General features: G+C 37.7%; 1 protein-coding gene across 1 annotated transcript; it reads right to left on the bottom strand.

Annotated features, from left to right (window-relative positions):
* Positions 1 to 36,756: 36,756 nt before the first annotated feature.
* Positions 36,757 to 67,935, bottom strand: LOC148203705 (uncharacterized). Its single transcript, XM_088107723.1, has 8 exons — positions 67,663 to 67,935; positions 63,440 to 63,524; positions 38,281 to 38,780; positions 37,932 to 38,184; positions 37,424 to 37,584; positions 37,292 to 37,342; positions 37,042 to 37,184; positions 36,757 to 36,964 (listed from the first exon to the last, which is right to left on the bottom strand). Exons 1-8 carry the CDS (start codon positions 67,933 to 67,935, stop codon positions 36,757 to 36,759), a joined length of 1,674 nt encoding a protein of 557 aa, XP_087963849.1.
* Positions 67,936 to 72,089: the final 4,154 nt, after the last annotated feature.

Genomic DNA, 72,089 nt, shown 5'->3' with positions numbered 1-72,089 from the left:
ATCACCACAAGGTTCTGTTCATAGCACAGAAAATATGGAGAACAATAATATCAGAAGAACTCTTGCTGACTACACCAATATAGCTGGACCTCAGCACTTTAACAGTATAGCTAGACCTAGAGTAAATGCAGCTAACATGGAGGTCAAACCAGCACTGATCCAACTGGTAAAAAGCAACCAATTCAATGGGTTATCTCATGAAAGCCATATGAGCACCTTACTACCTTCATTGAGATTTGCAACACAGTCAAAATTAATGGAGTGCCAGATGAAGCGATCAAACTTAGTTTGTTTCCTTTCTCATTGGGAGGCAATGCTAAACTTTGGTTAAATTCTTTCCCAGAAGGAAGTTTCACAGATTGGGAAGCAGTGGTAACAAAGTTTTTAAACAAGTACTTTCCACAATCAAAGGTGACAAAAGGCAAGCAAGAGATATCTTCATTTAAGCAGGGCATGGAAGAATCACTGGGGCATGCATGGGATAGATACAAAAGTCTGCTAAGAAAAACACCCACGCATGGCTTTGAAGAACAGGAAGTAGTCTTAACTTTCCTTTGAGGGCTTGGTTCACAAACCAAGATGATGCTGGACGCCTCAGCAGGAGGCAATATTAAATGGAAAACTCCAGAGGAAGCCACAGAAATTATAGAAAACATGGCTACTAGTGATAATGAGCTGCATAGTGAGAGAGGAGCTCCTATGCAACAAAAAGGGGTTCTCCAATTACAGACACATGATGCCTTGCTAGCTCAAAATAAAATTCTAACTCAACAGCTGGAAACTCTGACTAAAACTCTTGCACAATTACCCAAAGAGTTGAAAACTGCTGCACAGGTACAAACCCAGTTGTGCGAATTATGTGGAGGTGACCATATCAATGGTCAATGTGCCTTTCCAGTTGAAGCTGTAGAGGACGTTAATTTCATGGCCAATCAATTTCCATACCGTCAAGGGAATTACAATCAAGGGTGGAAACCACACCCAAGCATTGGTCAAGGACAAACTGGGCAAGCTAGTCAATATAATAAGCAGCAGCAGCAACCCACCTTTTGGCAACAGTTATCTATGCTTAATGAAAGATCAACAAGGTTGGAAGAAACTCTTCAGCAATTCATACAGAAAACTGAATCTTCTCAAAAGAGCACTGAAGCTGCTATAAAGAACTTGGAGATTCAAATGGGTCAGATTACCAAGCAATTGGAAGAAAGGCCAAACAGAAATTTTGGGGCTAATACTGAGGTTAACCCCAGAGAAGAGTGCAAGGTGGTAAAGAGTGTTGATGATGATAAAGTTGAGTTAGATACAGAAGAGAGAAGAGACTTAGAGAGCAAAAGTACTTTTCCTTTTCCAATCCATCAAGGGAAACAACTGGACTTTACAGAATTATTCAGAATGGTGGATAATGAAGCACCTTGGGAACAGATTCTACAGCAAATCGCAGTTTACACAAAATCTGATGAAGAAATCTCTACAAAGAAGAGACGTAGAGATGATGAGGCAAAAGAGTGTATAACTGTTAAAAAAGAGTCATTCCCTCCTAAAGCATCAGATCCAGGCAGTTTTTCTATACCTTGTACCATAGGGAAGAAAAAGGTAAAGAAAGCTCTCCTTGATTTAGGTTCAAGTGTTAACTTGATACCTTATTCTTTACTGGAGCAAATCGGTAATGTTAAAGTGAAACCTGCAAAGGTTAAAATAGTAATGGCCGATGGATCTTCAAAGGAGCCATGTGGGATTGTAGAGGACATTATAGTTTGTGTTGGCAAACTTCAGTTCTTGGCAGACTTTGTGGTGATGAAGATGGAGACAGAGAAGATACCTATCATACTTGGAAGACCGTTTATGAAAACGGCCAGAGCTATTATTGATGTAAATGAAGGTATAGTGGTGCTCCAGGACAGAGAGGAGAGAGTGATGGTAGACGTATTCAAAGATTAGACGCAAGCAAGGGAGGAAGAAGCTAGTTATAAAGCTGCATTTCAAGATGCACCCATGACTAGCCGTAAAGATGAAAATCTCAAGGTTTCAGGTAACCATTGTTTGTTGTTTCAGGTACCCAAGGAAGAAAATATTGGAAGAGGAGGAGAAATTCCTAGTGACTGGGAGAAAAGAAAACTCCAACTTGGCTCACCTGTAAGAATCAAGAACAAGTTGTGGGTTGTGAAGGGCTTTAAAGAGAAGGAGATGATAGAGATAGAGTCTCCATATTCTAGAAGGACCAAGACAGTTCAGAGGAAACAACTGAGGAGTTGGTGGAATGACAACATCAACTATAAAGAAGATGGAACTTGAACTTTATTGGGTCAAGCTAATGACGTTAAAAGAGCGCTTGCTGGGAGGCAACCCAGTGGATTTAAAGACTTTTGATTTGGTTTTGTAATTTTTAATTTGTGAACATTATTTTTGTAATTATTTTGTTGGTGATAGCATCTACTGAAGGATGCTAGGTGGTTAAGTATCTACTGAAGGATACTATGTTTGTAACACTTACTGATGGGTGTTGGTAAGAAAATTTTGCACCTACTGATGGGTGTTGGTGGATTTTGGGTCAGGCTCGTGACGTTAAACAAGCGCTACCTGGGAGGCAACCTAGTTGATTGAATATTTCTGTTTGTTTATTTTAGTTAGGGTTTGCATAAGCATTTTAAACATTGAATTGCAGGGAACTAGTGAGGGGCATGTATGGGAGGCACGTAGGTTAAGAAAAGAAGGAGAAGAGCACATCACGAAAGTGCCGCTGAGCGGTAATTTACCGCTGAGCGGTACTCTCGCAGAATGGGCTTTAGTTCCCCTTAGCGGGACCCGAGCCCATTAGGGTATTTTTAAACCCTAAGCTGCGCAAGTTCTCATACTTTCAGGCTTTTCTCTGCACAAACACTTCCATATACCTTCTCCAAGGTTTTCCACATCTTTTCACTCTTTCCTCTTAAGAAAATTTCTCTTCCACTCACTTTTTCACTAGTGTTCCATTCAAGTTTGGGGTTGGAAGAGAGTATCTTAGATTGTAAACATTCTCATTGCATCTAGTATCTCCACCTAAGTAAGTAAAATGCATTTTGTTCATTCTAGGGTTTTTTATTTTGAATGTGATTGTCAAAGCATGAATATTTAGGAGTTTTGATTTCTATGCATGATTTGATGATATATTTGATATTTGAACCAATTAAACTGCATGATTATGAACTGGAAAACTGAAAATTGCATTTGGGTGGAGTTAGGACAGCTTTAAAACAAGATTTTCAAAAATCTGCATAGTTACCGCTGAGGGGTAAACTGCCGCTGAGCGGCACTCTGCCAGATTTGGTTTTTCTGAATTTTTGCGTGTTGGAATGTGGCACTGGTGGCGCTGAGGGGAAATTCTGGCCCTCAGCGGTGGTTTAGCTTCGAAAGGAGTTGTGTTCTGTGTTTTACTAATGATTAACATCATGTTCTGTGGTTTTGTATTTGTGTTTGAATGTAGGAATGACATCCTCTTCAGGAAAAAGATTGAAAACCATGGCAACCAAGAGAAAGGAAAAGGAACCAGAGCAACCCCACTCTAGCAGGTTCCTCTCTAGAAAACATGAGAAGCACTTTAGGGTGGTTTAGGACAGGAGACTTCTGATGGAGAGAAAGGTTGGAATGATACCTTACTTTGCTCCTCAATTTGGAGAGCAAGTGTTAGGGAATGATTGGGGAAAGCTAGCCACTTATCCTGCACCTGCCAACATAGCTGTGGTAAAGGAATTTTACACCAATGCTAAGAAGATTGGTGATTATCCAGCTGAGAATTATTTGGGCTATGTGAGAGGCCATGCATCAGGTATGATCCTGATTCTATTAATAACTTCCTGGACACTGTATGGGCTGGTGAGCAGTGCCAGTTTGCTCTTTGCGTGGAGGAAGGTGCTGATTATGAGGATGTGGAGAGAGTACTGTGTATACCTGGAGGACACTTCCAAAGGAATCGATCTGGCTCAGTGGTTAACATTAGGAGGACGGATTTGACTCCTCTTGCAAAGTATTGGATGGCGTTTTCTCATGCCAACATTCAGCCATGTTCACATGTGTCAGATATTACTCTCAGCAGGGCACTATTCATTTACTGTGCTATCAGAAACTTGAATGTTAATATTGGGCAGGTGATAGCTGGGGTGGACACTTCTGCAAGATAGCTGGGGTGATCCCTCTTTGATCACGCACCTTTGCAAGATAGCTGGGGTGGACACTTCTGCTCCACCATTTGAGAGGCCAAGAAAAGCCATTGATGAGGCTTATTACAGGCAGTACTGTGGAGGTGAGGAAGCAGCTCAGCCAGTTCCACTACGCCGTGCTCGTAGAGAGAGAGGGCCAGCACAGAGCCAGACTGATGAGTCAATATTTTATTCACTTCACTTAGTTTATTGTACCGAATTTAATCGGGAAATTGTGCTTAATTGTCCGGTATTTTCCCGTTTTTGCTAATTGTGCTTAATTTGACCAAAAATTCTTATTTTAATTAATTTGAATTATTTGGACTAATTATTTGCATTATTAATTGTAGGGAAATTGTTGGATATTATTTGGGACATTTGGAGGTCAAAAGAAAATGCCACATCAATTTTATTTTAAACTAAAATGAGTGAGGAGGTGTGGATTTAAATTATGGGAGTGCACATGGAGATTGGCTTGATTGGAGAAGCTAGGAAGTGGTGCTGGAAGAAAAAGAGGCTCACGGCCTGCACCCAACAGAAGCAAGTCCAGCACCTTGATTCCAGCAGCTTCAGCACACAGGACGAGTGTCCGTACACATCCAGGACGAGCGTCCGCACACATCCAGAACGAGCGTCCTGATTTGGCTTCTCGCGGATAGCACGCACGTCCAACACGTCCGCACACTTCCAGAACGAGCGTCTAGCAGAGTGGAAGACAACGCACGTCCAGCACACTCCACACGCATCCAACAATGTAGGGGTGCACTGTCCAGTGAGGCCCACCACGGCCCAAGGCCTGGGAAGCAGTTTTGGGGGTGCATCCAGCACTGATCCAGAAACGTGAGCGTCCATGGCAGCTTTCTTAGGTGGTGCGTGAAGAAAGAAGAAGCACACAACAGCAGATGTTGCGTTGAAAAGAGGGAGGTGCACGAAGAAGCCAAATGAAAGTTGGTCCAGAGGAATGGGCGAGAAAAGGGCACAAGTCATCTTTCATTTTTGGGAAGTTAAGACCCAGCCGCCACCTTGGGGGGGGATCATCATCTTCACTGAGAAAAAAAAAAAGACACGGAGACATGAAGAGTGATGTAAGGTAGAGAAAGAAAAAGAGGAGACCTGGAGGTGGGTAGCCGCCAACCTTAGAGAGCAGATGCGGAGAATGGTCGAGGTGTGCCCCAGCCGCCATGGATATTGAGAGATGAGTGGTAGACACGGTGATGCTGCAGTAGTGTAGAAGACTTTATATTTCTTTCCTGTGTTGGAACCGAGAAGAATTTTAAAGAGCATGTGGTCTTGTTTTTATTTTCATGTTTGAACCAGATTTCTATTTTTAAATTCTATGAGATTACAGTGTTATTTGCTGTGAAGAAGTGTGCGTGCTGGCAGCCGTTATCACTTTCCTTTGATGATTTAATGCTTTGGAGATTTCTTTTCTTTGTGAAATGAAGAAGTAGATTAGGTGGGAGTAGGTAGTGAGAGTAAATTGATTTATTGGAAGCACACAAGGTTCCAGCGCCACCTTAGAGTAAATTTTGTTTCTTCTTGGATTTCGGCTTTGAACACTGTTTTCACGGGAACTTGAGCTTGGAAAAATGCATTTCATATTATGTATATTAATTTGCCGTCGGCATTGTTTTCTTTGCTTCAATCCCAACCGTACATTTCATTTTTTTTCGCAAATGTGGATGCTTTTAATTGAACTCCCGTGCATTTAAAATTTTATTCCCTCTGCTATGTGAAATGTATTGACGCTTTCCAACTTAGGTGCTTGCTCATTTTACTGCTGCATTATGTGCAATTGAGGTTCTAGTTTAAGTGTCGCGTTCGAATTGTGTTTAGATATTTATATGTTGCAGTGTTTAGTTGAATGTTTCATGTACTTTAATGCTTTCAATTCTGGTTACGGTTTTATTTAATTTCCAGTCATGTTTAATTTTATCCGCACAAAAACACCATTAAAACCCCCCACTACGTGTGTTGATCTGAGACTGAACCGCAATATTGGTCCTTGTGAGACGACCTAGGAGTCACTTCCTAGTCTATACTGCATTCTTTTATGCATAACTTTTGTTGGGAGGTGCGACCCTCTCATCAAAATGGCGCCGTTGCCGGGGACCAACGGTTCAGTCTTAGGTCTTTTTGTTGTGTTTGTGTGTGTTGTGTTTTGTCTTGTGTTGTGATGTGATCTGATGTTCTGTTTTGTGTGTGCGTGTTGCATGTATAAATGTGTTGTGAGTCATATTTGTTTCGTAATTTGTAGTATTTTTCTTTTTCCATGTCTACCTATTCTGATTTCGTGAATACTGCTTGTTTTGCTAGTGCCTCTGATTATGATTCTCCTTCTGCATGTTACTCTGATTGTAATTCATATTCTGCTGATTTATATGTTGAGAACAATATGACTCATCCTCTAATTTCTGAGAGTGCTCTTTGTGAGCCGGTTTCACTTAAGGAGGATGATCTTCATTGCGATCTCACCCTTGGACTGATACATTTGTTGCCTAAGTTTCATGGTTTTGCAGGAGAATGCCCACACAGACATTTGGAGGAGCTCCACATCATGTGCTCTTCAATGAAGCCTCCAGATGTCCCTCTTGATTACATTTTCTTGAGCGCATTTCCGCATTCATTACAAGGAGCAGCTAAGGATTGGAAAGACTCTCTTCCTCTCAGATCCGTTACCGATTGGGGATATCTTGAGCATCAGTTTCTGAGCAAATTTTCCCTTGTGCAATATGTTTACAGTAACGGTCTTGGATGGAATGACCCCACCTTGGAATGGTATAATGCTCCACAACATCATTATCAAGAACCACCATTCCAGAGTACTTGTATGCCTCCACCAGTCCAGCAATACCAAAGTCAGCAATATGATGCTCCTGCCCAAATAGCTCCTCAGCTTTCTACTTCTGAGCCTACATTGCAGGAGTTGTTGGAGCAGATGACCATGCAGAACCTTCAGTTTCAGCAAGAGAACATGCAGTTCCAGCAAGAAATAGGAGCTGCCATTCAGAGTATGACTGATCAGATAGGGCAGATAGCCACTCAACTCACTGAGGAACAGTCTCAAGATTCAGAGTTACCATTTCAGACTGTTCAGATTCCTGATGATGATAGTGGCATCAACATAGAAGATGGGGAGAAGAGTCATGAGCTTATTGTTGCGCCACCTACTTTCCCATCGCCCTATGGCCCCACTCTTGCACCTGAGGAGACTGCTGAAGATCTTGAGGACCAGGCAGGTATAAGCAGCAATTTTGAATCAGGTAGACAATTTTCATCTTCCACCACTTTTCCAATCTTTAGGGAAGTGGAGGAAAACATACCTAATTTTGACTATGCTGTCGATGATTATGCTGTTGATAGGTATGTTGGTGATTGTATTGTTGATCAGTCTGTTTTTAATTCTTCCTCTCTGCATGATGAGAATCGATTTTTGATATCAAATTCGTATGTTTATTCTCCATGCACTGAACATGAATCTGAATCTGTGGTTGATATTGTTTCTGAATTTGAAATTGATTCATGTTCTGAGAGTTTATCTGTTGTTCAGCCTGTTACACTAGGATTGGGTGTTATACCTCTGCATGTCATTTCTTTGGAGCCACATTGCACTAACCATGTTGCAGGAGGTACACATGAATTTGACCAACATGCACCCACAATGGAAGGAAAAGGTGCTTACATACACACTAGTTTCAACATCAATAGGCACCAGCTGAACCCGCTCATCAACAATCACTTCTTCTTAGATCCAGCTGTGGATGATATCTCCCTGCTAGATCAAATCTGGAGGATGAAGCAGTTCGTCCTCAAAACCTTCTTGCTGGATACTGTGGTGGAAGACATCTCCCTGAAAGTCCAAAATTGGCAACTGCCACCATGATCAGGGGAGTTTTCTTTCTCTTTTCTCCTCCTTTCCCTACTTTTATTGCACTTGTCCATGATCTGTTGACTGTTATGATTTCTGATCTTATGCTTATGACACATTGAGGACACTGTGTAGTTTAAGTGTGGTCTATTGGGGGAGATTCTGATTTTTCTGTTAGTTTTTGTTTTCTTGGTTAAATTTTTTCTTTTCTAGGTTATTTTTTTTCGTGTCTTGTATACAGTTTTGCATGATTCTCTTGATTTCTGGACTTTGATTAGGTTGTAGATGTGTCTTTCACTTCATTGATACTCTGATTTGTTTGAATTCCCTGCTTTTCTCCGCTTGGGAAGATGATTATGATGTTTGAGAGGTTGAATTGATTGTCACAGAATTACCCTGTGTGAGATTTGAGCCACTTTATGTTCTTTCTTGTGTGTGATATGTCTCTTGATTGCTTGCGCATATGCCTTGGCTTGACTCTTGTTGATAGTTCTTGATTGATATGCATGTTTGGAACTGATAAAGGCAGTTTTGTTCTTGAGCCTCTCTAGCCAAATAAGCTTACCTTGTTCTAATCCTTTGAAAACCCTTTTTGAGCCTATACTTTCCCTCATTTCTTTGTTTTGAATGCTCATACACTAGCCCTAAGAGAAAAACCATGATTACCTTAACCTTAGGGAATTTTGGAGCTTTAGAAGTGTTTTGGGAACAAGTGTGGTCTCTTGGGGGTTTCTGATGAGTTGGCTAGTTGGTTCCTCTTCTTGTTTTGTTTTGGTAAATATGTTGTGTATCTTGTCTCTTCCAGTTGTGTCCTAAAGAGTGAGAAAAGAAAAAAAAAGAGACAGGATGAAAAAAAAATGATGAGAAAAATGAAAAAAAAAAAAATTTTTGAATAATGGAGTCAAGAAGAGGATGGAATTAGAGGTTGTGGGTGTGTTTGATTGTGTTTACACTTGTTCTCCATTGCGCCTCTATTTCTTTTGGTTTGTAGCTTCTCATCCATATTTATCCTACCTTGTCCTTGGCCCCATTTCACCCATAAAAGACCTTTTGATTTGAACATGGATATGTTTTGAGTGTTGATATTAGAGGCTTGCCAAGTCTATTTGTGATTGCTTTCTTGAGTGCATTGAGTGACATTCTTTACCCTAGACACTTGAAAGAAACACTGTTAGTGCATCTGTGAGGTTTTGGTTACTTTTGATTCACCTCTTGAGCTGATTAATCATTTTGCCATGTCTTGAATTGCTTGGATGATTTCATGAGTATCTGCTTTCTCTGATTCATTATGTGTTGGAATTGTCTACTTCTTTTCTTTGTCCAGATTTCTTGAGGACTGTGTAAATTTTGTTTCTGTCCTTGTTAGTCTTTGTTTTCTGTATGCTGCGTCTGTGTCACCTTCCTAAAAGTCCTTTGAACTATTCCTTGATCTGCGTCTTGATTTTGCCCAGGAGTGCAAAAGACTAAGTGTGGTCTAATTTGATGAGTCAATATTTTATTCACTTCACTTAGTTTATTGTACCGAATTTAATCGGGGAATTGTGCTTAATTGTCCGGTATTTTCCCGTTTTTGCTAATTGTGCTTAATTTGACCAAAAATTCTTATTTTAATTAATTTGAATTATTTGGACTAATTATTTGCATTATTAATTGTAGGGAAATTGTTGGATATTATTTGGGACATTTGGAGGTCAAAAGAAAATGCCACATCAATTTTATTTTAAACTAAAATGAGTGAGGAGGTGTGGATTTAAATTATGGGAGTGCACATGGAGATTGGCTTGATTGGAGAAGCTAGGAAGTGGTGCTGGAAGAAAAAGAGGCTCACGGCCTGCACCCAACAGAAGCAAGTCCAGCACCTTGATTCCAGCAGCTTCAGCACACAGGACGAGCGTCCGCACACATCCAGGACGAGCGTCCGCACACATCCAGAACGAGCGTCCTGATTTGGCTTCTCGCGGATAGCACGCACGTCCAGCACGTCCGCACACTTCCAGAACGAGCGTCTAGCAGAGTGGAAGACAACGCACGTCCAGCACACTCCACACGCATCCAACAATGTAGGGGTGCACTGTCCAGTGAGGCCCACCACGGCCCAAGGCCTGGGAAGCAGTTTTGGGGGTGCATCCAGCACTGATCCAGAAACGTGAGCGTCCATGGCAGCTTTCTTAGGTGGTGCGTGAAGAAAGAAGAAGCACACAGCAGCAGATGTTGCGTTGAAAAGAGGGAGGTGCACGAAGAAGCCAAATGAAAGTTGGTCCAGAGGAATGGGCGAGAAAAGGGCACAAGTCATCTTTCATTTTTGGGAAGTTAAGACCCAGCCGCCACCTTGGGGGGGGATCATCATCTTCACTGAGAAAAAAAAAAAAGACACGGAGACATGGAGAGTGATGTAAGGTAGAGAAAGAAAAAGAGGAGACCTGGAGGTGGGTAGCCGCCAACCTTAGAGAGCAGATGCGGAGAATGGTCGAGGTGTGCCCCAACCGCCATGGATATTGAGAGATGAGTGGTAGACACGGTGATGCTGCAGTAGTGTAGAAGACTTTATATTTCTTTCCTGTGTTGGAACCGAGAAGAATTTTAAAGAGCATGTGGTCTTGTTTTTATTTTCATGTTTGAACCAAATTTCTATTTTTAAATTCTATGAGATTACAGTGTTATTTGCTGTGAAGAAGTGTGCGTGCTGGCAGCCGTTATCACTTTCCTTTGATGATTTAATGCTTTGGAGATTTCTTTTCTTTGTGAAATGAAGAAGTAGATTAGGTGGGAGTAGGTAGTGAGAGTAAATTGATTTATTGGAAGCACACAAGGTTCCAGCGCCACCTTAGAGTAAATTTTGTTTCTTCTTGGATTTCGGCTTTGAACACTGTTTTCACGGGAACTTGAGCTTGGAAAAATGCATTTCATATTATGTATATTAATTTGCCGTCGGCATTGTTTTCTTTGCTTCAATCCCAACCGTACATTTCATTTTTTTTCGCAAATGTGGATGCTTTTAATTGAACTCCCGTGCATTTAAAATTTTATTCCCTCTGCTATGTGAAATGTATTGACGCTTTCCAACTTAGGTGCTTGCTCATTTTACTGCTGCATTATGTGCAATTGAGGTTCTAGTTTAAGTGTCGCGTTCGAATTGTGTTTAGATATTTATATGTTGCAGTGTTTAGTTGAATGTTTCATGTACTTTAATGCTTTCAATTCTGGTTACGGTTTTATTTAATTTCCAGTCATGTTTAATTTTATCCGCACAAAAACACCATTAAAACCCCCCACTACGTGTGTTGATCTGAGACTGAACCGCAATATTGGTCCTTGTGAGACGACCTAGGAGTCACTTCCTAGTCTATACTGCATTCTTTTATGCATAACTTTTGTTGGGAGGTGCGACCCTCTCATCACAGACATCTGCTGAGACACATGAAGCAGAACCATTCCAGATGAGGGACATGTATATGTCTCTTATAGGTGCTCAGTTGCAGTCCATTCACAGAGGGCAGGTGGCCACTGTTGAGATGATTGTGGGGATGTATGATACACCTCCAGCCCACAGGTGGACTATGGATGAATTCCACAATGTGGTAGCTTGGCCAGAGGAACCAGTGCATGGAGGAGGAGCTGGAGCAGCTGAAGCTTCAGCTGGAGAGATGGAAGAAGATGAAGCTGATGATGATGATGCATTTGAAGATGATGAAGATGAGGAAGAAGAAGAAGATACAGAGGACAGCTCAGACTAATGAGGAGCTGAGATAGCATTTACTGATAAATGCTATCATATGATTATGCTTTTGTGGTTTAAGTTTTCTGAACTTATTTGTTTTTGTTTTTAGATTAGGGTTTGATTGAATCAATTGCTTGTTTTGCATCATATGATCAAGGCCGTTTGTTGGAACCCTTTTTATTGGCCAAATTCATAAAGTTAGCCCACTAAAAGAGAACACTTATTGTTCTATCCTTTGAACCCTTAGCCTTAAACATACACTGAAACCCTTGATTGAAAATCTTTACCTTGAGTTAAGTAGAAGATCTTGTGTGGTATTGTTAAATGTTCAAGTTTGGGGTTGTTGGGAAAACATGAAAAAGGAAAAGCATTGAGCTAAGAGCCAAAAAGGAAGTATAGGCAAAGAAAAAGAAAAGAAAAGAAAAAGAAGTAAAGCTCAATGCAAATGCAAAGGCAAGTTGGGAAAAATAAGAATAATTGTGTGTTATGATTCTCTTAATTCAAGGATTTTGCGATCCAGAAAAACCAATTTTCTTGTTAGCCCAGCCACATTATAAGCCATTGAAAAGTCCTTGTGATGATGCATGCTTGTGAATGTTTTTGATTGTGGTAAAATGAAAGGCAAAGTTGATTCATGTGACATTGTGATAGTAGAGTGAATGAGTGATCACCTTTTATACACTTGTGTGTTGAGTGAAATACTTTATCTAGTGAGGAAATATTCCATTAGCACATGAACATCCATGCTTAATTGATTGGTCATTCATGAAAAAGAGCATTTGTTGGGTATTAACTGACTTTGTGAAACACTAAAGCATGTGCACATCTTGATTGAACTCTTGGTCATAAGTTTGATTGAAGTTTTTACTTATCTAAAAAGAAGATTTTTGAATGAGTGAACCATCATATGAATTGGTTGAAGATTGAGTTACATCTTGTTTGCTTGAGGACAAGCAAAGTTCTAAGTTTGGGGTTGTGATAACAGTTGAAAAACTGTTATTTTCATGCTTAAAATTGACACTAAAAGCAACCTTTACACTTAGAAACTAGCTTGAAATCATGCTTTTCTTCATATTTTCATAAATAAGAGAGCTGGACAGGTTTATGCTTGATTTCAGTGTTTTTGTGCAGGTTTTAAGGTGAATTTAGTGAAAGAAGTGAAGAAGGAGAGAGATGAAATCAGAAAAGACATCAAAAAGAGCAAAAGGAGAAGCCGAAGTCACCGCTCAACGGCAGTTTACCGTTGAGCGGCACTCAGGAGCTTACGGGAGGTCCGCTGAGGGGCAAAATGGCCACTGAGGGGAAGAAACGACTCACGCACTTACCGCTGAGCGGTACTTTACCGCTGAGCGGCACTTTTATGGGCTTGGACCTAATTTTCTGTAATTTACGAATAATATATAAGCTTTAGGGTTTCCTAGGGTTAGGTATCTTTGGCTGAACGAAGCAAACACTCTCTCTTCCACCCCTTTGAAGGAGGATCTTGGATGCTGAGGCTTCCTCTTCACCTTTTTAGGGTTTTATCTTTCATTCTTTCATTGTTATTCATCTAGGTTCACCATGAATATGGTGAACTAAACTCTGTATGTTTGTTGGGGAATCAATGTAATCTTTTGAAGCTCTCATATATGGAATTTGTTTTTACATCTTTTATTTAAGATCAATGCTTTCTTTCATCATTAGTTAGGGTTTTTCCTCTTTGCGTAATGCTTGCATTGTTTAACTCATTCGATGCATGATTATTGGTTTTGTCGATACGGGCGCGTACGGGGAAGTCTAGATCCGGGGAATTTCTCCCAATATCATATTGGTTGTCGTTAAGCTCCTGCACTTATGAACTAATCATTAGGAATGCTAGGAATTGTATGAACTCGTGATTAGGGAGAAGCCTTCTTGAAAGGTACTTTAGAGAGTGGCATTAACATTGATGATTTGAATGTTGAATTCCTAAAATATATGAGAGTGGATAAGATGAAATTGAACCCCAACAACATATTCATACATATATTTCATTGAAAGTGTTTATCTTTTGCTTTTGCCATTGATCAAAACTTCATGCATACATATTTAATTTTCGTCTTCTGCATATAAAATCCAAATATTTCGTCTTTAAGTCTTAGCTAATCAATAAACCACACAACTAAACTAGGCCGTGAGTCCTTTGGGAAGAACGATACTTGGTCTTACCAAGTTTATTACTTGAACGATTCGGTCATACTTGCCGATTGAAAAACAAGTTTGTGACATCATATTTTGGTGTTCATAAATTTGTCCATCACCTTCTCCTAAGACTCTTTTACAGCCTTTACCTCAAAGATCTGACTAGTAAACAAAAAATATGGCTGAAGAGCATAATGGTAGACGTACCCTGGTAAATTATGCAACAGTCATTGGTCATCATCATTTTAATAGCATTGCAAGGCCGAGGGTTAATGCTGCAAACATGGAGATGAAGCCTTCTTTGATTCAATTGGTGAAGAGCAACCAATTCAATGGATTATCACATGAAAATTCATATGAGCATCTGACCACATTCAATAAGATATGCAATATTGTGAAGATCAATGTCGTGCCAGATGAAGCTATTAGATTACTCTTATTTCCTTTCTCTTTGGGAGGCAATACTAATATGTGGTTGAACTCTTTTCTAGAGAACATTTTCACTGAGTGGGAAGCCGTGGTTGCAAAAGTTGTGAACAAATACTTCCCACAATCAAAGGTGAATAAAGGTAAGTAGGAAATTTCTTCTTTTAGGAAGGGCATGGATGAAACTTTAGGACAAGCATGGGACCGATTTAAAGGCTTGTTGAGAAAGACGCCCAATCATGGTTTTGATGAACCTATAGTAGTCAATCTATTCCTTGGAGGTCTAAGCTCACAAACTAAATTGATGTTAGATGCCTCAACTAGAGGTAATATCAAGTGCAAGACTCTAGAGGAAGTGATGGAATCCTGCCTGATGTACCTCTCTTAGTGTTCTCTTTTAGTATTTTTACATTTTATTGTATACGTGTATTAGCTTGCAAGGAGCATGGGTTACTATAAATACCCAACACCTCTCTTTGTAATGGACTTTTGAGATTAATGAGAATTGAGTTTTCTAAAATAAGAAACTATTCTCTCTTGAAAGTCACAGGCTAGAGAGTCCAAAAAACTCCCACTAGCCACCTTCCAAGCACCTCTCTCACTTTCATTTTCCATTCCACCGTGCTTCTCTCTCATCACACACCATCACCATTACTCCAATCCGCTTCAGCATAGTGGCGTCAACACCTCTTGGCCACACGTCCTCCTTTCTCTGGCGCACATCATCTACCACCGTGCACGCGTCAACGTTCCTTTCCTCCACCTCTTCATTCAGCCATGCGTGACATCTTTCACGCTTCAGTTTCACTCCTCTCCCGTAGAACTTCACTACATTTCTCTCATTTTCCACTTCGAAGAAACCTCATCAGCTAGGGTTTTCTTCTTGAGTGCATCATCCTCATTCTCCACATCTCAGAAACCACATCTTTCATTCTCTCTCTCGAGCTCCTCACTGTAAGTCACATTGTCCATCACAGATTCATATCTTCTTCCACTTTCACCAAACACCTTCATCCAAACTTAGGGTTTCTCCTTCATTTTCACTTTTCCTTCGATTTCCACCGATTAAACCCTCTTTTGCTTCGATCAAACCCTTTTCCACCGTTCAATCTTCATTTTGAACTGATTAATCGGTTCATATTGGGTTTCATTCCATTTATAGGGTTTCTATTGAGTTTAACCCTCTATTTCTTGTTCTTCTTTGAGTTTTTGTCATTTTCCACTGTGTTCATCTCTATAGGAAGCTTCGAAGGAGCTCGCGACACGCACATTCGTCATCTCCTTGGAGCTCGTCCATCAGTTGGCACCAGAGCTCAGGTTGCATTCACGCTTCAAAGGTAAGTATCGCGTTTCTGTTTTGTTCATTTGATTCCGAGTCGTGTCTCTGTTTCGAGTTTTCTTTTGTTCTTGCATTGTTTCAACTTTTCTTGTGTTCATTCATCTTGTTTTGTCCCGGTTTGATTTTGATTCTGAGTATTTTGTGTTGTTTCTTTCCATTTATGAGTTGTTCATCATTTTCCTTTACTGTCTTATGTTGTATCCTGTTCCAATTGTGATTTTGTGCCTTGAGTCACTGTTTTCATCATTTTAATTCTGTGCAAATTTTTGTTTGAGTCATTTATTTGAGAAATCATAAACTGTTTTGTCATAGTCATGTTAATTTGCTTATTTTGTCCTCTCATTCAATTGTAATCTGTTTTTAAGTTTTTTTGTTGTTGCATTGTGGCTGTTTGATCAACATCAGCACACCATGTGAGCATTGAAAAATTCATTAAGAACTCGGGTGCTTGGTGTTTGACATGAGATGCAGCTTTGCATTGGTTCACAACACTAATTTGGTGCTTAATCTGTTTCTGTTTATTTTGTGCAGTTAACTGAGAATTTGGCATTGAGATGCATCTGATTGATTGAGCCAGTATCATGTGCATACAATATAAGCAATGAATTGCTTTGGCAAAGCTTGGTTGCACTGAGAAAACTCTAGTAGAGTCTCATTTGTAGTTGGTCAATCTACATTACTTTGCTTGAGTCTAGTTTTTCTATTTTAAATCTGGTTTAGCATTAGCTCCTTGTTGGACATCTTGCATTAACTTCCTAGTGTCTTGTTTGAATTTTAATTGGTGTTTCTGAGTTTAGGTAGCTGATAAAAAGCTATTTGAATCTTTGAGTTAAAATTTGGGTGGTAAAGTTGCTTGAAATAGGAAAATATCAAGGTTAGCTCAATTAGATTTCATAAATGCACATTTCTGCTTCCATATGCAATACAAACAAGTTTGTTTTAGCATTTATAACGTGTTGAAGCAAAGAAAATGAATGTTTTAGCTGACCTGTGTGTTTTCACTACTTGAAGCACCAAATTTTTTACCATTGTTTTCTTTAACAAGTTGTTGTTTCTGTGTTCTGAATTTTGGAATTGGTGCATTTGAAATTGAGTTGTCATTGCAACAAAAGCTTGGTCATTCTGTTTTCATGTAAAACAATTCAAAAGAAACATTTATATAGTTCTAAAACGCTGAAAGTCCAGTGCAATTGACTTTTATGAAAGCTGATGCATTAGAAAAACTACCTTTTCTCTTAGGCATTTTATGGGACAGTTTCAACCAATTATGAACTGAGTTTGAATTTGGTTCAAATGCAACTTGTTTGGGTTTTTATTGCTTTTAAAATCTGTTCTAGTTATATTCCTTAGGTTCTATTTGAGTGCTCGCATTATCCATTGCCTTGTTTCTTGCTTGTCCTGATTTGCTGTCTTAGTTTTGTCTAATTCATATGTGCATTCTATTTTGCTGTTCTTAATTTGAGCTTTAATTGCTTTATTCATCTGATCTAGAGTTGTCTTAAGAAATAGATCTGTTGTGCTGTCATTTGGTGCTTATGTTGTTGTGGCTGTCCTGATATGTTCTGATCTTTGACTTTGCTTTAGCCTTTGCCTATTTGAGAAGCATTTATACTTTGGTTTCTAGATTTTGAAAGAAGGTTTGTGTGCTTGGTACCATCTTAGGTGGTGGTGGTCTGAAAGATTCTCCAGCTTTGTACTGCCAAGGGAGAATCTCCCTTCCAAACCTTTCCATTTTGAGTGCTTTAAGCTTTCAAAAAGAAACCTGAGTTTGTGAGCTTTGTGTGGCTGCATCTAAGAGCCAAATTTCTTGTTGAGAGTGTGTTCTTGTTTAAGTGTTGAAATAAGTTTTGAACTTAAAATGTGCTGACCATTTAGTTGTGCAGTTTTTGTTCTGATTAACATTTACAGGGAGTAAAGTTGTTCAAAAGTAGTTTGTAAGTGTGGGAAGTCTAACACAAGAGTACCTAAAGTGGAGCAAAAGGAGCTTTGCTACCTGCATAAACTACACCAAGCTAAATAGGGAGTCTCTTCATTCTATTGTGTAGTTTCGTGTTAGATTTGTGCATGATTAGAAATAGTAAACCATATTTGCTTGAATATTATGCTTGGATATCATATGGTTTCACTTTTCTTGAAAATTGAATTTGATTTAGCAAGTTTGGACATCCATATATTAAGTAATAGTGTTGGTCTAGTGTTATTGTTGGCTTAGGAGATTTAACATGCGCAAACTGTTTCTTTATGTCAATTTAGACTAATAAATTGGATGTTGTACTTGTTTATTGAAAGCTGACATGATCCTTTAAGGGTTCAGAAACACCAATGCAGGGAGAAAGTTTAGATTAGGGCTGGGATTTGTTTTCTGTGTTGATAATAATCCAATCTGAATTGTTCTGTTATAAATACCGATTCTTTTGTTTTCTTTGGGATCTTGGTGTATAGATAAACTGCAGCATTAAGTGGGATAAGAGTTCTTTCCTGAAAGGCATTTAGAAGCAACACAACGCTTGCACATGGTGAAGGCCAGAGACTAAAGGGAGTTATCTAGTTTAATTGCTTCTGACTGTTTAAACTGTTTTGGATTTAAATTGTTCATTGTTGGATTGCATGATCTGCTGAATTGGTCTTAATATCTGTGCAGGTTTTCTCTGTGCAACAAATTGTAATGGGCAATCAATAGGAACTTTTCTCTGCATCAAGTGTACAAGCCCAAGAAAGGGAAGACTCATATAAGTGTAAATTCCCTTTTCCAATATGTTTAGTTAACAGTTCTCTGATCCAGCTTTGTACATTTGTGATTGTAGAGTTGAACCCAAGAGCTAGGAGACCCCAAAGTTGTGTAATAAGTCTAAGTGCGTATAAAGGCTTTGAAGAAAAACATGCAGCAATGAACTGTTTGGATCAGACCGTGGCAGCTATTTGAATCTTTTGTAATTGTTTTCTTCATTTTGATGTGCAATAGGCTTTTGTGTTAGCTTTAGCTTATGTTTTGTAAAAGGCCTTTTATAAAGTCCAAGTTCTTTGGAAGAGTCCTTGGTGCTCTTTCAAAATCTTGGCAACTTTATTTGCTTTAATTTTAGCATAGCTAGACAGGTGAGTGTGTCTTGTTAGCTAAAGCTACAAGCCTCACCATAGAAGTAGAATTTTCTATTGATTGTGTGATTTGTGTTTCACATTTAGGTGTCATTAGAGTCCGCTAGTCCTTTTATTGTCTTTGATTGTGTTTGTTTTTGATTGGTGTCCTTTGATTTTAAAGGTGATTTTAGTTTAAGGGGTAATTAGTTAGTAGCCTAAGACATTTCTAGCAAGGCAAGACTTGGTACTTAAGCAGCTCTTTAGCTCACCTCTCTTACTTGGGACTTGTCTAAGTGGAAGCTTTTAACCCTTTAGATTAAGAAAACTTTTAAAAACAAATATTTCTTGTTGTAGGTTGTCTAGGTCATCTTGGATAGAAAATTGTGATGAAATGTTTAATCAAGCTAGGAATCTTCCATTCTTTGGTAAAGACATAGGTGCATTAACATACCTAGCTTGGGAAAAAGAAATTTATAAAATAAATCCTTGGTTTTGTAGAGAGAATGAATCTTATGTTCTTAGCAATATCTCTCTAAGTTAGAAAAGCATGCAAGTGAGTGGTGGGATGAAAGACAATATCATGTTAGGAAAGGTAGAAAGTCCTCCATTTGTGATTGGTATGAATTAAAAGCTTGCATGAGAAGAAATTTTGTGCCTTCAAACATTAAAAGAAACCTTGAATTAATTAGAGATTGCATTGAAGATGGAAAATTATTTCTTGAGGGTTTAAATGATCATGGGTTTCTTCGTAGAGAACTAGAATTTGGGGCAAGACTTAAAGAGATCAAGGATAAGAAAAGAGAAAGAGAGATGGAGAGAAAAGAAGAGGAAGAAAGGAAAGAAGAAGAGAAGAGAGAAAGAGAAGAAAAGGAGAAAAGAGAAGAAGAGAGGAATTAAGAAGAGAAGAAGAGAGAAGAAGAGAAGAAGAGAAGAAGAAAGGAGAAAAGAAGAAGAGACGAGAGAAGAAGAAAAGAAAGAAAGAAAGAGAAGAAGAGAAAAGAAAAGAAGAAGAGAGAACAGAAAAAGAGAGAAAAGAAGAAGTGTTTAACCCTCGACAAGTGTAACCGAATCGTATCAAGTAATAAACCTGGTAAGACCAAGTATCGTTCTCCTAAAGGACTCACGACCTAGACAGTTGTATGGTTTGTTGATTAGCTAAGACTTGTAAAACCGATTGATTAAGATTTAAATGCAAATACTCAAAAGTAAATATGAATGCATGGATTGATCAATGGTAAGAAGAAACAAAACACGTGAATTGAAATATATGGATGATTATGTTGTTCGGGTTTATCAATTTCATCCTATCTACTCTCATGTATTCAGGAATTCATCTTTCTTCATTAATTGTTAATGCCATTTTCTAAACTACCTTAAACCCGATGTCTCGGCGAAGAAAACCTAATCATAATCACTAGTTTACAATTTCTTGTCTCCCTAGCAATTAATCATGCATTATAGTGAACAGAAGCTTAAAGGCAACCAACCATCATACTCCTATGTCTAGGTTTATACTACTATTGGGAGAGATTCCCCAGATCTAGATTTCCCTGTATGTGTCCATATCGACAAAATCAATGATCATGACATCGAATGAGTTAAACAATGCATGCTTTGAGCAAAGAGGAAAAACCCTAACAATTAATGAAAGAAAGCATGTATCTTAAAGAAGATTTTGAAGAACAAATTCCATACATTAGAGTTTCAAAAGGATTACATTGATTCCTCAACAACAATAAATGTTTAGTTCACCATATTCATGGTGAAACTATATGAATTACAATGAAAGAGTGAAAAGATAGAACCCTAGAAAGCGAGAAAGGAGCCTTAGAATCCAAAATCCTCCTCCAAGGGGTGAAAGAGTGTGTTTCTGCTTTGTACTCTACCAAAGATGACTGACCTAGGTTAACTAAAACCTTATATAGTATTCTAAAAATTACAGAAAAGTGAGCCCAAGCCCATCAGAATGCCGCTCAGGGGTAAATACTGCTCAGCGGTAAGTGCGTGACTTCTATTCTGCGGTGATTGCGGGTCTTCAAAGTGCCGCTCAGCGGTAAATGACGTTGAGCGATACTTGCAGCTTCCTTCTTTTTTGCACTTTTTGTTCCTTTTCTGAATCCAACTCTTAGCTCCTTCACTTCTTTCACTCAATTCATCTCAAAAACCTGCAAAAACAAGGAAATCAAGCATAAAACCTCCAACTCTCTTATTCCCAAAACTTCAACAAAAACATGATTCCAAGCTAGTTTCTAAGTCATAAAGGTTGTCTTTAAGGTCAAATTTAAGTATAAAAATAATAGTTTTTCAACTGTTATCACAACCCCAAACTTAGAACTTTGCTTGTGATGGAAACCTAATTAGGCAAACCATTCAAAGCAGTACTAACTCATGCTAAGTCTAGGAAAGGGAAGTTGAAGAAGAACTTTTAAAGGCTCTTTTTTAATTTTCTTTCTCTATGTCTTAGAAGGATTCCTCTTTTAATACTATATGTTTGTTTTGTTTTGTAGGATACAATAAAAGCAAGAGCCATGGTCAACCAATCAGATTTGGGAAAAGCACTTCAAGGTATCAACACTAGAGCCACTCCAGCGCCCTCAGGCAGGGGGGGCTCCAGCTCAAATGCACCAAATGGACTTCCTGGCTCACGTGCGCTCCAGCGCCCTTAGACAAGGGGGGCCCCAGCACCAGCGAAGCAGCCTGAAGCACGTTTTTGCAGCATTTTGTACATGTGACCCAACATGTTTCACGTGAACTAGCTAACTTAGCCTCCAAGCTCGTCTTTTATTTTGAATTTTGGAGAGAATTTAGCTCAGAATTGAGGTCCTTCTTCACCTATAAATAAGAGGGTCTCCCCTTTGTATTTTCTCACTTTTGAACTTAGTGAAATGCTACAGAAATTGTTTTCCAGCCCTATTACTCTTGAGTCACTCCTTCTCTTCACTTTCTCTACCCTTTTCTCTAGCTTCCTTCCATAGTAGGAAGGCCTTCTGAGCTGAGAGGTCTCTACACACACTCCTTCCATTAAAAACACACCAAAACACCATTCATCTACTTCCATTCCGCTGCACTTTCATGGCTTGTTGTTTGGAGTTGCAACTTGAAAGTTCCAGGCCTGACAAGCTTCCATCAAGTGGTATCATCAGCTGTGGTCGTCCACGCATCCATAGCTAAGTTGTTCCTTTCATTTTCTACTCCATTCTCATTCCACATGTGTTGTTCTGCTGTCATCCTTTACCAGTTCACTGTTTCAGTCATTTTATTTATGTTTTGTGTTTAATTTGTATTTCCACTCTATGATTTCTTGTTTCCATTGTGTGTTGATGTTTATCCTTCATTTTAAATGGTGAATGTTGTTTGTTTGAGTCATTTCCAGCTTAATTTCTTCAAATTTGTGTTGTCTTGGTCATCTGCAAGTGAATATTGCAATTTTAATTTTTGTCACTGTTTTGGTATTCTTTTCTGCTGGTTTAATTTGTTTTTGCTTGAGTTCAAGTGCTAGACAAGCTATATATCTACCAATAAAGGAAATGAGAACTTGTTCTAGCCTTGGTGATACAAGTTGAAGCACTAGAAATCAATTCTGATTTCAATACCACATGAACTCTGCTATAGGAAAATTTATTTCTGTTTCAATTCATGGATCTGTTTTCAGTTCGGTTTCTTTGATTCTCAAGCTTTGTACAATTTTGTTTGATGCTATTGAAGGATGCTAAAGGTGTGCCAGACCATAATAAGGAATGAAATGCAATATGCATAGCTTGGTTGCTCAAAATCCTTAGCATCTCACTGTTTTAGTTTTCATTTCTAGCTTTCACCGTGCTAAAATTCTTTGTTTGGTCTAATTCCAGTTTGGTCATGCTAAGCTTTTCAATTCTAGCTTAGATCAGTGCATTCATACTTCTTTGAGTCAATTTTATTGTTGCTTAAGCCTTTTGTTTCTTTTAAAACTGACTTTGGTGGAAATTTAGTGCATTTTACTGCATAATTTGGTACAACAGAGGTGATGTTTTGAAATCTGCTGTTTCTGTGCTGTTTAAGAGTTTGAGCAAGTTTAAATTGATGATTTAAAGTTGTAGCACTATTCATTTGGTCAAAACTAGGCATATATGCAGATTTGCACTTTAAACCATCACTTTTTGGGTTAATTTGGAAGTGAACCAGTGAATTCACATTGCAATTTGTTTTCCAGCTGTTTCAATGTTTAAACATCTTTAAAATTATGATATAAAGTTGTTTGATGCATCAATTTAACTGCTGAATCACTTCCAATCAAAATTGGGTTTAAAACCACCATTTCAGTCCACTTTTTCTGGTGTAGAATACACTTTTCAGCCATTGTTTTAGTATTTCTTGTTCAAATTCATTTCTGGATTGTGGAAAAAGCTAGTTCAGTGTTTGAAAAAATGAAAATAAATGATCAAAAGAAGTAATATCAAGTGTTAAAAAGCTTAAAGAACCATGCAATCCAGTTTACAAGCCCTGAGAGTCAAAAACACAAAAATTTGGAGTTCATTGGGGCATTTCATCAAACACTTTTGAATTTATCAAACAGTTTGCACCTGTAATGAATTTTTCTTGCTTTCTTAATCTATTCTAGTGCCTTTGTTAGGTTCCTTTTGTGTGTTGTTTCAATTGGTTTCCCTATTTTTGGCCTCAAAACTGTCCATTCCAGCCATTTGGTTTGCCAAAAATCTGGTGCAGTGTTCTGAAAACTGGTGCAGAATTTTAAAATTGTTTGGTGTGTTTTCTGTTGAATTTTGGAGTAGTTGTGACTTCTGATTGAGGCATCCAGAGGCAGAAACCTACACCTACTATGGTAACCTTTTAGGAAGTGGTTAGGGGATTGAAATTGGATCAAGAAGGAGGACTTTACAGCAGCAAATTTTCCTCTGTCCAGCAGCTGCAGTTTGTTGTTCCAGCAACATTTCTAACCAGAAAAAGCTCCACTCACACACTGTTTTTGAGTGGCACATTGCAGCAACCAAAGATTGAAGCATACACTTGTTTTAGGCATTATTTTGAGCTTGTTTGAACCTTCATATCACGGAACCTTTGTAGTTTAAATTTCTTTTTGATTTTTGGCTATGTGACTTGGGAAAATGCTCTTGAAGCAATTCCAAGATCACATTTGAGCATTGTAATAGTGTAATTTCGTTTTCTTAGTGTGAAAGTGTCAAGGGGCTCCAAGTGTCACTTGCACTTTCACTTAGGGCCGTCTAGCATTTACATTTTGCATCTTTATTGCTTTCTTTAAATTGCTTGTTTGATTTTTTTTTGTTTTTTGTTTTAAGTCTCCGTGGTATATAGGATTGCATAACATCTAGATAAACCTTCTTTTGGATTTTAGGAGCATTTCATTAACATTTGAAAATATTTTGAAGAATTTCTACTAAGAAAGTAAGCTAAAAGATAACTCTAAGGAAACTCTGGCTAGGAAAAACTTGGTTTCTAAGCTTGTCCAAATTTGACTCACCTCTTCTTCTTGGGAGCTACTTGGAAACATTTTTTACCTCTAGAATCTGTTTAGAAATCCTTCACCAAAAACAAAGAAAGATTGTGAAAACCTTTTCACTCATTACTTGTGCAAGTTTTTGAAAACCTTGTGAAAACCATTTTTACATACTTGACAAGGATGAGTCAATATAGTGTCCAAGGAAGTGTGAGACCTAAAAGTGAGAGCTTACAACTAAGAGAGGAATTTGAGCAAAAGTTTCAACAAAGGGACAAAGAGATTAGTGAGCTCAAGGATATGATTGGTCAACTTTTGATCAATCAAGACAAGGGTAAAAGGAAAGAAGGGTCTACAAATAGAAAAAGAGAATACCTTGGAGATACATCCTCTCCACCTAGTGAACCTAAGCATTATAGTAGTCATCACAATGATGACCACTATCAAATACCTCCTAGGAGAAATCATAGAGTGAGAGAGCATCACCCGAGGGAGCCCAAGATTGATCTTCCCACTTTCCATGGAAAGGATGATGTGGAAGAATACTTAGAATGGGAGATGAAAGTTGAGCAATTGTTTGAGTGCCACCAAATAGATGATGAGAGGATGGTAACTATGGCCTCTTTAAGCTTTCAAGGTATGCCTTATATTGGTGGACAACCTTGGTCAAAGATCTGAGATTGAGAAACCTACCTTCCATTAGGTATTGGAATGAGTTGAGGTCTGCCTTAAGAAGAAGGCATGTGTCAGCTTACTATGATAGGGAGTTAATGGACAAGCTTCATAAACTCCAACAAAGAAACATGAGTGTTGAGGAATATAGGCAAAAGATGGAGTTACTCATGTTAAGAGTTGGGATAAGAGAGGAACCAAGGATAACAATTGCTAGGTTCCAAAGTGGACTCAACTATGACATAAGAGATAAGGTAGAACTTTTACCTTATAATGATCTCAATGAGTTAGTTCAACTTTGTGTTAGAGTAGAGCAATAATTGAAGAGGAAAACTTCCTCTAAATGAGACTACTCTGATTCTTCCTACCCTAGGAAAGAGTCCAAGAGGGAGGGTGAACCCTCCAAATCAAAAGAAGAGGGACCTAGGGAAAAGGAAAAGGAAAAATATTCCTCTAAAGAATCTTCTAAAAATGATAGGGTAAAAGAGACCATGTGTTTTAGATGTGGTTACAAAGGGCACTATGTTTCTGAGTGTCCTAATAAAAGGTCTACTTATATCCTTAATACTATATGTTTGTTTTGTTTTGTAGGATACAATAAAAGCAAGAGCCATAGTCAACCAATCAGATTTGGGAAAAGCACTTCAAGGGATCAGCACCATGGCCGCTCCAACGCCCTCAGGCAGGGGGGCTGATAACAGTTGAAAAACTGTTATTTTCATGCTTGAAATTGATAGTAAAAGCAACTTTTAATACTTAGAAACTAGCTTGAAATCATGCTTTTATTCATATTTTCAGTAATAAGAGAGCTGGACAGGTTTATGCTTGATTTCAGTGTTTTTGTGCAGGTTTTAAGGTGAATTTGGTGAAAGAAGCGAAGAAGGAGAGAGACGAAATCAGAAAAGACATCAAAAAGTGCAAAAGGAGAAGCCGCAATTGCCGCTCAGCGGCAGTTTACCGTTGAGCGGCACTCAGAAGCTCACGGGGGATCCGCTGAGGGGCAAAATGGCCGCTGAGGGGAAGAAACCAACTCACGCACGTACCGCTGAGCGGTACTTTACCGCTGAGCGGCACACTTATGGGCTTGGGCCTAAATTTTCTCTAATTTTAGAATAGTATATAAGCTTTAGGACGTCCTAGGGTTTGTATCCTTGGCAGAAACGAAGCAAACACTCTCTCTTCCACCCCTTTGAAGGAGGATCTTGGATGCTTAGGCTACCTCTTCACCTTTCTAGGGTTTTATCTTTCATTCTTTCATTATTATTCATCTAGTTTCACCATGAATATGGTGAACTAAACCTTGTATTGTTGTTGGGGAATCAATGTAGTCTTGTGAAACTCTCATATATGGAATTTGTGTTTAAACATCTTATTTGAGATACATGCTTTCTTTGATCATTAGTTAGGGTTTTTCCTCTTTGCTCAATGCTTGCTTTGTTTAACTCATTCAATGCATGATTATTGATTTTGTCGATACGGGAACGTACGGGGAAGTCTAGATCCGGGATATTTCTCCCAATAGTATATTGGTTGCCGTTAAGCTCCTGCACCAAAAGAACTAATTATTAGGAATGCTAGGAATCGTATGAACTCGTAATTGGGGATAGGCCTTCTTGAAAGGTAATTTAGAGAGTGGCATTAACAATGATGAAAAGAATGTTGAATTCCTAAAATATATGAGAGTGGATAAGATGAAATTGATAACCCGAACAACATACTCATCCATATATTCCATTGAAGTGTTTGTATTTTGTTTTAGCCATTGATCAAATTCATGCATACATGTTTATTTTCTGTTTTGCATATTAAAATCCACTTAATTCGTTCTTAAGTCTTAAATAATCAACGAATCACATAACTAAACTAGGCTGTGAGTCCTTTGGGAGAACGATACTTGGTCTTACCTTGTTTATTACTTGAAACGATTCGGTCACACTTGCCGATTGTTCAACAAGTTTGTGTCGCCGTATTTCGGTGTTCATAAATTTGTCATCAAGTTTTTGGCGTCGTTGCCGGGTACTCGTGGTTTAACTGGTTAATTTTTGTGATTATTGATTATCTTTGACTTTAATTTTGAATTTCTGTTTTTATTTTTCTGTTTTTATTTTTTCTGTTTTTATTTTATTTTATTTTATTTTATTTCATTTTATTTTATTTTATTCTCTGAATCTTATATCTTCTCCTATATCTTTTTGTGCTAACCAAATATTCTAGGGTTTTGTGTTCTTGTGTATGCAGGAGACAATTCGAACTAGGAGCAAGATAACTGCAGAACCTCTTCTTGAAGGTTTAGACGAGAGTAGACGGAGGAGAAGAATCCAAACATCTAGAGAACTTTTCCCTCCTCCGGAAACTCTGTTGCAATCATCACCACAAGGTTCTGACCATAGCACAGAAAATATGGAGAACAATAATATCAGAAGAACTCTTGCTGATTACACCAATACAGCTGGACCTCAGCACTTTAACAGTATAGCTAGACTTAGAGTCAATGCAGCTAACATGGAGGTCAAACCAGCATTGATCCAACTGGTGAAGAGCAATCAATTCAATGGGTTATCTCATGAAAGCCCATATGAGCACCTCACTACATTTAATGAGATCTGCAACACAGTGAAAATCAATGGGGTGCCAGATGAAGCGATCAAACTTAGCTTGTTTCCTTTCTCATTAGGAGGCAATGCTAAGCTTTGGTTAAATTCTTTTCCAGAGGGAAGTTTCATAGAGTGGGAAGCAGTGGTAACCAAGTTTCTAAATAAATACTTCCCACAATCAAAGGTGAATAAAGACAAGCAAGAGATTTCTTCATTTAGGCAGGGCATGGAAGAATCACTGGGTCATGCATGGGATAGATACAAAAGCTTGCTACGAAAAACACCCACGCATGGATTCGATGAAGTGGAAGTAGTCCTTACCTTCCTTGGAGGTCTTGGTTCACAAACCAAGATGATGCTTGATGCCTCAGCAGGAGGAAACATTAAATGGAAAATTCCAGAGGAAGCAACAGAAATTATTGAAAATATGGCTACTAGTGACAACGAACTTAATATTGAAAGAGGATATCTTAGTCAGAAGGAGTTGTTACAATCAAATGATGCTTTGCTTATTCAAAATAGAATTATCTCTCAACAGTTGGAAGAAGTAATTATGAAGCTTTCTCAAATACCACAAGAAATACAACAAGTCTCAATGGTTCAAGGGCAACAGCAGAAATGGCAAATGCAATCTACTCCATCTGAGAAGACAACAAAACTTGACGAGACTTTCCAAAGATTCTTGAAGACGAATGCATCTTATTGTCAGAATGTGGATGCTGCATTTAAAAATATGGAGATCTATGTTGAGCGAATAGTTGACAAAATGAAACATGATAATCTCAGAAAGGAGTGTAAAACTGTTGTGACCAGAAGTGGTAAAGTGTTAGAGGAGAGAAAAAAAGAAAATGAGAGTGAGAGTGAAAAAGAAACATGTGAGTGGAAAGAAAGGGTTGAGAGAGAGAAAAAGAAAAAAGAAGAAGATGAGAGGAGAGAAAAAAAGAGAGAGAAGAGAGAGAGGAGAGACAAAAAGAAAAAGAGGGTGAAAAGCCACTTCCTTATCCAAAGAGTTATTCAAGGAAGGAGAAAGAAAAGCAGTTGGAAAGATTCATGGAGTTGTTTAAGAAGCTCGAGATCACTATACCATTCTTTGAAGCATTGCAACAGATGCCAGCATATGCAAAGTTTTTGAAGGAACTTCTTACAAAGAAAAACAAGTACATTGAAAAGGAAACTATCAATGTGCAGGGTAACTGTAGTGCAATCATACAGAAACTACCTCCTAAACTTAAAGATCCAGGAAGCTTCACTATTCCATGCACCATAGGAGATTTGAAAGTTGGAAGAGCATTGATTGATTTAGGAGCTAGCATTAATTTAATGCCGCTATCCATGTGCAGAACAATTCAGGGTTTGGAAATCAAACCGACCAGAATGGCTCTTCAACTAGGGGACATGTCTCTTAAATATCCATATGGAGTGGTTGAAGATGTTCTAGTGAAGGTTGATAAATTTATATTCCCAGTGGATTTTATTGTGATGGAGATGGAAGGAAATAGTGATGTTCCTCTTATTCTTGGGAGACCTTTTATGAAGACTGCTAGAGTTTTAATTGATGTAGAAAATGGTAAGCTTAAATTGAGAGTTGATGATGAAGAAGTCACTTTTGACGTATCCAAGGCCATGACATATCCAAATGATGACAAAGCATGTTTTAAATTTGATGAACTTGATGAAGTTTGTATGGTGCAAGAAAGGATGGTGCGAAATATTTCTCCATTAGAGAAAACTCTCATTGATGCTTGTGAAGATTTAGATGAAGAAGAAGAGAAATTAATTGATGAATGTCTTATGGACTTGGAAACATTGAAAAAGAGTCCAGTGGAAGATCCAATCTTTGAAATAATTGATAAGGAAGAAGAAGTCAAAGTAAAGACGCCAAAATTAAAAAGATTGCCATCACATTTGAAATATGTTTATCTAGAAGAAGATGGAACAAAGCCAGTCATCATCAATAACTCTTTATCTCTACAAGAAGAAGAGCAGTTGATAGAAATTTTGAAAGCCAACAAAGAAGCAATTGGGTGGTCAATATCAGATCTTAAAGGTATTAGCCCAACTTATTCCATGCACAAGATTTTTATGGAAGAAGATTATAAACCAAGTGCTCAACCACAGAGAAGGTTAAATCCTGTTATGAAGGAAGTGGTTAGAAAAGAAGTGTTGAAACTGTTAGAAGCTGGTATCATTTATCCAATCTCTGATAGTGAATGGGTGAGTCCAGTACAGGTGGTTCCAAAGAAAGGTGGGATGACAGTAATTCATAATGATGAAAATGAACTCATTCCTACTCGTACAGTTACTGGCTGGCGTATGTGTATTGATTACAGGAAGCTGAGTAAAGCTACTAGAAAGGATCATTTTCCTCTTCCTTTCATGGACCAGATGTTAGAAAGATTATCAGGTCAAGCTTTCTATTGTTTTCTAGATGGCTATTCTGGATACAATCAAATTGTGGTAGATCCAAAAGACCAAGAGAAGACGGCCTTTACTTGTCCTTTTGGTATCTTTGCATATAGAAAGATGCCATTTGGATTATGTAATGCTCCAGCCACATTTCAAAGGTGTATGCAGGCAATTTTTGCAGATCTCTTAGAAAAATTATTGAAGTGTTCATGGATGATTTCTCAGTTTTTGGAAATTCTTTCCAAAGATGTTTGGCTAATTTGAACACTGTTCTCAAAAGATGTGTTCAGACAAATCTTGTTCTTAATTGGGAGAAATGTCATTTCATGGTAACCGAAGAAATTGTGCTGGGGCATAAAATCTCTGCTAAAGGAATTGAGGTAGATAAAGCTAAAGTAGAAGTTATTGAGAAACTGCCTCCACCAACAAATGTAAGGGGGATTAGGAGTTTTCTCGGTCATGCTGGGTTTTATAGAAGATTCATCAAAGATTTCTCAAAAATTGCTAAACCATTGAGTAATCTTTTGATGAAGGATGCTCCTTTTGTGATGAATGAAGACTGTTTGAAAGCTTTTGACACATTGAAGAATAAATTAGTGTCAGCTCCAGTAATTGTAGTGCCAGATTGGAATCACAATTTTGAATTAATGTGTGATGCAAGTGATTATGCAATAGGAGTTGTTCTTGGCCAGCGAAAAGAACAAAAGTTTCATCCAATTTATTATGCTAGCAAGGTTCTGAATGATGCTCAACTGAATTATGCTACCACAGAAAAAGAATTCCTGGCTATTGTGTATGCTTTAGAGAAATTTCGACCTTATCTTATTGGATCTAAGGTGACTGTCTATACAGATCATGCAACTATCAAATATTTGTTGACAAAGCCAGATTCTAAGCCACGTTTCATTAGATGGGTACTATTGTTGCAAGAATTTGATGTAGAAATTCGTGATAAGAAAGGAAGTGAGAACTTGATTGCTGATCATTTGTCACGGTTAGTTAACAATGAGGTCACTAGCAAGGAATCCGAAATCTGGGAATCTTTTTCAGATGAAACACTCATGTATATTCAGCAGAGGCCCTGGTTTGCTGATATGGCTAATTTCAAAGCTGCAAGGGTCATTCCAGAAGACTTAACTTGGCAACAAAGAAAAATTTTTTTGCATGATGCCAAGCAGTTTGTTTGGGATGATCCTTATTTGTTCAAGATTCGAGCAGATAATCTTCTGAGGAGATGTGTGACAAATGAAGAAGCAGAAGGAATTCTCTGGCATTGTCATGATTCACCTTATGGAGGACATTTTAATGGAGAAAGAACAGCAGCAAAAGTCCTTCAATCAGGATTTTATTGGCCAACTTTATTTAAAGATGCCCATAATCATGCCAGAAATTGTGATAAATGTCAAAGAGCAGGGACGATCACTAAACGTCATGAGATGCCATTGCAAGGCATTTTAGAGGTTGAGGTTTTTGATTGCTGGGGTATTGACTTTGTTGGACCCTTTCCTCCATCTTTCAACAATGAATACATTCTGGTAGCAGTGGATTATGTGAGTAAATGGGTGGAAGCATTAGCTTGTCCTAAAAATGATGCTAGCACGGTAATTAAATTCTTGAAGATGCAGATATTCTCACGTTTTGGCACTCCAAGAGTGTTGATTAGTGATGGAGGATCTCATTTTTGCAATTATCAGCTAGAAAAAGTACTCAAACACTATGGAGTGAAACATAAGGTAGCTGCACCTTATCATCCACAAACCAACAGACAAGTTGAGGTGTCTAATAGGGAGATAAAAAGGATCCTGGAAAAAACAGTGACTTCATCAAGAAAGGATTGGTCTCTCAAATTGGATGATGCTCTTTGGGCTTATAGGACGGCAATGAAGACGTCTATGAGATTATCACCATTTCAATTAGTCTATGGGAAAGCATGTCATTTGCCAGTAGAATTGGAGCATAGAGCGTTATGGGCTTTGAAATTCTTGAATTTTGATCCTTATGAAACTCAATGCACACGCAGAAGGCAAATTTTGGAGCTTGAAGAAATGCGATTACATGCATATGATTCATCCAAGGCTTACAAAGACAAGATCAAATTTTATCATGATACGAAGTTGGTGAATAGAGTTTTCAATCCAGGACAACAGGTACTATTGTTCAATTCAAGATTGAAGATATTTCCTGGGAAGCTGAAATCAAAATGGTCAGGACCATTTGTGATAAAAGAAGTGCATCCGCATGGAGCAATTGAAATATTTAATCCAGCTGCTGATGATCCACAGAAAAGTTGGGTGGTGAATGGTCAACGTCTCAAGCCCTATCTAGGGGGAGAGGTGTAACAATATTCCACAATAATGCTGTTGGTCGATCCTTGAAAGTTTGGGTCAAGCTCGTGACGTTAAACAAGCGCTTACTGGGAGGCAACCCAATGTTCTGTACGTATTTATTTTATTTTTAGACTAGGGTTGATGTACTCTATTAGAAACATGGTTTGTTATGATGGTTTGCTAATTGACTGTGATTGTGTGATAAGTAATGCTTGATGATGATAATTGATTGATTGATGTTGAGATAGATGTGCACATTAAATGCTTATACAGGTGATTCACAAGCTTTGTGAACAAATGCAGGATATTATGATTGTGATTGTGAGATTAAGCAGGATGTGTATGTCAAATTTGAATGAGCCTATTTGTGAGGTTTTGAGCTCCAGAGTTTTTTATTGATTGAATGCTATTACTTTGAAAGCATGAATGATTTTGCCCAGGTTTTCTATGATGGAATCAATTGCTTGTTTTGCATTATATGATCAAGGCCGTTTGTTGGAACCCTTTTTATTGGCCAAATTCATGAAGTTAGCCCACTAAAAGAGAACACTTTGTGTTCTATCCTTTGAACCCTTAGCCTTGAACATAAATTGAAAACCCTTGTTGAAAAGCTTTACCTTGAGTTAAGTAGAAAATCTTTTGTGGTATTGTTAAATGTTCAAGTTTGGGGTTGTTGGGAAAGCATGAAAAAGAAAAAGGAAAAACATTGAGCTAAAAGTTAAGAATAAGAATGTGAAAAGAAAAAGCAAAGCTTAATGTAAAGGAGGTTGGGAAAAATAAGAATAATTGTGTTGTTATGGTTCTCTTAACTCAAGGATTTTGTGATCCAGAAAAACCAATTTTCTTGATTAGCCCAGCCACATTATAAGCCATTGAAAAGTCCTTGTGATGATGCATGCTTGTAAATGTTTTGATTGTGGTTAAATGAAAGGCAAAGTTGATTCATGTGATATTGTGGTAGTGGAGTGAATGAGTGATTACCTCTTATACACTTGTGTGTGAGTGAAACACTTTACCTGGTGAGGAAGTATTCCATGAGCACATGAACATCCATGCTTAATTGATTGATCATTCATGAAAAATAGCACTTGTTTGATATTAACTGACTTTGTGAACACTAAAGCACGTGCACATCTTGATTGAAATCTTGGTCAAAAGTTTGATTGAAGTCTTTGCTTATCTTGAAAAGAAATTTTTGAATGAGTGAACCATCATATGAATTGGTAGAAGATTGAGTTACATCTTGTTTGCTTGAGGACAAGCAAAGTTCTAAGTTTGGGGTTGTGATAACAGTTGAAAAACTGTTATTTTCATGCTTGAAATTGACATTAAAAGCAACTTTTAACACTTAGAAACTAGCTTGAAATCATGCTTTTATTCATATTTTCAGTAATAAGAGAGCTGGACAGGTTTATGCTTGATTTCAGTGTTTTTGTGCAGGTTTTAAGGTGAATTTGGTGAAAGAAGTGAAGAAGGAGAGAGATGAAATCAGAAAAGACATCAAAAAGTGCAAAAGGAGAAGCCGCAATTGCCGCTCAGCGGCAGTTTACAGCTGAGCGGCACTCAGAAGCTCACGGGGGATCCGCTGAGGGACAAAATGGCCGCTGAGGGGAAGAAACCAACTCATGCACGTACCGCTGAGCGGCACACTTATGGGCTTGGGCCTAAATTTTCTGTAATTTTAGAATAGTATATAAGCTTTAGGACGTCCTAGGGTTTGTATCTTTGGCAGAAACGAAGCAAACACTCTCTCTTCAACCCCTTTGAAGGATGATCTTGGATGCTCAGGCTACCTCTTCACCTTTCTAGGGTTTTATCTTTCATGCTTTCATTATTATTCATCTAGTTTCACCATGAATATGGTGAACTAAACCTTGTATTGTTGTTGGGGAATCAATGTAGTCTTGTGAAACTCTCATATATGGAATTTGTGTTTAAACATCTTATTTGAGATACATGCTTTCTTTGATCATTAGTTAGGGTTTTTTCTCTTTGCTCAATGCTTGCTTTGTTTAACTCATTCAATGCATGATTATTGATTTTGTCGATACGGGAACGTACGGGGAAGTCTAGATCCGGGGAATTTCTCCCAATAGTATATTGGTTGCCGTTAAGCTCCTGCGCTAAAAGAACTAGTTATTAGGAATGCTAGGAAACGTATGAACTCGTAATTGGGGATAGGCCTTCTTGAAAGGTAATTTAGAGAGTGGCATTAACAATGATGAAAAGAATGTTGAATTCCTAAAATATATGAGAGTGGATAAGATGAAATTGATAACCCCAACAACATACTCATCCATATATTCCATTGAAGTGTTTGTATTTTGTTTTAGTCATTGATCAAATTCATCCATACATGTTTATTTTCTGTTTTGCATATTAAAATCCACTTAATTCGTTCTTAAGTCTTAAATAATCAACGAATCACATAACTAAACTAGGCCGTGAGTCCTTTGGGAGAACGATACTTGGTCTTACCGAGTTTATTACTTGAAACGATTCGGGCACACTTGCCGATTGTTCAACAAGTTTGTGGCGCCGTATTTTGGTGTTCATAAATTTGACATCAGGGGCCTCCAACTCAGATGCACCAAATGGACTTCCTGGCTCGTGTGCGCTCCAGCGCCCTTAGACAGGGGGGCTCCAGTGCCAGCGAAGCTGCCTAAAGCACGTTTTGGCAGCATTGTACATGTGACTCAACATGCTTCACGTGACCCAGCTGACTTGGCCTCAAAGCTCGTCTTTTATTTTGAATTTTGGAGGGAATTTAGCTCAGAATTGAGGCCCTTCTTCACCTATAAATAAGAGGGCCTCCCCTTTGTATTTTCTCACTTTTGAGCTTAGTGAAATGCTGCAGAAATTGTTTTCCAGCCCTATTGCTCTTGAGTCACTCCTTCTCTTCACTTTCTCTACCCTTTCCTCTAGCTTCCTTCCATAGTAGGAAGTCCTTCTGAGCTGAAAGGTCTCTACACACACTCCTTCCATTAAAAACACACCAAAACACCATTCGTCTACTTCCATTTCGCTGCAATTTCATGGGTTGCTGTTTGGAGTTGCAACCTGCAAGTTCCAGGCCTGACAAGCTTCCATCAGCTTGTCTTCAAGCAAAGATGTAACTCAATCTTCCACCAATCCATACAATGGTTCACTATATTCAAAAGTTCTTTTCTCAAGACAAGTAAATACTCAAATCAGCTCATCACAAAGAATTTAGTTAAGATGCACACATGCTTTAGTGTTCACATATTCCCAAAATATCCAACAAATGCTATTCTCATGAATGATCAATCAACTAAGCATAGATGAAATTTTGTGCTCATTGAATTTATCCTCACCAAAAAAGTGTCTCACTCAAATACACAAGTGTATAAGAGGTCACTCATTCATTCTACTATCACAATGTCACATGAATTAACTTTGCCTTCCATTTAACTACAGTCAAACACATTCACAAGTAAATGTCATCACAAGGACTTTTCTATGGCTTATAATGTGGCTGGACTAACAAGAAAATTGGTTTTTCTAGATCACAAAATCCTTAAGTCAAGTGAATCAACTAAACAAAACCATTCTTCCTTCTTCTCAACTTTCTTTTGCATTGAGCCTTTCTCTTTTTCTTTCTTTTCTTCCTTTTTCTTTTGATTTTCACATGCTTAGCTCTTGGCTCAATGCTTGTTATTTTCCCTTTCTAGACTTCCCAACAACCCCAAACTTGAACATTTAGCAATACTACAAAATATTCTCAACTCAACTCAAGGTAAAGCCTTTCAGAAAGGTTTTTCAAATCATGTTCAAAGCTAAAGGTTCAAAGGATAGAACACATAGTGTTCTCTTTTAGTGGGCTAAAATCGTGCCTCTTGGCTAAAAAGGGTTACCAACAAATGGCCTTGATCATCTGACACATACAAGCAGGTGATTTAATCATAGAGAACTTGGGCAATGTCATTCATGCTTTCAATGTAATAACATTCAATCAAAACTCTGGATCTCAAAACCTCACATATAGGCTCATTTTTCCATTCTACATATACATTCTGCTTAGCATTATAATCACAATCACAACATCATGCATTTGTTCACAAAGCTTGTGAACCACCTATATCTTAGCATATAATGTGCACATTCTCAACATCAATCAAGATCAAAGCATCATCAAGCATTACTTATCACACAAAAGTCACAAGCAAACCATCATAACAGACAAAGTTTCAAATTGAGTACATCAAACCCTATTCTACTAATAGAAGCAAATAAGTTAACAAATTTAAAACACTGGGTTGCCTCCCAGGTAGCGCTTGTTTAACATCATGAGCTTGACCCAAAATTCTCCAGCACCCATCAGTAAGTGCAAGAAAACCTAGTATCCTACAGTAGATACTCCTCCACACAACATCCTTCAGTAGATGTAATCCCTGTAAATAGTTTATAACTAAAACAAGAATAACAAAAGTTTATAATTACATCACCAAACCAAAAACAACAGTTCTCAAATCACTGGGTTGCCTCCCAACAAGCGCTCTTTTAACGTCACTGGCTTAACCCAATACAGTTCAAGGATCAGCCAACCGCATCACTGAGGACAATTGTTGTACTTCTCCTCCTAGATAATGCTTGTGACACTGACCATTCACCACCCAGCTTCTCTGTTGATCACTAGCAGCTGGATCAACTAATTTAATTGCTCCATGTGGACGCATACTCTTTACTATGAATGGCCCGATCCATTTTGACTTCAACTTTCCAGGAAACAGCTTCAATCTTGAATTGAACAATAACACCTACTGCCCTGGATTAAAAATCTTCTTTATCAACTTCCTGTCATGATAGAATTTTACCTTTTCTTGTAGCTTCTGGATGAATCATATGCATGCAACCACATTTCTTCAAGCTCCAACATCTGCCTTCTATGCTTATTTTGAGTTTCAAAAGGATCAAAATTCAAAAATTTAAGTGCCCATAAATATTTGTGCTCCATCTCCTGGTAAATGACATGCTTTCCCATAGACTAGTTGATAAGGTGATAAACCCTTAGATGTCTTCATTGCAGTCCTATATGCCCAGAGAGCATCATCAAGTTTCTGTGACCAGTCCTTTCTTAACGTAGCAATTGTTTTCTCCAAGATCCGCTTGATCTATCTGTTAGACACTTCAGCATGCCCATTAGTCTGTGGATGATAAGGTGCAGCTACCTTATGTCTCACACCATAATGTTAGTACCTTGGCTGGCTGATAATTGCAAAAATGAGATCCTCGATCACTAATAAGTACTCTAGGAGTTCCAAAGCGTGAGAAGATTTTCCGCTTTAGAAATTTAATCACAGTGCTTGCATCATTTTTAGGACACGCCAATGCTTCTACCCATTTGCTCACATAGTCCACTACCACCAAAATGTATTCATTGTTGAAAGATGGTGGAAATTGTCCTACAAAATCAATGCCCCAACAATCAAAGATTTCAACCTCTAAAATGCCCTGTCATGACGTCTTGAAATAGTTCCAGTTCTTTGACACCTGTCACAATTCCTGGCATGATTATGAGCATCTTTAAATAAAGTAGGCCAATAAAACCTTGACTGGAGAACTTTTGCTGCTGTTCTTTCTCCATTGAAACTTCCTCCATAGGGTGAGTCATGACAATGCCAGAGAATTCCTTCAGCTTCTTCATTTGTCACACATCGCCTCAAAAGATTATCTGCTCCAATTTTGAACAAATAAGGGTCATCACAGATAAACTGCTTGGCATCATGCAAAAATTTCTTTCTTTGTTGCCAATTAAGATCTTCTGGAATTACTCCTACAGCTTTAAAATTGGCCATATCAGCAAACCATGGTCTCTTTTGAATATACATGAGTGTTTCATCCGAAAAAGATTCCCAGATTTCTGCTTCCTTGCTAGTAACCTCAGTATTAACTAACCGAGATAAATGATCAGCAATCAAATTCTCACTCCCCTTCTTATCACGGATCTTTAAATCAAACTGTTGTAATAACAGTACCCATCTAATAAGTCATGGCTTAAAATCTGGCTTTGTCAACAAATATTTTACGACTGCATGATCTGTGTAGATAATCACCTTAGACCCAATGAGATAAGGTCTAAATTTCTCCAAAGCATAAACTATAGCTAGAAACTCCTTTTCAGTAGTAGCATAATTCAACTGGGCATCATTCAACACTTTACTAGCATAATAGATGGTGTGAAATACCTTCTCTTTTCTCTGACCAAGGACGACTCCTATTGCATAATCACTAGCATCACACATTAGTTCAAAATTCTGATTCCAATCTGGAGCTACAATCACTGGAGCCGAAATCAGTTTGCTTTTCAATATGTTAAAAGCTTTCAAATATTCATCATTCATCACAAAAGGTACATCTTTAACCAACAGATTACTCAATGACTTTGCAATTTTTGAGAAATCTTTAATAAATCTTCTATAGAATCCTGCATGGCCTAAGAAGCTTCTGATTCCCTTCACATTTGTTGGTGGAGGAAATTTCTCAATAACCTCTACTTTGGCTTTATCTACTTCCATCCCCTTAGCAGAAATCTTATGCCCTAACACAATTCCATCTGTTACAATGAAATGACATTTTTCCCAATTAAGTACCAGATTCGTCTGAACACATCTTTTGAGGACAATATCTAGATTCACCAAGCACCTTTGGAAGGAATCTCCAAAAATTGAGAAATCATCCATGAAGACTTCAATGCATTTCTCTATGAGATCTGAAAAAATTGCCTGCATACACCTTTGGAATGTAGTTGGGGCATTACATTATCCAAATGGCATCTTTCTGTAGGCAAAGACACCAAAAGGACATGTGAAGGCCGTCTTCTCTTGGTCTTTTGGATCTACCATAATTTGGTTGTATCCAAAGTATCCATCTAGAAAACAATAAAAAGCTTGACCTGCCAATCTCTCCAGCATCTGGTCCATGAAAGGAAGAGGAAAATGATCCTTCCTGGTGGCTTTATTCAATTTCCCGTAATCAATTCACATTCGCCATCCAGTAACAGTCCGAGTAGGAATAAGCTCATTTTTCTCAATATGGATTACTCTCATCCCACCTTTCTTTGGAACTACCTGCACTAGACTTACCCATTCACTGTCAGAGATGGGATAAATAATGCCAGCTTCCAAGAGCTTCAATATTTCTTTTCTAACCACCTCCTTCATCACAATATTTGTTCTTCTTTGTGGTTGAGCACTCGGCCTATAGTCATCTTCGATAAAGATCTTGTGCATGCAATAAGTTGGACTTATACCTTTAAGATCTGAGATTTACCACCCAAGCTAATGCTTCCACCCATTTACTCACATAATCCACTGCTACCAATATATATTCATTGTTGAAAGATGGAGGAAAGGGTCCCATAAAGTCAATACCCCAGAAATAGAAAACCTCAACCTCTAAAATGCCCTATAATGGCATCTCATGACGTCTAGTAATCGTCCCTGCTCTTTGACACTTATCACAATTTCTAGCATGATTATGAGCATCTTTAAATAGAGTTGGCCAATAAAACCCTGATTGGAGAACTTTTGCTGCTGTTCTTTCTCCATTAAAATGTCCCCCATAAGGTGAATCATGACAATGCTAGAGAATTCCTTCTGCTTCTTCATTTGTCACACATCTCCTCAGAAGATTATCTGCTCCAATCTTGAACAAATAAGGATCATCCCAGACAAACTGCTTGGCATCATGCAAAAATTTCTTTCTTTGTTGCCAAGTTAAATCTTTTGGCATAACCCTTGCAGCTTTGAAATTAGCCATATCAGCAAACCATGGCCTCTGCTAAATATACATGAGTGCTTCATCTGAAAAAGATTCCCAGATCTCTGATTCCTTGCTAGTGACCTCCTTGTTGACTAATCGTGACAAATGATCAGCAATCAAGTTCTCACTTCCTTTCTTATCACGGATCTCCACATCAAATTCTTGCAAGAGTAGTACCCATCTAATCAAACGTGGCTTAGAATCTGGCTTTGTCAACAAATATTTGATAGTTGCATGATCTGTGATGAGTCATTATTTCTTGAATTATATTTAGTTTATTGCACTTAAATAAACCAGGGAATTGTGTTTAATTGTTTGTTATTTCCCCGTTTTCCGAATTCTGCTCAATTTGGTCGGAAATTTGTAATTGTGCTAATTTGGGTTTTCTGAGCTGATTAAGTGCATTTTTGAAGTGCAGGAAAATTTCGGAAATAGATTTTGGGACATCAGGAAGAATGCCGAATAAATTCAAGACTCTCCACACAGACATTTTAGAATTAATTAAATTGTAATTCAGTAGTTTAGAATTTCTGTATCAACTTTTACATTTTGGGTCAATTTTTGGTAAATTAGATTAGACCCAAAATTAGAAGTTAATGACTTGGCACCCTAGGGTTTTATTGTGTGGACCCTACCCTAAAAAAAAAAAGAGAACTTACGGCCTTAGAAGAAGAGGAGCCGCCACTTGCAAAAGCAGCCCCCACACACTCTCGGTCTTGGTTCTCTTTGGGGGTCTATCTCGGGTTTTGGTTTTTGGGTGAATTTTTCTTTGGTTGAAAACACTGTTGCAATTGAAGTTTTTATGAAATTAAACTTTCTTGCTTTGACTGGAGCACACTGTTACGTTTTTACTTTTCCATTTAATTTCATTTTGGCTCATGAAGCTTGAGTGAAGTTTCGGTCATCTAGGTCCAGTAAGAGGGGCACACGTTTACGGTGATTTTCATTTTGGAAGAGAGGGCTGATTTATTGAAGTTTAATGTTGAGTTGGAGACACACGGAGGCAGCGGAACACGCTGTGATGTCCAGCATTGCACAGTAAAAGCACTTTAGGAGAAGAGCAGTTTGGTGAAGCAAAGTAGGAAGCGCTGAATCGTTTTTGGCTGGGGAAGAGAAGCTCGGCCAAGGTTCCTTTTATTTATTTCCAGTTTCATGCACATGAGAGAGGAGGCAACGCTGGACATTTTAGGAGTAGCTGCACGGTGACAGAGTTCTAGATGAGGATGGTGATTTAATTTTGGAGTGAAAATTTCGGTCCAGCACGTGGAGGAAGGGCAGCCATCATGTTGGAAGCAAAGAGGAGAAAAGTTGATTTCTTTTCACATGGAGAATGAATTGGAAGCGGTGTTGAATGGAAGCAAGAAGAATGATGTGGAGATAAGGAAGCAGTAGAATGACTTGGAGAAAGGTGTCACGGGAATGAAGAGCAGCGTGAATCTCAATCCCTGCAATGTCACGTCCAGACATTCTCATTTTTTTATTTTATAAGCAAGCAAGCTGGAGGTGTCATGGCTGGAATGAAGAAGGGCATGGTGCTTTCATTTAGCTTTGGAAGAAGTGACACACACGGACACATCATAGGAATTATTTTTTTTGCTTTTTACGTTGGGCTGGAATAGTGTGCGCTGATTCATTTTCATGGAGAGTGTGTCCATGGGTGTCACATCCAACTTAGGTGCAAGGAATCTTCTTTAATTGATATGGAAACTCATTCACTTGAAAACAGCTGCCACGTTCTTATTGGAGAGTGCCAAGGGGTTTTAGTTTTCCTACTTCTTCAAGTATTTAATGTTAAATGTTCTTTAAGCATTCATTTCAATTGCCTGCTATTTTCGGTTTGCATTTAATTGTGTGGTTCAATGTTGCACTTTTAATTTGATTTAAGCACTTTTCATTTTAATATTCTCTATTTTTCTTGGTTGTGATATTTTAGTTATAATGTTAGCTTAAGTGACCAATTGTTTTAATCTTGTGTTTACATCTATGTTTAAGTTCGTCTTTTAATTTAGTTCACTTACATTCACAAAAACACTTTCAAAACCCCCCACTACGTGTTGATCTGAGACTGAACCCAAATTGGTCCTTGAGAGACGACCTAGGAGTCACTTCCTAGTACTATACTGCATTCTTTTATGCACAACTTTTGTGGGAGGTGCGACCCTCTCATCAAAATGGCGCCGTTGCCGGGGACCAATGGTTCGGTCTTAGGTCTTTCTGTTGTGTTAGTATGTGTTGTGTTTTGTCTTGTGTTGTGATGTGACGTGACGTGATGTTCTGTTGTGTGTGTGTGTGTTGCATGTATAAATGTGTTGTGTTTTATTTGTTTCGTGATTTTTAGTATTATTCTTTTTCCATGTCTACCTATTTTGATTTCGTGAATACTGCTTGTTTTGCTAGTGCCTCTGATTATGATTCTCCTTCTGCATGTTACTCTGATTGTAATTCATATTCTGCTGATTTCTATGTTGAGAACAATATGACTCATCCTCTAATTTATGAGAGTGCTCTTTGTGAGCCGGTTTCACTTAAGGAGGATGATCTTCATTGCGATCTCACCCCTGGACTGATACATTTGCTGCCTAAGTTTCATGGTTTTGCAGGAGAATGCCCACACAGACATTTGGAGGAGCTCCACATCATGTGCTCTTCAATGAAGCCTCCAGATGTCCCTCTTGATTACATTTTCTTGAGCGCATTTCCGCATTCATTACAAGGAGCAGCTAAGGATTGGAAAGACTCTCTTCCTCTGAGATCCGTTACCGATTGGGGATATCTTGAGCACCAGTTTCTGAGCAAATTTTCCCCTGTGCAATATGCTTACAGCAACGGTCTTGGATGGAATGACCCTACATTGGGATGGTATGATGCTCCACAGCATCAATATCAAGAACCACCATTCCAGAGTACTTTTATGCCTCCACCAGTCCAGCAATACCAAAGTCAGCAATATGATGCTCCTGCCCAAATAACTCCTCAGCCTTCTACTTCTGAGCCTACATTGCAGGAGTTGTTGGAGCAGATGACCATGCAGAACCTTCAGTTTCGGCAAGAGAACATGCAGTTCCAGCAAGAAATAGGAGCTGCCATTCAGAGTATGACTGATCAGATAGGGCAGATGGCCACTCAACTCACTGAGGAACAGTCTCAAGATTCAGAGTTACCATTTCAGACTGTTCAGATTCCAGATGATGATGATAGTGGCATCAACATAGAAGATGGGGAGAAGAGTCATGAACTTACTATTGTGCCATCTACTTTCCCATCATCCTATGTCCCTACTCTTGCACCTGAGGAGAGTGATGAGTATTTTGAGGAGCAGGCAGAAATAAGCAGTAACCCTGAATCAGGTAGACCACCTTCATCTTCCCACACTTTAGCAATCTTCAAGGAAGAGGAGGTAAGCATACCTCAATTTGATTATGTTGATGATTATGTGGTTGAGAGGTATGCTGATGATTATATTGTTGTTGAGTCTGATTTTAATTTCCCCTCTATGCATGATGAGAACCAATTTTTGCTGTCGCATCCGAATGTTTATTCTCCATGCATTGAACATGAATATGAGTCTGTAGTTGATATTGCTTGTGATTTTGAAATTGATTCATGTTCTGAGGATGTATCTGAGGTTCAGTCTGATAAATTGGGATTGGGTGTTATACCTCTGCATGTCATTTCTTTGGAGCCACATTGCACTAACCATGTTGCAGGAGGTACACATGAATTTGACCAACATGCACCCACAGTGGAAGGAAAAGGTGCTTACATACACACTAGTTTCAACATCAATAGGCACCAGCTGAACCCGCTCATCAACAATCACATCTTCTTAGATCCAGCTGTGGAAGACATTTCCCTGCTTGATCAAATATGGAGGATGAAGCAATTTTTCCTCAAAACTTCCTGGCTGGATCCAATGGTGGAAGACATCTCCCTACAAGTCCAAAATTGGCAACTGCCACCATGATCAGGGGAGTTTTCTTTCTCTCTTCTCCTCCTTTTCCTACTTTTATTGCACTTGTCTATGATGTGTTGATTGTTCTGATTTCTGATCTTATGCTTATGACACATTGAGGACACTGTGTGGTTTAAGTGTGGTCTATTGGGGGAGATTCTGATTTTTCTTTGTTAGTTTTTGTTTTCCGTGTTAAATTTTTTTTTTCTTTTCTAGGTAGTTTTTGTTGTGTCTTGTGTACAGTTTTGCATGCTTTTCGTAAATTCTGGATTGTGGTTAGGTTGTCAGTTTTCCTTCACTTCATTGATACTCTGAGATGTTGGATTCCTTGCTTTTCTTTGCTTGGAAGATGATTATGATGTTTGAGAGGTTGAATTGATTGTGACAATTACCCTGTGTGAGATTTGAGCCACTTGATGTTCTTTCTTGTGTGTGATATGTCTCTTGATTGCTTGCACATATGCCTTGGCTTGACTCTTGTTGAAAATTCTTGATTGATATGCATGTTTGGAAGTGATAAAGGCATTTTTGTTCTTGAGCCTCTCTAGCCAAATAAGCTTACCTTGCTCTAATCCTTTGAAAACCCTTTTTGAGCCTATACTTTCCCCCATTTCTTTGTTTTGAATGCTCATACACTAGCCCTAAGTAAAAACCATGATTACCTTAACCTTAGGGAATTTTGGAGCTTTGGAAGTGTTTTGGGAACAAGTGTGGTCTCCTTGGGGATTCTGATGAGTTGGCTAGTTGGTTCCTCTTCTTGTTTTGTTTTGGTAAATATATGTGTATCTTGTCTTTTACAATTTTGTTTTGAAAAGAGGGAAAAGAAAAGAGATAGGATGAAAAAAAAAAAAGTAGAGAAAAATGAGAAAAATAAAAAAAAAAATTGTGAATAATGGAGTCAAGAAGAGGATTGAATTAGAGGTTTTGGGTGTGAGTTGACTGTGTTTACACTTGTTCCCCATTGCTCCTCTATTTCTTTTGGTTTGTAACTTCTCATCCATATTTATCCTCCCTTGTCCTTGGCCCCATTACATCCATGAAAGACCTTTTGATTTGAACATGCATGTATTTTGAGTGTTGATATTAGAGGCTTGCCAAGTCTATTTGTGTTTGCTTTCTTGAGTGCATTGAGTGACATTGATTTACCTTAAACACTTGAGAGAAACACTGATAGTGCATCTGTGAGATTTTGTTACTTTTGATTCACCTCTTGAGCTGATTGATCATTTTGCCATGTCTTGAATTGCTTGGATGATTTAATGAGTATCTGCTTTCTCTGATTGATTCTGTGTTGGATATTGTCTACTTCCTTTCTTGGTCCAGATTCCTGGAGAACTATGTAATTCTGTTTCTGTTCCTGTTTTGGAGTCTTTGTGGTTTGTCTGTCGAGTCTGTGTCACCTCCCTGATGTTTGAGTAGTTCCCTGGTTTTCGTCTTGGTTTTGCCCAGGAGTGCAAAAGACTAAGTGTGGTCTATTTTGATGAGTCATTATTTCTTGAATTATATTTAGTTTATTGCACTTAAATAAACCAGGGAATTGTGTTTAATTGTTTGTTATTTCCCCGTTTTCCGAATTCTGCTCAATTTGGTCGGAAATTTGTAATTGTGCTAATTTGGGTTTTCTGAGCTGATTAAGTGCATTTTTGAAGTGCAGGAAAATTTCGGAAATAGATTTTGGGACATCAGGAAGAATGCCGAATAAATTCAAGACTCTCCACACAGACATTTTAGAATTAATTAAATTGTAATTCAGTAGTTTAGAATTTCTGTATCAACTTTTACATTTTGGGTCAATTTTTGGTAAATTAGATTAGACCCAAAATTAGAAGTTAATGACTTGGCACCCTAGGGTTTTATTGTGTGGACCCTACCCTAAAAAAAAAAAGAGAACTTACGGCCTTAGAAGAAGAGGAGCCGCCACTTGCAAAAGCAGCCCCCACACACTCTCGGTCTTGGTTCTCTTTGGGGGTCTATCTCGGGTTTTGGTTTTTGGGTGAATTTTTCTTTGGTTGAAAACACTGTTGCAATTGAAGTTTTTATGAAATTAAACTTTCTTGCTTTGACTGGAGCACACTGTTACGTTTTTACTTTTCCATTTAATTTCATTTTGGCTCATGAAGCTTGAGTGAAGTTTCGGTCATCTAGGTCCAGTAAGAGGGGCACACGTTTACGGTGATTTTCATTTTGGAAGAGAGGGCTGATTTATTGAAGTTTAATGTTGAGTTGGAGACACACGGAGGCAGCGGAACACGCTGTGATGTCCAACATTGCACAGTAAAAGCACTTTAGGAGAAGAGCAGTTTGGTGAAGCAAAGTAGGAAGCGCTGAATCGTTTTTGGCTGGGGAAGAGAAGCTCGGCCAAGGTTCCTTTTATTTATTTCCAGTTGCATGCACATGAGAGAGGAGGCAACGCTGGACATTTTAGGAGTAGCTGCACGGTGACAGAGTTCTAGATGAGGATGGTGATTTAATTTTGGAGTGAAAATTTCGGTCCAGCACGTGGAGGAAGGGCAGCCATCATGTTGGAAGCAAAGAGGAGAAAAGTTGATTTCTTTTCACATGGAGAATGAATTGGAAGCGGTGTTGAATGGAAGCAAGAAGAATGATGTGGAGATAAGGAAGCAGTAGAATGACTTGGAGAAAGGTGTCACGGGAATGAAGAGCAGCGTGAATCTCAATCCCTTTAATGTCACGTCTAGACATTCTCATTTTTTTATTTTATAAGCAAGCAAGCTGGAGGTGTCATGGCTGGAATGAAGAAGGGCATGGTGCTTTCATTTAGCTTTGGAAGAAGTGACACACACGGACACATCATAGGAATTATTTTTTTTGCTTTTTACGTTGGGCTGGAATAGTGTGCGCTGATTCATTTTCATGGAGAGTGTGTCCATGGGTGTCACATCCAACTTAGGTGCAAGGAATCTTCTTTAATTGATATGGAAACTCATTCACTTGAAAACAGCTGCCACGTTCTTATTGGAGAGTGCCAAGGGGTTTTAGTTTTCCTACTTCTTCAAGTATTTAATGTTAAATGTTCTTTAAGCATTCATTTCAATTGCCTGCTATTTTCGGTTTGCATTTAATTGTGTGGTTCAATGTTGCACTTTTAATTTGATTTAAGCACTTTTCATTTTAATATTCTCTATTTTTCTTGGTTGTGATATTTTAGTTATAATGTTAGCTTAAGTGACCAATTGTTTTAATCTTGTGTTTACATCTATGTTTAAGTTCGTCTTTTAATTTAGTTCACTTACATTCACAAAAACACTTTCAAAACCCCCCACTACGTGTTGATCTGAGACTGAACCCAAATTGGTCCTTGAGAGACGACCTAGGAGTCACTTCCTAGTACTATACTGCATTCTTTTATGCACAACTTTTGTGGGAGGTGCGACCCTCTCATCAATCTGTATAAATAATCACCTTAGACCCAATAAGATAAGGTCTAAATTTCTCTAGAGCATACACTATAGCTAGGAATTCTTTCTCCGTAGTAGCGTAATTCAACTAAGCATCATTCAGAACTTTGCTGGCATAGTAAATTGGTTGAAAAATATGCTCTTTTCGCTGGCCAAGAACGACTCCTATTGCATAATCACTAGCATCACACATTAGCTCAAAATTTTTATTCTAATCTGGAGCTATAATTACTGGAGCTAACACTAATTTGCTCTTCAATGTGTCAAAAGCTTTCAAACATTCTTCATTCATCACGAAAGGGGCATCCTTCATAAGAAGATTACTCAATGGTTTAGCAATTTTTGAGAAATCTTTGATGAATCTTCTGTAAAATCCAGCATGACCTAGAAAACTCCTGATTCTCTTTACATTTGTTGGTGGAGGCAGTTTCTCAATGACTTCTACTTTAGCTTTATCCACCTCAATCCCTTTAGAAAAAAATTTTATGTCCAAGCACAATTCCTTCTGTTACCATGAAATGACATTTCTCCCAATTAAGAACAAGATTTGTCTGAACACATCTTTTAAGAAAAATATCCAAATTAGCCAAACACCTTTGGAAAGAATTTCCAATGACTGAAAAATCATCCATGAAGACTTCAATGCACTTTTATAAGAGATCTGCAAAAATCGCCTGCATACACCTTTGAAATGTAGCTGAAGCATTACATAATCCAAATGGCATCTTTCTATAGGCAAAGATACCAAAAGGACAAGTAAAGGCCGTCTTCTCTTGGTCTTTTGGATCTACCACAATTTGATTGTATCTAGAATATCCATCTAGAACGCAATATAAAGCTTGACCTGCTAATCTCTCCAACATCTAGTCCATGAAAGGAAGAGGAAAAGGATCCTTCATAGTGGCTTTATTTAGCTTCCTGTAATCAATGCACATTCACCATCCAGTAACTGTCCGAGTAGGAATAAGTTCATTCTTATCATTATGAATTACTGTCATCCCGCCTTTCTTTGGAACGACCTGCACTGGACTTACCCATTCACTGTCAGAGATTGGATAGATGATACCAGCTTCCAAAAGTTTCAACACTTCTTTTCTAACCACCTCCTTCATTACAGGATTTAACCTTCTCTGTGGTTGAGCACTCGGTCTATAGTCATCTTCCATAAAGATCTTATGCATACAATAAGTTGGGTTAATACCTTTAAGATCTGAGATTGACCACCCAATCGCTTCTTTGTTGGCTTTCAGAATTTCTATCAACTGTTCTTCTTCTTGTGGAGACAAAGAGTTACTGATGATGACTGGCTTTTTTCCATCTTCTTCTAGAAAAACATACTTCAAATGTGATGGTAGTATTCTTAATTCTAACTTCTTTGCTTTGACTTCTTCTTCCTTATCAATTATCTCAAATTTTGTATCCTCCACTGGAATCTTCTTAAATATTTCCAAGTCCATGATAACAGTTGAAAAACTGTTATTTTTATGCTTAAAATTGATACTAAAAGCAACCTTTAACTCTTAGAAACTAGCTTGGAATCATGTTTTTGTTCATATTTTTGGAAATAAGAGAGCTGGACAGGTTTATGCTTGATTTCAGTGTTTATGCAGGTTTTAAGGTGAATTTGGTGAAAGAAGTGAAGAAGGATAGATATGGAATCAGAAAAGAATTCAAAAAGTGCAAAAGGAGAAGTCGCAACTACCGCTCAACGGCCGTTTACCGCTGAGCGGCACTCAGAAACCCACGTTGGCTCCGTTCAGGGGTGAAAATGACGCTAAGGGGAAGAATCACCTTCACACACTTACTGCTGAGCGATAGTTTACCGCTGAGCGGCATTATTTTGGGCTTGGGCCTAATTTTCTGTATATTTTAGAATAAAATATAAGCTTTAGGACGTCCTAGGGTTTGTATCTTTGGCTGGGAGGAAGCAGAAACACACTTTTCACCCCGTGGGGGTAGATTGGGAGATGGTGACGACTCTCCTCTTCTCTTTCTAGGGTTTTTCTATCTCTTCCATTCTTTCATTATTGTTCATCTAGTTTCACCATGAATATGGTGAACTAAACTTTGTATTGTTGTTGTTGGAATTTGTGTTTAAAAATCTTATTTGAGATACATGCTTTCTTTCATCATTAGTTAGGGTTTTTCCTCTTTGCTCAAAGCATGCATTGTTTAACTCATTCGATGTCAAGATTATTGATTTTGTCGATATGGGAACGTACGGGGAAATCTAGATCCGGGGAAATTCTCCCAATAGCATATTGCCTAGACATAGGAATATGAGGGTTGATTGCCTTTAAGCTTATGTGCTTTAGAATTAATTATTAGGGATTGATAACAGTTGAAAAACTGTTATTTTCATGCTTAAAGTTGATACTAAAAGCAACCTTTAGACTTAGAAACTAGCTTGAAATCATGCCTTTTGTTTATATTTTCAGAAATAAGAGAGCTGGACAGGTTTATGCTTGATTTAAGTGTTTTTGTGCAGGTTTTGAGGTGAATTTGGTGAAAGAAGTGAAGAATAAGAGAGAGAACATTAGAAAAGACAAGAAAGAGTGCAAAAAGGAGAAGTCGAAGGCACCGCTCAGCGGCAAACTACCGCTGAGCGGCACTCAAGAGGTGACGTTGGAACCGCTGAGGGGCAAAATGGCCGCTGAGGGGAAGAAAGAAGACGCGCAATCACCGCTGAGCGGTAAATACCGCTGAGCGGTAAATACCGCTGAGCGGCACTTTTTGGGCTTGGACTTTTGTAATCTTTTGTAACTCTAGATTAGTATATAAGGGCTTGCACGTCCTATAGTTAGGCATCTTTGGCAGATACGAGGCAAACACTCTCTCTTTCACCCCTTTGAAGGAGGATCTTGGATGCTCAGGCTACCTCTTCACCTTTATTGGGTTTATTCTTTCATACTTTCATTGTTATTCATCTAGGTTCACCATGAATATGGTGAACTAAACCTTGTATGTTTGTTGGGGAATCAATGTAATCTCTTGAAGCTCTCATATATGGATTTGTTGAATACATCTTTGAATTAAGACATATGCTTTCTTTTCATCATTAGTTAGGGTTTTTCCTCTTTGCTCAATGCTTGCATTGTTTAACTCATTCTAATGCATGATTATTGGTTTTGTTGATACGGACACGTACGGGGAAATCTAGATCCGGGGAATTTCTCCCAATATTTTACTGACAACATTATATTGGTTGCCTTAAGCTCCTGCACTCATGAACTAATCATTAGGAATGCTAGGAATTGTATGAACTATTTGATTAGGGAGAAGCCATCTAGAATGGTACATTAGAGAGTGGCATTAACAATGATGATTTGAAAGAGGAATTCCTAAAATATATGAGAGTGGATGAGATGAAATTGACCCCCAACAACATATTCATTCATTTAATCCATTGAAAGTGTTTATCTTATGTCTTTGCCATTGATCAATTCATGCATACATGTTTATTTTCGTCTTGCATATTAAAATTTCAATTATTGTTTTCTTAAGTCTTAGCTAATCAAGAAATCACATAACTAAACTAGGCCGTGAGTCCTTTGGGAAGAACGATACTTGGTCTTACCAAGTTTTATTACTTGAACGATTCGGTCATACTTGCCGATTGTGAAACAAGTTTGTGACATCATATTTTGGTGCTTACAAATTTGTCCATCAAGTTTTTGGCGCCGTTGCCGGGGATTCGTGGTTTAACTGGTTAATTTGTGTGATTATTGATTATCTTTGACTTATTTTTTTTTATTTTATTTTAAATTTCGAATTTTTATTTTATTTTATTTTATTTTTCTGTTTATATTTTTCAGTTTGTATTTTATTTGATTTTATTTTATTTTTTTAGATTAGATTTTATTTTATTTTATTAGATTTTATCTTTTTATCTTTTTAGGTTAGATTTTATTTTATTCTTATTCTATCTTTTAGGTTAGGTTAGATTTTATTTTATTTTATCTTTTAGATTAGATTTTATATTTTAGATTAGGTTTTATTTCATTCTATCTTCTAAATCTTCTATCTTCTAAATCTTTTTATCTTTTGAATCTCTATCTTCTCCCATATCTTTTTGCGCTAACAAATCTTTTCTAGGGTTTTGTTTTCTTGTGTATGCAGGAAGGTCAAACCAGCACTAGTTCAATAGCACAAGGAGTATGGAGAACAATAATGCTAGAAGAACTCTTGCAGATTATACTAATCTTGCTGGACCTCAACACTTTAACAGCATAGCTCGACCTAGAGTCAATGCAACCAACATGGAGGTCAAACCAGCATTAATTCAACTGGTGAAGAGTAATCAATTTAATGGGTTATCACATGAAAACCCATATGAGCACCTTACAACCTTTAATGAAATCTGCAATACGGTCAAGATTAATGGGGTGCCAGACGAAGCTATCAAACTTAGCTTGTTTCCTTTCTCATTGGGAGGCAATGCTAAGCTTTGGTTGAACTCTTTTCCAGCAGAAAGTTTTACAGAGTGGGAAGCAGTGGTTACAAAGTTTTTAAACAAATACTTCCCACAATCTAAGGTGACTAAGGGCAAGCAAGAGATATCTTCATTCAAGCAGGGCATGGAAGAATCACTTGGACATGCATGGGACAGATACAAAGGATTGTTACGTAAAACTCCTATGCATGGTTTCAGAGAAGAAGAAGTAGTCCTAACTTTCCTTGGAGGGCTTGGTTCACAAACCAAGATGATACTGAATGCTTCAGCTGGAGGCAATATCAAATGGAAGACTCCAGAGGAAGCAACTGAAATTATTGAAAATATGGCTACTAGTGACAACGAACTCAATATTGAAAAAGGAGACTTTCATCAGAGGGAGTTGTTACCATTACATGATGCTCTGCTAGAACAAAATAAAACTCTCTTTCAACAGCTTGAGGAAGTAACCATGAAACTTTCTCGAATACCACAGGGAATACAACAGGTCTCAATGGTTCAAGAACGACAAAAATGGCAGATGCAAGTTACTCCAGTTGAGAAAACAACAAAGCTTGAAGAGACTTTCCAGAGATTCTTGAAGACAAATGCGTCCTATTGTCATAATGTGGATGTTGCATTTAAAAAAATGGAGGTTCATGTTGAGAGAATAGTTGACGAAATTAAACAGGATAATCTTGGAAAGGAGTGCAAAACTGTTGTGACTAGAAGCGGTAGAGTGTTAGAGGAGAGACAAAAAGAGAGAGAGGAGAAAGAAAATGAGAGTGAGAGTGAAAAAGAAACATGTGAGAGAGAGAAAAAGAGAAAAGAAGAAGAGGAGAGGAGAGAAAAAAATGAGAGAGAAGAGAGACAGAAAGAAAAAGAGTATGAAAAGCCACTTCCTTATCCAAAGAGTTATTCAAGGAAGGAGAAAGAAAAGCAGTTGGAAAGATTCATGGAACTCTTTAAGAAGTTGGAGATCACTATACCATTCTCTGAAGCATTGCAACAGATGCCAGCATATGCAAAATTTTTGAAGGAACTTCTCACAAAGAAACACAAGTACATTGAGAAGGAAACTATCAATATACAGGGCAATTGCAGTGCAATCATACAGAAACTACCTCCTAAACTTAAAGACCCAGGAAGCTTCACCATTCCATGTACCATAGGAGATGTGAAAGTTGGAAGAGCATTGATTGATTTGGGAGCTAGCATTAATCTAATGTCGCTATCCATGTGCAGAACAATTCAGGGGTTGGAAATTAAACCAACCAGAATGGCTCTTCAATTGGCAGACAGGTCTCTTAAATATCCATATGGAGTGGTTGAAGATGTTCTAGTGAAGGTTGACAAATTTGTATTCCCAGTAGATTTCATTGTGATGGAGATGGAAGGAGCTAGTGATGTTCCTCTTATTCTGGGGAGACCTTTTATGAAGACTGCTAGAGTTTTGATTGATGTGGAGAATGGTAAGCTTAAACTGAGAGTTGATGATGAGGAAGTTACTTTTGATGTATCCAAGGCCATGACGTATCCAAATGATGACAAAGCATGCTTTCAATTTGATGAACTTGATGAAGTTTGTATGGTTCAAGAAAGAATGGTGCGTAATATTTCACCATTGGAAAAAACGCTCATTGATGCATGTGAAGATTTGGATGAAGAAGAAGAGAAATTGATCGATGAATGTCTGATGGACTTGGAAACATTGAAAAAGGGTCCAGAGGAAGATCCAATATTTGAAACAATTGATAAGGAAGAAACAATCAAAGCACAGTCGCCAGAATTGAAAAGATTGCCATCACATTTGAAATATGTGTTTCTAGAAGAGGGTGGAGCAAAGCCAGTCATCATCAACAACTCTTTATCTTTACAAGAAGAAGAGCAGTTGATAGAAATTCTGAAAGCCAACAAAGAAGCAATTGGGTGGTCAATATCAGATCTCAAAGGTATTAGCCCAACTTATTGTATGCACAGGATTTTTATGGAAGAGGACTATAAACCAAGTGCTCAACCGCAGAGAAGGTTAAATCCTGTCATGAAGGAGGTGGTCAGAAAAGAAGTGTTGAAACTGCTAGAAGCTGGTATCATCTATCCAATCTCTGACAGTGAATGGGTGAGTCCAGTACAGGTGGTTCCAAAGAAAGGAGGGATGACAGTAATTTATAATGATAAGAATGAACTTATTCCTACTCGGACAGTTACTGGCTGGCGCATGTGCATTGATTACAGGAAACTGAATAAAGCTACCAGGAAAGATCATTTTCCTCTTCCCTTCATGGATCAGATGCTAGAAAGGTTATCAGGGCAGGCTTTCTATTGTTTTCTGGATGGATATTCTGGATATAATCAAATTGTGGTAGATCCAAAAGACCAGGAGAAGACGGCTTTTACTTGTCCTTTTGGTATCTTTGCATATAGAAAGATGCCTTTTGGATTATGTAATGCTCCAGCTACGTTTCAGAGGTGTATGCAGGCAATCTTTTCTGATCTTTTAGAAAAATGCATTGAAGTATTCATGGATGACTTCTCAGTTTTTGGAAATTCTTTCCAAAGATGTTTAGCTAATTTGAACACTGTCCTCAAAAGATGTGTTCAGACAAATCTGGTTCTGAATTGGGAGAAATGTCATTTCATGGTAACTGAAGGGATTGTACTGGGGCATAAAATCTCTGCTAAAGGAATTGAGGTGGATAAAGCCAAAGTAGAAGTCATTGAGAAACTGCCTCCCCCAACAGATGTAAGGGGGATTAGGAGTTTTCTTGGTCATGCTGGGTTCTATAGAAGATTCATCAAAGATTTCTCAAAAATTGCTAAACCATTGAGTAATCTTTTGATGAAGGATGCGCCTTTTGTGATGAACGAAGATTGTCTGAAAGCTTTTGATATATTGAAGAAGAAGCTAGTGTCAGCTCCAGTAATTGTAGCACCAGATTGGAATCAAAATTTTGAATTAATGTGTGATGCAAGTGATTATGCATTGGGAGTTGTTCTCGGCCAAAGGAAGGAACAAAAGTTTCATCCAATCTATTATGCTAGCAAGGTGCTGAATGATGCTCAATTGAATTATGCTACTACAGAGAAAGAGTTTCTTGCCATTGTATATGCTCTAGAGAAATTTAGACCCTATCTTATTGGGTCTAAGGTGATTGTCTATACAGATCATGCAGCTATCAAATATTTGTTGACAAAACCAGATTCTAAGCCACGTCTGATTAGATGGGTACTACTATTACAAGAATTTGATGTAGAAATCCGTGATAAGAAAGGAAGTGAGAACTTAATTGCTGATCATTTGTCACGGTTAGTCAACAATGAGGTCACTAGCAAGGAGTCTGCAATCTGGGAATCTTTTTCAGATGAATCACTCATGTATATTCAGCAGAGGCCCTGGTTTGCTGATATGGCCAATTTCAAAGCTGCAAGAGTCATGCCAGAAGATTTAACTTGGCAACAGAGAAAGAAATTTCTACATGATGCCAAGCAGTTTGTATGGGATGATCCGTATTTGTTCAAAATTGGAGCGGATAATCTTCTAAGGAGATGTGTTACAAATGAAGAAGCAGAAGGAATTCTCTGGCATTGTCATGATTCACCTTATGGAGGACATTTTAATGGAGAAAGAACAGCAGCAAAAGTCCTTCAATCAGGATTCTATTGGCCAACTTTATTTAAGGATGCTCATAATCATGCTAGGAATTGTGACAAATGTCAAAGAGCAGGGACAATCACTAAACGTCATGAGATGCCTTTACAAGGTATTTTAGAGGTTGAGGTCTTTGATTGTTGGGGTATTGACTTTGTTGGACCCTTCCCTCCATCTTTCAACAATGAATATATTCTGGTAGCAGTGGATTATGTGAGTAAATGGGTGGAAGCATTGGCTTGTCCTAAAAATGATGCTAGCACGGTAATTAAATTCCTGAAGAGGCAGATATTCTCACGTTTTGGCACTCCAAGAGTGTTGATCAGTGATGGAGGATCTCATTTTTGCAATTATCAGCTAGAGAAAGTACTCAAACACTATGGAGTAAAGCATAAGGTAGCTGCACCTTATCATCCACAAACCAATGGCCAAGCTGAGGTGTCTAACAGGGAGATAAAAAGAATCCTGGAAAAGACTGTGACTTCATCCAGAAAGGATTGGTCTCTCAAATTGGATGATGCTCTTTGGGCTTATAGGACAGCAATGAAGACGTCTATGGGATTATCACCATTTCAACTAGTCTATGGGAAAGCATGCCATTTGCCAGTTGAACTGGAGCATAGAGCATTATGGGCTTTGAAATTCTTGAATTTTGATCCTTATGACACTCAATGCACCCGCAGACGGCAGATTTTGGAGCTTGAAGAAATGCGCTTACATGCATATGATTCATCCAAGGCTTACAAAGACAAAATGAAATTTTATCATGACAGGAAGTTGGTGAATAGAGTTTTCAATCCAGGACAACAGGTATTATTGTTCAATTCAAGATTGAAGATATTTCCTGGGAAGCTGAAGTCAAAATGGACAGGACCATTTGTGATAAAAGAAGTGCATCCGCATGGAGCAATTGAAATCTTTAATCCATCTGATGATCCGCAGAGAAGTTGGGTGGTAAATGGTCAACGTCTCAAGCCCTATCTAGGGGGAGAGGTGCAACAATTGTCCACCATGATGTTGTTGGTGGATCCTTGAAAGTTTGGGTCAGGCTCGGGACGTTAAACAAGCGCTTACTGGGAGGCAACCCAGTACTTTGTAAGTTGTTTTTGTTTTTGTTTTTAGATTAGGGTTTGATGTACTCTATTGAACACCTGGTTCCTTATGATGGTTTGCTATTAACTGTGATTGTGTGATAAGTAATGATTGAATGATGCTTATTGATTGATTAATGTTGAGATGATGTGCACATTAAAATGCTTATACAGGTGATTCACAAGCTTTGTGAACAAATGCATAATATCATGATTGTGATTGTGAAATTAAGCAGGATGTGCATGTCAAATGTGAATGAGCTTATATGTGAGGTTTTGAGCTCCAGAGTTGTTATTGTTGAATGCTATTACTTTGAAAGCATGAATGACTTTGCCCAGGTTTTCTATGATTGAATCAATTGCTTGTTTTGCATCATATGATCAAAGGCCGTGTTTTTGAAACCCTTTTTATTGGCCAAATTCATAAAGTTAGCCTTCTAAAAGAGAACACGTTGTGTTCTATCCTTTGAACCTTTAGCCTTAAATATACACTGAACACCCTTGATTGAAAATCTTTACCTTGAGTTAAGTAGAAGATCTTGTGTGGTATTGTTAAATGTTCAAGTTTGGGGTTATTGGGGAAACATGAAAAAGGAAAAAGCATTGAGCTAAGAGCTAAAAAGTAAGAATATGCAAAGAAAAGAAAAGAAAAAGAAGCAAAGCTCAATGCAAATGCAAAAGCAAAGGCAAAAGAAAGTTGGGAATGAATAAGAAGATTGTGTGTTATGATTCTCTTAACTCAAGGATTTTGTGATCCAGAAAAACCAATTTTCTTGTTAGCCCAGCCACATTATAAGCCATTGAAAAGTCCTTGTGATGATGCATGCTTGTGAATGTATTTGATTGTGGTTAAATGAAAGGCAAAGTTGATTCATGTGATAGTGATAGTGGAGTGAATGAGTGAAACACTTTACCTCTTATACGCTTGTGTGTTGAGTGAAACACTTTACCTAGTGAGGAAATATTCCATAAGCACATGAACATCCATGCTTAATTGATTGATCATTCATGAAAAATAGCATTTGTTGGAATTTAAATGACTTTGTGAACACTAAAGCATGTGCACATCTTGATTGAACTCTTGGTCTTAAGTTTGAGTGAAGTTATTACTTATCTTGAAAAGAGGATTTTGAATGAGTAAACCATCATATGAATTGGTTGGAGATGGAGTTACATTTTATTTGCTTGAGGACAAGCAAAGTTCTAAGTTTGGGGTTGTGATAACAGTTGAAAAACTGTTATTTTCATGCTTAAAGTTGATACTAAAAGCAACCTTTAGACTTAGAAACTAGCTTGAAATCATGCCTTTTGTTTATATTTTCAGAAATAAGAGAGCTGGACAGGTTTATGCTTGATTTAAGTGTTTTTGTGCAGGTTTTGAGGTGAATTTGGTGAAAGAAGTGAAGAATAAGAGAGAGGACATTAGAAAAGACAAGAAAGAGTGCAAAAAGGAGAAGTCGAAGGCACCGCTCAGCGGCAAACTACCGCTGAGCGGCACTCAAGAGGTGACGTTGGAACCGCTGAGGGGCAAAATGGCCGCTGAGGGGAAGAAAGAAGACGCGCAATCACCGCTGAGCGGTAAATACCGCTGAGCGGCACTTTTTGGGCTTGGACTTTTGTAATCTTTTGTAACTCTAGATTAGTATATAAGGGCTTGCACGTCCTATAGTTAGGCATCTTTGGCAGATACGAGGCAAACACTCTCTCTTTCACCCCTTTGAAGGAGGATCTTGGATGCTCAGGCTACCTCTTCACCTTTATTGGGTTTATTCTTTCATACTTTCATTGTTATTCATCTAGGTTCACCATGAATATGGTGAACTAAACCTTGTATGTTTGTTGGGGAATCAATGTAATCTCTTGAAGCTCTCATATATGGATTTGTTGAATACATCTTTGAATTAAGACATATGCTTTCTTTTCATCATTAGTTAGGGTTTTTCCTCTTTGCTCAATGCTTGCATTGTTTAACTCATTCTAATGCATGATTATTGGTTTTGTTGATACGGACACGTACGGGGAAATCTAGATCCGGGGAATTTCTCCCAATATTTTACTGACAACATTATATTGGTTGCCTTAAGCTCCTGCACTCATGAACTAATCATTAGGAATGCTAGGAATTGTATGAACTATTTGATTAGGGAGAAGCCATCTAGAATGGTACATTAGAGAGTGGCATTAACAATGATGATTTGAAAGAGGAATTCCTAAAATATATGAGAGTGGATGAGATGAAATTGACCCCCAACAACATATTCATTCATTTAATCCATTGAAAGTGTTTATCTTATGTCTTTGCCATTGATCAATTCATGCATACATGTTTATTTTCGTCTTGCATATTAAAATTTCAATTATTGTTTTCTTAAGTCTTAGCTAATCAAGAAATCACATAACTAAACTAGGTCGTGAGTCCTTTGGGAAGAACGATACTTGGTCTTACCAAGTTTTATTACTTGAACGATTCGGTCATACTTGCCGATTGTGAAACAAGTTTGTGACATCATATTTTGGTGCTTACAAATTTGTCCATCAGGGATTCTAGGAATTGTATGAACTCGTAATTAAGGATAGGCCTTCTTGCAAGGTGATTTAGAGAGTGGAATTAACATTGATGAAAAGAATGATGAATTCCTAAAAGTATATGAGAGTGGATAAGATGAAATTGATAACCACAACAACATACTCATCCATCTAATTCATTAAAGTGTTTGTATTCCTCTTTTCCATTGATCAAATTCATGCATACATGTGTAATTATTGTCTTTTGCATTTAAAACCTAAAATCAATTGTTCACAAGTCTTAAATAATCAACAAATCATATAGCTAACTAGGCCATGAGTCCTTTGGGAGAACGATACTTGGTCTTACCGAGTTTTATTACTTGATACGATTCGGTCACACTTACCGAGGGTTAAACAAGTTTGTGACGCCGTTTTTCGGTGTTCATAAATTTGTCATCAAGCGGCACTCAGAAACCCACGTTGGCTCCGTTGAGGGGTGAAATTGACGCTGAGGGGAAAAATCAACTTCACGCACTTACCGCTGAGCAGCATTATTTTGGGCTTGAGCCTAATTTTCTGTATATTTTAGAATAGTATATAAGCTGTAGGACGTCCTAGGGTTTGTATCTTTGGCTGGGAGGAAGCAAAAACACACTTTTCACCCCTTGGGGGTAGATTGGGAGATGGTGACGGCTCTCCTCTTCTCTGTATAGGGTTTTTCTATCTCTTCCATTATTTCATTATTGTTCATCTAGTTTCACCATGAATAGGGTAAACTAAACTTTGTATTGTTGTTGGGGAATCAATGTAATCTTTTGAAGCTCTCATATATGGAACTTGTGTTTAAACTTCTTATTTGAGATACATGCTTTATTTCATCATTAGTTAGGGTTTTTACTCTTTGCTTAAAGCTTGCATTGTTTAACTCATTCAATGCCATGATTATTGATTTTGTCTCGATATGGGAACGTGCGGGGAAATCTAGATCCGGGGAATTTCTCCCAATAGCATATTGCCTAGACATAGGAATATGAGGGTTGGTTGCCGTTAAGCTTCTGCACTTCCGAATTAATTATTAGGGATGCTAGGAATTGTATGAACTCGTAATTAAGGATAGGCCTTCTTGCAAGGTGATTTGGAGAGTGGCATTAGCAATTGATGAAAAGAATGATGAATTCCTAAAAGTATATGAGAGTGGATAAGATGAAATTGATAACCCCAACAACATACTCATCCATCTAATTCGTTCAAAGTTTTTGTGTTCCTCTTTTCCATTGATCAAAACTCATGCATACATGTTTACTTATTGTCTTTTGCATTTGAAACTTATAACAATTTGTTCACAAGTCTTATATAATCAAGAAATCATATAACTAGCTAGGCCGTGAGTCCTTTGGGAGAACGATACTTGGTCTTACCGAGTTTATTACTTGATACGATTTGGTCATACTTGCCGAGGGTTAAACAAGTTTTGGCGCCGTTGTCGGGTTCATAAATTTGTCGTCAGTCCATCAGACATTCTTCAATTAATTTCTCTTCTCCTTCATCTAAATCTTCACAAGCATCAATAAGAGTTTTCTCTAATGGAGAAACATAACGCACCATCCTTTCTTGCACCATACAAACTTCATCAAGTTCGTCAAATTGAAAACATGCTTTATCATCATATGGATATGTCATGGCTTTGAATACGTCAAAGTTGACTTCTTCATCGTGAACTCTCACTTTAAGCTTACCATTCTCTATATCAATTAAAACTCTAGCAGTCTTCATAAAAGGTCTCCCAAGAATGAGAGGTACATCACCATTCCCTTCCCTCTCCATTACAATAAAATCTACTGGAAATACAAACTTGTCAACCTTCACTAAAACGTCTTCAACCACTCCATATGGATAGTTAAGAGACCTATCTGCCAGTTGAAGAGCCATTCTGGTAGGTTTGATTTCCAAACCCTCAATTGTTTTAAACATGGATAGCGGGATTAAATTAATGCTAGCTCCCAAATAAATCAATGCTCTTCCAACTTCCAAATCTCCTATGGTGCACGGAATAGTGAAACTTCCTGGATCTTTAAGCTTAGGAGGTAATTTCTGTATGATTGCACTGCAGTTACCCTGTATTTTGATAGTTTCCTTCTCAATGTACTTGTTTTTCTTTGTAAGGAGTTCCTTCAAAAATTTTGCATATGATGGCATCTGTTGCAATGCTTAAGAAAATGGTATAGTAATCTGCAGCTTCTTAAACAACTCCATGAATCTTTCCAACTGTTTTTCTTTCTCCTTCCTTGAATAGTTCTTTGGATAAGGAAGTGGTTTTTCAAACTCTCTTTCTTTTTGTCTCTCATCTCTCTCTTATCTCTCTTTTTTTTCTTTCTTTTCATCTTCTTCTTCTTTCTTTTTCTCTCTCTCAACTCTTTATTTCCACTCACATGTTTCTTTTTCACTCTTATTTTCTTTCTCCTCTCTTTCTATTTTTCTCTCCTCTAACACCTTACCAGTTCTAGTCACAATAGTCTTACACTCCTTTATGAGATTATCATTTTTCATCTTGTCAACTATTTGCTCGCTATGGATCTTCATATTTTTAAATGAAACTTCCACATTCTTGCAATAAGATGCATTCGTCTTCAAGAATTGTTGGAAAGTCTCGTCAAGTTTTGTTGTCTTCCTAGATGGAGTAGGTTGCGTTTGCCATTTTTGCTGCTGCCATTGAACCATTGAAACATTTTGTATTTCTTGTGGTAATTGAGAAAGTTTCGTAATTACTTCTTCCAACTGCTGAGAAATAATCTTATTTTGAATAAGCAGGGCATCATTTGATTGTAGCAACTCCTTTTGACTAGGAGCTCCTCTTTCACTGTTCAGCTCATTATCATTAGTAGCCATGTTTTCAATTATTTCTGTGCCTTCCTCTGTAGTCTTCCATTTGATATTGCCTCCAACTGAGGCGTCAAGCATCATCTTGGTTTGTGAACCAAGACCTCCAAGGAAGATTAGGATTACTTCCACTTCGTCAAATCCATGCGTGGGAGTCTTTCTTAGTAGGCTTTTGTACCTATCCCATGCATGACCTAGTGATTCCTCCATGCCTTGCCTGAAAGATGATATCTCTTGCTTTTCTTTGTTTACCTTGGATTGTGGGAAGTATTTGTTCAAGAACTTTGTCACCACAGCTTCCCACTCTGTAAAGCTCTCTTCTGGAAAAGAGTTCAACCAAAGCTTAGCGTTGCCTCCTAATGAGAATGGAATTAGGCTAAGTTTGATTGTTTCGTTAGGCACCCCGTTTATCTTCACTGTATTGAAAATTTCATTAAAGGTTGTGAGGTGCTCATATGAGCTTTCATGAGACAACCCATTAAGTTGGTTACTCTTAACCAGTTGGATTAATGTCGGTTTCACCTCCATATTAGCTGCATTGACCCTCGGTCTTGCTATGCTATTGAAATGCTGAGGGCCAACTACATTAGAGTAATTTGCAAGAGTCCGTCTTAGCATTATTATTCTCCATCTCCTCAGTGCTATGGTGAGAACCTTGTGGTGAAGGTTGTAAAAGATCTTCCGGAGGAGGGAAAAGTTCTATAGATGTACGGATTCTTCTCCTCTGTCTACTCTCGTCTAAGCCTTCAAGAAGAGGTTCCGAGGTTTTCTTGCTTCTAGTTCGAATTGCTTCCTGCATACACAAGAAAACAAGTCCCTAGAAAAATTTGTTAGCACAAAAAGATATAGAAAAATATAAAATAAGAGATAAGAAGATAAAATAAAAACAGAAAAATAAAAACAGAAAAATGAAAAAAAATAAAAACAAAAAAATAAAATAAAATAAAATAATAACCGAAGAAAAAAAAACTGAAAAAAAAATAAAATAAAATAAAAACAGAAAAATAAAAATAGAAAATAAAAACAGAAAATAAAAATAGAAATTCAAATTTCAAAATTCAAAATTCAATTCAAAGATAATCAATAATCACACAAATAAACTAGTTAAACCACGAGTCCCCGGCAACGACGCCAAAAACTTGATGACAAATTTATGAACACCGAAAAACGGCGGCAAAAACTTGTTTAACCCTCGGCAAGTGTGACCGAATCGTATCAAGTAATAAACTCGGTAAGACCAAGTATCGTTCTCCCAAAGGACTCACAACCTAGTTAGTTATATGATTTGTTGATTATTTAAGACTTGTGAACAAATTCTTGAGGTTCCAAATGCAAAAGACAATAAGTAAACATGTATGCATGAGTTTTGATCAATAATGAAAGAAACACAAATTGCTAAGAAGTGTGGAATTTGCATTTCAACTGACCATTATACTAATGAATGTACTAGCTTGGTGGAAACAACTATGGAAAACCCATCTCAAGTTTTTGCTGCAAACATGATTGGAGGAAATAGACTTTACCAGAATTATCATGATTTATCTTCCAATAGGTATCAGCAGAACAGACAACCTTATCTTCCACCTCAACAAAGGCAATAACCTCAACCTGAAATGTCAATGCAAGATTTCATGAAGACAATAATTGAGAAAAATTCAGAAATCAAGAAATCAATTGTAGAGTTGACTCAGAGGGTTGAAAAATTAGAGGCTAAGGAGTTAAATAAACTACCTGCACAAACATTGATCAACCCGCAAAATGTAAGTGTTATTACTTTGAGAACGAGTAAGCAAGTAGAAGGCCCTAAAGGAGCCCAAGAGGATGAAGATAAGGAGAAAGAAGCAGCGCAAATTGATGACAATGGAGGACCAAGTGAACCATCACCTGAGACTACCACTGATAAATCCAGGTTAGTATCTTCTAACTCTTCTTCTAAATATTCTTCTTCATCTTATTCTCCACCTCCTCCATATCCAAATCGGTTGAAGCCGAGAAACAAAAAAATGGAGGAATTAGACCAAGAGAGTTTAAATACTTTCAAGAAGGTGGAGATCAACATTCCTTTGCTAGATGTTGTTAAGAAAAACCCTAAATACGCCAAGTTTTTGAAAGAAATTTGCACAAATAGAAGGCGTTTTATGGATAATGAGGTTGTGAATTTGGGAAGAAATGTGTCAAGCTTGATTAAGAAGCATATTGAAATACCGGGAAAATGCAAGGATCCAGGTATGTTTTCTATTCCATGTGTTATTGGAAATTCAAAGTTTGAAAATGCCATGCTAGATTTAGGGGCTTCCATAAATGTAATGCCTTTATTAATGTTTACTTCTCTATCTTTGGGACCTCTTAAGACTACTGGTGTGGTCATTCAAGTGGCCAACCATAGCATAGTTAACCCAGCAGGTGTGCTTGAGGACGTCCTTGTCCGAATAGACAAGTTAATTTTTCCTGCAGATTTCTATATCTTGGACATGAAGGATGATGAAGGAATCAATCCAACAACTATTATCTTGTGAAGACCTTTCATGATGACAGCACGAACCAAGATAGATGTGCATGTCGGATCATTGACAATGGAGATAGGAGACGAGAAGGTGCGGTTCAACATGTTGGAAGCTGGAAAGCACTCGATTAAAGATCATTCTTTGTTTTGTATTGACTTATCAAGTGATGTTGTAAACAATTTTTCTTTTCCAAATATGTCGTGCCTAATTTTGGACGAAAAAGGAAATTGTAAAGCAGGTGATATTCAGGACGCCGTATTAATAGATGATACTTTTGTGGCGTTCGAGTGTGATGTTGAGGTGGCTGAGATTACCTTAGGTAGTAAGATGTTGCCATCTGTGGTACAACTACCCGTTTTGGAGTTGAACCTTGACCATCCCATTTGAAATATTTTGAGAAGGATGAGAAACTCTTTGTTATTATATCTGCATTGCTTATTGATGAGCAAGAAAAACAACTATTACAGGTTATCAGAGACCGCAAGAAAGCAATAGGCTGAACTTAGCAGATATTCCTAGTATTAGTATTTACCCCTCGACAAGTGTAACCGAATCGTATCAAGTAATAATCCTGGTAAGACCAAGTATCGTTTCCCAAGAGACACAAGGCCTAGACACCTATGTAATTTATTGATTAATTAAGACTCGAGAACAAATTGTTGTAAGTTTCGAATGCAAAAGACTGAAAAGTAAATATGTATGCATATGGTGATCAATGGGCAAGAGGAAACAAAAGTGTGAATTGAAATATACAGATGAATATGTTGTTGGGGTTTATCAAGTTCATCTTTTCCACTCTCTTGTATTTAGGAATTCATCATTCTTTTCATTAATGTTAATGCCACTTTCTAAATTACTTTAAACCCGATGTCTCGGCGAAGAAAGCCTAATCATAATCACTAGTTTACAATGTCTTGTCTCCCTAGCAATTAATCATGCATTATAATGAACAAAAGCTTAAAGGCAGCCAACCATCATACTCCTATGTCTAGGTTGGTAATATACTGATGGGAGATTTTCCCTAGATCTAGATTTCCCCGTATGTGTCCATATCGACAAAACCAATAATCATGACATCAAATGAGTTAAACTATGCATGCTTTGAGCAAAGAGAAAAAACCCTAACTATTAATGAAAGAAAGCATGTATCATATAAATGATCTTGAAGAACAAATTCCATACAAGAGAGTTTCTAAAGATTTACATTGATTCCCCAACAATAAAATAAGTTTTGTTCACCATATTCATGGTGAAACTAGATGAAATACAATGGAAAAGTGAACGATAGAACCCGAGAAAGTTGAGAAAGGAGCCTTCGCATCCAAAATCCTCCTCCAAGGGGTGAAAGAGAGTGTTTTTGCTTCGTCACAGCCAAAGATACCAACTCTAGAACGTCCTAAAGCTTATAATCTAAAAAATACAGAAAAGTAGGCCCAAGCCCAGAAAAGTGTCGCTCAGCGGTAAATACCGCTCAACGGTAGTAACGCGTGACACTTCTGTTTTCTCCTCTTTTGCACTTTTCTTGTCCTTTTCTGATTCCATCTCTATCCCTTTTCACTTCTTTCATCAATTTCATCTAAAAACCTTCAAAATCAAGGTAATCAAGCATAAAACCTGTCCAACTCTATTATTCCCATTAATTCAACAAAATCATGAGTTCAAGCTAATTTTTATGTCATAAAGGATGTAATTGAAGTCAGTTTTAAGTATAAAAATAACAATTTTTCAACTGTTATCAATTAGCCCTTCTTGTTGCATGCATAGAATACTTTTGGAGAAGGATGCTAAACCAGTGAGAAAACCTCAAGGAAGACTGAATCCTCAACTGATGGGGTTATAAAGAAGAGGACACTGATAACAGTTGAAAAACTATTATTTTTATACTTAAATTTGACATAAAAAACAACCTTTATGCCTTGCAAACTGACTTGTAATCATGCTTTTTCTTATGTTTTAGAAATAAGAGAGTTGGATAGGTTTTATGCTTGGTTTTCCTTGTTTTTGTAGGTTTTAAGATGAATTGAATGAAAGAAGTGAAGTAGCTAAGAGAAGGACTCAGAAAAGGAAGAAAAGTGCATAAAAGAAGAGCCGCAAGTACCGCTCAGCGCCACTTTTACCGCTGAGCGACACTTTGAAGATCCGCAGTCACCGCTGAGGGGCAAAGTTACAACTGAGCGTCAAATAGAAGAACCGCACTCACCGCTGAGCGCCATTTTAATGGGCCTTGGGCCACTTTTCTGTAATCTTTAGGAAGCTATATAAGGTTTTAGTCGACCTAGGGTTAGGATCTTTGGCCAGAACGAAGCAAAATCACACTTTCTTCATAAGGTAAGGAACATATGATTCTTCTTTTCTCATAAGGTAAGGAACAAGAAAAATAGGCTTAAGGCTCAAAGGGGGTTCCAATGGATTAATGTTAGGACAAGTTTATTTGGCTAAGTAGTTAAAACAAGAAATGCCTCAATCATATCAAATCATGCATATTCTCCTTAGTTGCACAACACAGAATCAAGCTAACTATTAGAGTATCAACAAAACATGGGCAAATCACAAAAAAAAAAAAATAGGTATGACACATGGTGGTCCATCCTTAACATTAAGCCCAAAACTCACATGGTTTCAAATTTCTTTCACAAAAGATTTAATCAGGAAATTCTCAAGTCAACTCAATCAGCAAATCATAAAAGCAATCCACTCATATCAACATGACTCATTTTTTCTTCTTCTTGAATTCATGATCATTCCAGTTACTGATTCAAACTCTCAAATCCAATGCAAATATTTATTAAAAACAAACAAAATAGACAAACAAAATAGGCAACAAAATTAATTGTTTCCCCACACCCCCACACTTAAACTATGCATTGTCCTCAATGTATGCCTTATATATAAAATGCAAAGAAAAAATATGAGGGAACTTACCTCCTTCATGGTGGAAGGAATGCTAGTAGGACTTCATTGGAAAAGTCATCTTGGATAGGAATGTTGTCTTTCCCCTTTTCAATCCTACTAAGATGGTCAACTACTAAATTATGTGACCCACTTCTATCTTGAATAAGAGTCAACTTGTCCTTCTCGTTCTTGACCATTGTGATTTCATATTTCTCGGGAATCACATGTATAGGGCCCACCCAAGTGCTGTCAGAATTTGAATATATAAGACCTATTTCTAGCAACTTGGTGTCCTTTTTCTTTACAACCCCCATCAGTTGAGGATTCAGTCTTCCTTGAGGTTGTCTCACTGGTTTAGCATCCTCCTCCAAAAGTATTCTATGCATGCAAAAAGAATGGCTAATACCAGGAATATCTGCTAAAGTCCAGCCTATTGCTGTATTATGGTCTCTGATAAGCAATGTAGATATAATAACAGGGAGTTTCCCATCCCTCTCAAGATAAGCATATTTCAAATGGGACGGTAAAGGTTTCAACTCCAAAATGGGTGGTTGCACCACAGATGGCAAACTTTTACTGCCTAAGGTAATCTCAGCCACCTCAACATCACACTCGAACGCCATAGAGGTATCATCTATTAATACCGTGTCCTCAATATTACCTGCTTTACAATTTTCTTTTTCGTCCAAAATTAGGCACGACATATTTGAAAAAGAAAAATTGTTTACAACATCACTTGATAAATCAATACAAAACAAAGAATGATCTTTAATCTGGTGCTTCCCAGCTTCCAACACGTTGAACCACACCTTCTCGTCTCCTATCTCCATTGTCAATGATCCTGCATGCACATCTATCTTGGTTCGTGCTGTCATCATGAAAGGTCTTCCCAAGATAATAGTTGTTGGACTGATTCCTTCATCATCCTTCATGTCCAAGATATAGAAATCTGCAGGAAAAATTAACTTGTCTACTCGGACAAGGACGTCCTCAAGCACACCTGCAGGGTTAACTATGCTATGGTTGGCCAGTTGAATGACCACACCAGTAGTCTTAAGAGGTCCCAAAGATAGAGAAGTAAACACTGATAAAGGCATTACATTTATGGAAGCCCCTAAATCTAGCATGGCATTGTCAAACTTTGAATTTCCAATAACACATGGAACAGAAAACATACCTGGATCTTTGCATTTTCGCGGTATTTCAATATGCTTCTTAATCAAGCTTGACACATTTCTTCCCAAATTCACAACCTCATTATCCCTAAAACGCCTTCTATTTGTGCAAATTTCTTTCAAAAACTTGGCGTATTTAGGGATTTGCTTAACAACATCTAGCAAGGGAATGGTGATCTCCACCTTTTTGAAAATATTTAAAATCTCTTGGTCTAATTCCTCCATTTTTTTGTTTCTCGGCTTCAACTGATTTGGATATGGAGGAGGTGGAGAATAAGAAGCAGAAGAAGTTTTAGAAGAAGAGTTAGAGGATACTAACCTGGATTTATCAGTGGTAGTCTCAGGTGATGGTTCACTTGATCCTCTATTGTCATCAATTTGCTCTCCTTTTTTCTCCTTATCTTCATCCTCTTGGGCTCCTTCAGGGTCTTCTACTTGCTTACCCGTTCTCAAAATAATAGCACTTACATTTTGAGGGTTGATCACTGTTTGTGCAGGTAATTTATTTGACTCCTTGGCCTCTAATTTTTCCACCCTCTGAGTCAACTCTACAATTGATTTCTTGATTTCTGAATTTTGCTCAAGTATTGTCTTCATGAAATCTTGCATTGACATTTCAGGCTCAGATTGCTGCCTTCGTTGAGGTGGAACATAAGGTTGCCTGTTTTGCTGATATCTATTGGAGGACGAATCATGATAATTCAGGTATGGTCTATTTCCTTCAATCATGTTTGCAGCAAAAGCTTGAGATGGGTTTTCCACAGTGGTTTCCACCAAGCTAGGACATTCATCAGTATAATGGTTAGTTGAAATGCAAATTCCACACTTAGCAATTTGTGGAGTTGAAGTTTTAAACAAACTTACAATCTCGTCGAGTTTGCTTTCTAGCTTATTCAATCTTTCATCTATCCTCTTTCCATCAACTGCACCATTATCAATTTCATGCACTCCCTTCAACAAAGTCACTGAATTTTCTCTTGTGCCATACTGTTGATTATCTACTGCCTTCCGTTCTATTAGATCTATATCATCTTCTGGTGACCTGTCTAAGAAAGATCCTCCGCTTGCAGCATCTGCCCATGACCTATCAGTAGGACTTAAGCCTTCATAAAAGCTTAGAATAAAATCTTCGATTTGGAGTTGAGGGCATGAAGAACATAGTTTCTTGAATCTTTCCCAATATTTACTAAGATTCTCTCTATCTCTCTGTCTTATATCTTGAATTTCTCTGCGGATAGTTGATAATCTGGATGCAGGAAAATACTTCTCAAGAAAGAGTCTTTCAATAGTTTCCCAATTTGTAATTCGTGGAGAGAGATAATACCACCAATCTTGAGCTGCTCCTTGAAGAGTAAATGGAAAAGCTCTCATTTTAAGGTTCTCTATTGTGATCCTGGGAGATCTAAAGTTTTCACACAACATGTGAAATTGTCTTAAGTGCTTGTGTGGATTCTCCCTTGATAACCCATTGAACTTTGGTAATGCATTTAACAGGTCAGGTCTCAGCTCCCACTCCTCATTAGGATATTCAATGTTACTTCGGATAGCTATATTGTGGGAGGTGGCTAACTGTATGATGGTTCTTTGTGCCATATTGTTTGGGTTAGGATCAGGTAAAGGATTGGATGGTATGTTTGTGACTGGAGATAATGAAAGTGGAATGACTTCAGATGTAGGAAGTGTTCTCTCAGTAGAACACTCAAATTTCAATCTTCTCCGCAGCTTACGCAAATTCCTTTCGATTTCCGGGTTAATTTGATAAAATTCACCCGGGTTAGCTCTGGTCATGCACTACGCAATCTGCTTGAAGTTGTTTCTCTGTTACTTCTCTTTTTCTTTTATTCTTGCTTTAGAGAAAGATTTCAAATAAGAGATAAGAGAGACTTGTTGGATCCACTCCCAAGAAAGAGAGGTGCGTCACAATGGACAACTTAAGTACCAAGTCTTTCCTAGCCAGAGTGTATTCAAACTAGCCTCAAGTATTTCTCAAAAGAAATTCTTAATAAAAACAAGAACAAAGATTGTTCCTAAAACAAGAATGACTAAAGGCTACAAAATAACTCAAATTAAATTAAATGTATGTGTGTTAAATAAAAAAAAATAAAGATAAAAAAAATGAAAAATAAAAAAAAATAAAATAAGAATCAAAATATTTAAAATACTAACCGTGTTCCCCGGCAACGGCGCCAAATTTGATAGGCTGTCGTTGAGGCTATCAAATTAATACTACTTTTCAAGGCAACTTCAGTATTGCCAAGTAGTAATTAAGAAAGTAGATAGGGTTAACGTAACCCTGAGTCGTCTCCCATCGAACACGGAATTGCTTTTGAATATTTGTGACTCTTACGAATGTTATGCAATGCTTATGAATAAAAGTAATGGTTGAAGAGTGTTCAAAGAATAAATAAGAAACTTAAAAACATTTACGATGAAATAGGCTAATTCCACTGCTTTTCCAAGATAGATTCATCATCGGGTATTCACGGATAATTGTTCAATTGATTATTGTTTAAGTTTCAAATTAATTAAAGTACATTCTTAATTAATTTGAGGGCGATCATGCATTTAACCAAAGTAAATTCTCAATCAAATGCAAAACCTTTCTAGATTATTCACAATAAATTCAATTAAAGTACATTCTCAATCAAATTCTATTGTGTTTAATCATGTCTATTCTTAAATCTCCTAACCAAATTAAAAGCTAATCAATCAAAGTAAAATCTCAATTGATTATAGTTGAAATTATTACTAATCAATCAAAGTACATTCTCAATTGATAGTAAAAACCATTTAATCATATGAAAGTTCCTAAATTAAATCAAAGTAGATTCTCAATTTAAACCTAGAAACCCTAAAACTCATATAATCAATATGCATGTAGATTTAAACATATTATGATGCAACAATCTTTGCTTTTAACAAGATAGAGAGATGAAAGACATAGAGAGAACAACTTAAATCAATAATCAAAGTAAACAATTGCATTAATTGAACGTAACCTCAGAATCCGTCATGGAATTACAGCAGAATAGCCCTAGATGTTTAGCTCTCCATGAATGGAGTTGAATACAAGATGAAAGAAAAGTGAGAGGAGTATGAGAGAATGAATTAAGTGAAGTCCCCTGGGTCTCTTTAAATAGGGCTTGATTGGGCTTGGACTCTGAATAGTTTGTTGATAAGATATTTTCTGTTGATATATTATATCTTTCAAATATTCGTTAGATTAAATCAGTTTTAAAGAATATTTGATAGATATTAACTCAATTATCTTATATCCTATATATTCCAAATAATTAAAAGATTTAGATAATGATAAAATTATTTGGAAGATATTTTCTGTTGATATTCCCAAATTAAATTCAACAACTGAATTTTATCTTTTAGATTTTCTGACTTTCCAAAATTGCACAAATGCCCTGAAATTTCTTCTATCTGCACTTTAGCCTGTTCTGAATTTTCCAAATAAAATCTGATTTTGGGCCTTGAATTGCCATTTGGACCAATAAAATTATATTCTCAGCTGCACAAATAAACATTAGAACATCCAAGAATAATTTATGCGCTAAAACTCACTTTTTACGTCTCTTTATTTCCCAAACCCA

This window comes from Vigna umbellata, chromosome 2 (genome assembly GCF_029865625.1).
Source record: "Vigna umbellata cultivar VRB3 chromosome 2, Vumbellata_1.0, whole genome shotgun sequence".
Classification (NCBI taxonomy): Eukaryota; Viridiplantae; Streptophyta; class Magnoliopsida; order Fabales; family Fabaceae; genus Vigna; species Vigna umbellata.
Note: the sequence above shows the minus strand (reverse complement) of the source record. Positions and strands in the feature narration are given on the sequence as shown.

Bases quoted from the DNA above. Each gene is read 5' to 3' on its own strand.
- LOC148203705 (XM_088107723.1), bottom strand. From the start codon at position 67,935: ATGGCGTTCGAGTGTGATGTTGAGGTGGCTGAGATTACCTTAGGCAGT. The intron at 37,185-37,291 runs GTCACAGAAACT...GTCATTTACCAG, and splicing joins GCTACGTTAAGAAAGGACTG to GAGATGGAGCACAAATATTT. The intron at 36,965-37,041 runs GTAAAATTCTAT...GTTCAATTCAAG, and splicing joins TCCAGAAGCTACAAGAAAAG to ATTGAAGCTGTTTCCTGGAA.